We start from the raw sequence: 72,089 nt of genomic DNA, 5'->3' as shown, positions 1-72,089 counted from the left end.
ATTGTGTGGGGGGTATTGCAGAGTATTGTGTGGAGGGTATTGCAGAGTATTGTGTGGAGGGTATTGCAGAGTATTGTGCGGGGGGTATTGCAGAGTATTGTGCGGGGGTATTGCAGAGTATTGTGCGGGGGTATTGCAGAGTATTGTGCGGGGGGTATTGCAGAGTATTGTGCGGGGGGTATTGCAGAGTATTGGTGCGGGGGTATTGCAGAGTATGGTGCGGGGGTATTGCAGAGTATTGTGTGGGGGGTATTGCAGAGTATTGCGTGGAGGGTATTGCAGAGTATTGCGCGGGGGTATTGCAGAGTATTGCGCGGGGGTTTTGCAGAGTATTGCGCGGGGGGTATTGCAGAGTATTGCGCGGGGGGTATTGCAGAGTATTGCGCGGGGGGTATTGCAGAGTATTGCGCGGGGGGTATTGCAGAGTATTGCGCGGGGGGTATTGCAGATTATTGCGCGGGGGGTATTGCAGAGTATTGCGCGGGGGGTATTGCAGATTATTGCGCGGGGGGTATTGCAGATTATTGCGCAGGGGGTATTGCAGAGTAATTGCGCAGGGAAGGCAGAGCATTGCAGAGTATTGCGCAGGGAAGGCAGAGTATTGCAGGGGGTTAATGCAGAGTATTGCACAGGGAAGGCAGAGTATTGCAGGGGGTTAATGCAGAGTATTGCACAGGGAAGGAAGAGTATCTCAGGGGGTTAATGCAGAGTATTGCACAGGGAAGGAAGAGTATTGCAGGGGGTTAATGCAGAGTATTGCACAGGGAAGGCAGAGTATTGCAGGGGTTAATGCAGAGTATTGCACAGGGAAGGAAGAGTATTGCAGGGGGTTAATGCAGAGTATTGCACAGGGAAGGAAGAGTATCTCAGGGGGTTAATGCAGAGTATTGCACAGGGAAGGAAGAGTATTGCAGGGGGTTAATGCAGAGTATTGCACAGGGAAGGCAGAGTATTGCAGCGGTTAATGCAGGGATGGCTGAGCAGGGATGGATGGATCTGTGACTGCAATAGTCACAGATCCATCCCACACTGCTGCTGCCATCCGCGCTCTCCTCTCACACTGTACCGATCGGTACAGCGAGAGGAGGGAGGAACCGGCGTCATCAAATGACGCCGGTTTGTTTACCTGTGATCGCGCCGTCATTGGACGGCGCGATCACATGGTAAAAGACCGCGGTTGTCGGTCAGTTACCGAGATCTGTGTAGCGCCGGGTCTCATAGACCCGGCGCGCACAGAATTTTCAGTGTGCGCGCCCGAGGCGGCGCGCATTACTGCTTCTGGTGGGCGCCGTTAAATAACGGCGACCCCCAGTTAAGCAACCACCTTGCCGCCGTTTTATGACGGCGGCTGGTGGTTAAGTGGTTAATAAACTTAAAAAAAAGGTGGAAAACCCCTTTAAGTGGTTAAAGGCATATTGCAAGTCAATAAAAAATAATTTATGGAAAAGAAAAACACCACAAGTATACATTTAAAATATTAGATTTTTATGTCTTTTACATACATTTTATTTGAGTTGTGACAACTGTGGCAAAATATAAGTGATTTCTATTTTAATTAGTTTCTCTCGCAGCTATTTGCTCAGTTCCTGTCCTGTGGCCCAGCCCTATAGCACACGAGGCTGACTGATGTTGCGGTGCGCTAGAACAGGCCAGGGGAGGCCTTTGAGGGGACCCTGATGGTATTTTCCCTCTTGGCCTACACTCAGAGAATTACGGACCTCTGGAATTTTTCCTTATGTGAATGATGTGTCAGTGTATACTGCTGACTCACTATCTTCTGACTTGGGAAAATCCCACTGGGCTGGAGGGTGACATAAGAACATCTGCAAGTCAAACGCAGTGATCGTCACTCTGAGCTCTTGGGTAAACTCAGTGCAGCACATACCCCCTCAGACTCAGTACAGACTCCTCACTCCCAACCCCCTCAGACTCAGTACAGACTCCTCACTCCCAACCCCCTCAGACTCAGTACAGACTCCTCACTCCCACCCCCTCAGACCCAGTACAGACTCCTCACTCCCACCCCCTCAGACTCAGTACAGACTCCTCACTCCCAACCCCCTCAGACCCAATACAGACTCCTCACTCCCACCCCCTCAGACCCAGTACAGACTCCTCACTCCCACCCCCTCAGACCCAGTACAGACTCCTCACTGCCAACCCCCTCAGACCCAGTACAGACTCCTCACTCCCACCCCCTCAGACCCAGTACAGACTCCTCACTCCCACCCCCTCAGACTCAGTACAGACTCCTCGCTGCCAACCCCCTCAGACTCAGTACAGACTCCTCACTCCCAACCCCCTCAGACTCAGTACAGACTCCTCACTCCCAACCCCCTCAGACTCAGTACAGACAGACTCCTCACTCCCAACACCGACCTCTTAGTACAGAGGCCATAGAAATGACAAGCTAGGTGTTATAAGAAACTGGAGATTAATAGCTGGATTCACGTAGATGGGCCTAACGTTAGGAAAGCGTAGCCTATCTCATATACGCTACGCCGCCGTAAGTTAGAGAGGCAAGTGCTGTATTCACAAAGCACTTGCGTCCTAAGTTACCGCGGCGTAGCGTAAATGTGCCGGCCTAAGCGCGCCTAATTCAAATTGTGAAGAGGTGTTTTATGCTAATGAATCGTGACCCGACGTGATTGACGTTTTTAACGAACGGCGCATGCGTTGTCCGTGGACATATCCCAGTGCGCATGCTCCAAATTACGCCGCAAAGACTTATTGGTTTCGACATGAACGTAAATTGCGCCCAGCCCCATTCACGGACAACTTACGCAAACGTAAATTCGACGCGGTTCCAACGTCCATACTTAACATTGGCTGCGCCATCTTTTTGGTGGAATATCTTTAGGCCTGAAAAAGCCTTACGTAAACGGCGTATCTTTACTGCGACAGACGAGTGTACGTTCGTGAATAGGCGTATCTCGCTGATTTACGTATTCTAGGCGTAAATTAGCGTACACGCCCCTAGCGGCCGGCCTAAATAGACAGCTAAGATACGACGGCGCCCGCGGTCGTATCTTAGCTAGATTTAAGTGTATCTCAATTTGAGAATACACTTAAATTTACTTCGGCGCAGATTCAGAGTTACGACGGCGTATCTACTGATACGCCGGCGTAACTCTCTCTGAATCTGGCTATAAGTGCCGCATCCCATAATGATAGACGCAGACAAAGAAGGAGGCCCAACCAGGACTTTGAAGGCAGTTGTCAGACCAGGTAATGATGTATAGAGAGGTAAAAATCAAAAAGTTTTATTCAAACATAATAAAATAGTGAATGTGGTCACCAAATGCAAAAATAGAACTTCCGCAAATTGGATTCCTCCCCCCTTTGGTGTCACATTTGGCAATACAGGTATTTGCTCCCACTTCCGACGATAGATTGTCGATGAATCTGCGCGATCTACGGCATGTCCAGCCCTTCCTCCGTCCCCCCGATGTATTCTGGGAGACACACAGGTCCCAGAAGACAGCAGGGACCAGTGAGAACGCGCAGTACGACTCACGCATGCGCAGTAGGGAACCAGGCTATGAAGCCGCAAGGCTTCACTTCCTGATTCCCTTACTGAAGATGCCGGCGCCTGCACCTGGGAGCTGAGGGACAAATCGGCTTCGGATGAGGACAGGTAAGTGTCCCAATATAAAATATAAAAAAATATAAAAAAAATTTTTTTGGCGGAACCCACTTTAATGCATTCTATGCATTGAGGTGAAAAACCTTCTGTGCTGCCCCCAGAGCTCCCCTTTTTCTTACCTGAACCCGATCGTTCCAGCAATGTGCACAAGCCCAGTGGCTCCAGCCTTTTCGTCTCGGGTCCTCATTGGATAGATTAATAGCAGCAGGAGTCATTGGCTTCCACTGCTGTCAATCAAATCCAGTGACACGGTAGGTGGGGGCGTGGCCTGCTGTCTGTATCAATGGACGCAGCAGCGTGACTCGTGAGTGCGCCTGCACGAGTGCTCCCAGGAGCCAGTATTGCCACTGGGGCCACCCCAGAAGAGGAGGATCGGGCCATTTTGTGCAAAATCCTTGCACAGAGCAGGTAAGTATGACACGTATGTGATTTTTTTTTAAAACTAACCTTTATTCCGCGTACACACGACCGTTTTTCAGGATGAGAAAAATTTAATTTTTTTAATTGGTCGTTAAAAAACGTGTAGGCTCCAGAGCATTTTTCTCGAGAAAAATTAGCATCAAAACAATTGCACCCTCAATGGAGATGGCGCATGAGAAACAAGATGTTATCTCAAACAGGAAGAGGGTGAACAGATGCACACCAGATTAGTACAGACAGGGCCGATCTGCCCTATAGGCTCACTATGCAAGCCGATTAGGGCCCTGCAAAGCTGCGAAGGGCCTCCCAAATTACTAGAGGCCCCGTCTGGTGAGAAGTCATTTTCGGCCCTTCACCCCGCTTCTCAACTCGCTGGCTGCATCTGCATGGGAGAAGAGGTAAGAACACCCCCTCCCCCCGCTTCTCAACTTTAATCTTTAACGTGACATGTAATTTTCGGCAGAATCCCCCCCCCCCCCCCCCCCGCTTCTCAACTGTAATGTGACACGTCATTTTGCTTAGGGCCCCAGGGAGGTCAGGATCGGCACTGAGTACAGATGCCTGCCCCTCAGCTGCCCCCACCCTGGTGTACAGATCTCAACCCCAAGCATAGACCTCTCAGTACAGACCCCCCCCCCCAATACAGACCACAACAGCACAGAGTTTGCAGTACAGACTCCCCTTACCCCAGCATAGACCTCTCAGTACAGACCCACCTCAGCACAGACATCCAGGGCTGCCATCAGGGGGGTACAGGCAGTACACCTGTAAGGGGCCGTAGGCCCACAGGGCCCCATATGGCAACTCCCCTTTTTTTTTTTATAAAAAAAAAAATTCTAATATATTTTTATTACATTTTTTATTAAAGGGACTTTTTTTTTAGGGGTATGGGGGGCCCGGAGATCCCCAGGGCCCCGGATGACAACCCCCCTTTTTTTATAAAAAAATATATTTTTTTTATATATTTTTTTATTTATTTTATATATATATATATATATATATATATATATATATATATATATATATATATATTTATTTATTTATACATATATGTATATATATTTATTATTATTATTATTTTTATTATTAAAGGGCCCAGAGGTCCCCAGGGCCCCGGATGGCAACCCCCCTTTTTTTTATAAAAAAATAAAAATTATATTTTATTTATTTTTTTATATATATATATATATATATATATATATTTTTATTTTTTTTTATTTTTTATTTTTTTATTAAAGGGCTCAGAGGTCCCCAGGACCCCATGTGGCAAACCCCCTTTTTTTTATTTGTTATAAATGTTTATTTTTTTGTTTATATATATTTATTTTTTATTAAAGGGCCCAGAGGTCCCCAGGGCCCTGGATGGCAACCCCCTCTTTTTTTTTTATGAATGTTTTTTTTTTTATATATATATATATATATATTTTTTTTTTTTTTTATTTTTTTTTTATTTTTAGGCATGGGCCCAGAGGTTTCTTTTTTTATTATTATTATTAAAGGGCCCGGAGGTCCCCAGGGCCCCGGGTGTAACCCCCTTTTTTATATATTTTTTTCTTTATTTCTTCTTTTTTTTGTAAAGAAGGCCCCCCCCCCCCCGCTTCTCAATTTGCGGCAGCCCACCCCCCCGCTTCTCAATTGTAGGCGGCAGCACCCCCCCCCCCCCGGTTCTCTGCTCCAGGGGGCCCATGCCTAAAGCTGTGTAAGGGGCCCCATAATTCCTGATGGCTGCCCTGCAGACATCTTTGTAGACAACCTCTTCCAGCGCAGACCACTCAATAAAGAAAAGCTCATGCAGCACAGACCTCTCAGTAAAGACAACTCCAGCCAGCACAGTCCCCACTTAAGACAAATCTCCCTTAGCCCAGGTTCACACTGAGCTGCGGGTACAAAGCCATTCCCGCTTGTCAGTCCAGATTTCGACCATAATTTCAAAAACATCTGTGCAGGTTTCTGTTAATGTAAATTGCAGCCCGAAATTGCAAAAAGTAGTACAGAAACTACTTTTTGAAATCGGTGCAGCGCCGCAGATGCGGCATCATACCGATTAGGATGGTGCCATTGCCGGCAATTGCCAGTGATTTGACATGGGCACTGATAGGTGCCACTGATAGGCAGCACTGATCAGGAGGCACTGGCAGGCATCACTGATGGGAACAGAGTGCCATCCCTCATTGGCACTGATTGGCATCCCTGGTGGGCTCTAGTGGGCTTACCTGGTGGTCACTGGTGGGCATCCTCAATGGGTCTGCACTGATAATCAATGAGCCGATTATCAGCGCAGACCCTCCGTCAGGAGAGCAGCTGATTGGCTCTCCTTTACTTGTGCTTGTCAGTGTGAGTGGAGGAAAAGCTGATATGGCTTTTCCAGTTTACACTGTGATTGGACACAGCCAGGGCCGCCTTTAGGGGGGTACAGGCAGTACACCTGTAAGGGGCCCAGATGGCAATCCCCAGGGGCCCCCTTTTTATTTATTTATTTTTTATAAAGAAAATATCTTTTTTTTATATATTTTTATTTTATTTTTTATTAAAGGGCCCATTTTTTTTAGAGGTCCAGAGGTATATTATTTTATTTCTTTTTTTTTCTATATATATAAATATATATTTGTTTCCTTTATTATTAAAGGGCTCAGAGGTCCACAGGGCCCCATGTGGCAAACCCCCTTTTTTTTCTTTTTTTTATAAATGTTTCTTTTTTTATTTTTGTTTTTATATATATATATATATATATATATATATATATATATATATATTTTTTTTTTATTATTAAAGGGCCCAGAGGTCTTCAGGGCCCTGGATGGCAACCCCCCTTTTTTTTATTTATGTTTATTTTTATTCTTTTATATTTTTTTTTATTTTTTTTTTATTAAAGGGCCCAGAGGTTTCTTTTTTTTCTTTTTATTAAAGGGCCCAGAGGTCCCGGATGGCAACCCTGCTTTTTTTGTAATTTCTTTTTATAAAAAAAAAATATTAAAGGGCCCAGAGGTCCCCAGGGCCCCAGATGGCAACCCCTTTTTAGAAAAAAAAAATATATATATATTTTTTATTTCTTTTTATTAAAGGGCCCAGGGCCCCGGATGGCTACCCCATGAGGGCCACCCATAATTCCTGATGGCGGCCCTGGACACAGCTGATCACGTGATAGGCTCTTTACCCATATCAGAGATGCTGTGTGTCAAAATGACACGCCGCACCACTGATCGCTGCCCTTTGCGCCCCCGCGGGTGCCTAATCGTGGTTTATCCTGCTGGACATCATATGAAGTCCAGTCAGGATAACACGACCACTTTCTGGCCGTCATTTTGCTATATGACGAGCGGGAAGTGGTTAAGGAGGGGTGGGCTCCCTTCAGGCTCAGCTGCCCACTGCCTATTATCCATTATAATGCATGTGCTTCTACTATGGAGGCTCTCAAAATTTAGAGTTAGGACTGCAGAAAATACCGGGGTGCCATGAAGTGACTCTGCAGCTTACGCATGTATTTGCAAATGTGTGCAAACTAAACCCTTTTTTTAATGCATAGTGTTAGTCAGGATAATTCAGTTGGTTGCAGGCTGGTTGGTAAGTTGAGCTGGGAATTTTCTTTGGTTTTGTTTGACATGTGTCATCCTTCCATGTGCTGCTTGCTGCAAAGGCAAATTAGGGTGGGGACAGTGGCCATTTGTTTGTACTGTTTTCATTTATTTTAATCATATATGATCAGAGTTCTGATCATATGATGTGGTGATATTGTTTACTGTTATGTCATCTTATATTATATTATTATCTCTATATACTGTAGATTCTTGTTTTTTTTTTGTTTATGAATTTTGATACTTTGTATTACAATCACTTGGAGTTTTCCCTGAGAACTTCTTTCAGGCTCAAGTAGTGGCGATATAGACACAGGAACGATTTGTAGCACGATTTTATATGGAAAGTTCTGAAAAAGTAACATATGAACTACATCTCAAATCGCACTACTTGAAATTGTACCTAAGACACTGCCATAGAAACACATTAGATGTTACTTCAGGTCCAATTTGTAAATTGCATGTCGTACCTGAAATCGTACCGGTGTGACCGAGGGCTAAAGGAACATTGTGGAGTTTTTTATTTCTCATTACACAGGCAGTTTTCTCCCATGCAGGGCAGGCCCTACCATGGGACCCGATGGTACCATTGTACCAGGGAGCACTTTTAGGGGGGCAGCAAATTGCTGCATGCACGCCATCCCATTCCGCCAGCTCCGCTCTCCACTGTGGGGCTAATTGCCGCCCGACCGCTCCTCCCGTTCCGCTCTCCGCTCCACTGGGGGATTAATTGCATGAATAGAGCCATAACAGGTCCTTTTTATACTCCTATACATGAAAACAATCATAACAGGTCCTCTTTGTACTCCTAAATACATGTATAGAGCCATGATAGGTCCACTTTAGTTATCATGATATAAAATAATGGATGTGGGGGCATTTTGGTGGGCGTAATTTTTTTTTGGGGGGGGCAGAATTTCATTCTTGGTACCAGGCAGCACAATGTCTTTGGCGGGCACTGCTCCCATGACACAACCCTTCTCTTTGCTACATCATACTGGAGGGTACAAAAGATTTTTCAGTTACAACAAATGGACATAATTGAGGCATGTGCTGTTTTTTCTCCAATTTCAGAAGGGGCTTTCCAAATTCCTTATATATTATTTCCACACATCTTATTGTTACATCTAATGCCCATCTTTTGTAACTTCCTCCTATAGTTACAAATATATATTTTCAGCCAGAGACATGTATCTCCTATGCTCCCCGGGACAGAACTTGGCTCTACTCTCTAGCAGCTTCGACTTTTATACCAGGACAATACTGTATAAAGAAGCTTCTACTGTAGAATAGAAAGTCATGGCTGAAAAGCACAGGAGGATGTTTAAAATAAGAATAGATTTAGGAAAAGTCAGAAGAAGATGGATTAGGGTGTTGTCCACATTTATCTATAGTAAAACCTTGGGTTGCAAGCACAATTCATCCTGGAAACGTTCTTGTAATCCAAAGCACTCGTATATCAAAGCAAATTTCCCCATAGGAAATAATGGAAACTCCAACAACCACAAAAAAAAGTGTTGATAGGAATGCATAAAACAGAATCTAGCAGGAGCTATTGCAGGGTCTTAGTTTAGGTTCACTTCTATGCGGTTTCCCTTGATGCATTTTTCAGGCACGTTTTTCAATGTGTTTTGTGTTTTTAAACCCTAGTTTTTTTATGTGTTTTTGCATGCAGTTTTCATGCATTTTTACACAAAGGAAGAAGACAGCTCGGGGAGAAGACTGCACCGGAGGGAGAAGAAGCTACCAGAGGAAGAAGACATTGGTACCAGAGAAAGAAGACAAGTGCCGTTAGAGCTACGACAGGGGACATTTTTATTTTTTAATAAAAGACTTGTCAATAATAGGCGCCTCTTTTTTTTTTTTACTTTTTAGTGCTTTTTGTAGGAGTGCAATGTACCCTATACTCATTCACATAGGGGGGCGGGATCCGGAGGCCCCCTTTTATAAAGGGGGCTTCCAGATTCCAATAAGCCTCCTGCCCACAGACCCCCCACAACCACCGGCCAGGGTTGTGGGGATAAGAGCCCCAAAGCTCCCACCCCCCCCCCCCAAATTGAGCACATGTGGCCTTGTATGGTTCAGAAGGGGGGGAGGGGGTGCTCGCTCGTCCCTTCCCCTCCCTTTCATGACCTGCCAGACTGAATTCTCGGATAAAAGTCCGGTTATGGATTTTGGGAGGGACTCCATGCCATTTTTTTTTAAATGTTGGTGTGGGGGGGCCCTTCGAATCCATACTAGACCCAAAGGGCCTGGTATGGACCTCCGGGGCTGCATGTCGATTTCTTTGCAATTTTTTTTGACAGCTGATGACTTATCGGTTGTTAAGGATGTAGCGACTGGCTTCCCGGCCCGCTCCTTAGCAACCAGCTGTAAAGAGTTAAACAGAAAAAAAAAACGCAAAACACATAAAAAAAATCACATCAGAAACACAACACTTGTGTGCGATTCCATTAAAGTCTATTACACGTAAAACATGGAAAAAAAGTCCCCGAACCTTTCCAAAAACGCACCGGCCGCAAAACGTGTAGATGTGTACCATAGGAAACAATGTTAAATGGACTGTAGTACATTTCTGCAAACTTCAAAAGGCACCAATAAATGCATAGGCGTTATCCTAGGGTAAATAGGTATGGTTTCAAGTAGTGCGATTTGAGAAGCAGTTCATGCATTACTTTTTCAGAACTTCAGCACAATTTCACTGCCATATACCATAATGTAAATCGTGCTGCAAATTGTACCTGTGTCTATATCAGCACTACTTGAGCCTAAAAGAAGTTAAATATTAACCCTTTGCTAGTTAAACATTTGTTCATAACATTATTTAAAGAACGGCTCGGGTATGTCAATCTTCAGAGCGCATGCGCCAGTGATGTCAGAAAGGCAAACAAGCAAATATCTCCTAAATGTTGCACGTTTAGGAGATATTAATTTTAAATTCAGGTGAGCTTTATTATAAGCTGAGCTGTAGGTAATCACAAAGCAGAGTTTACTACCGCTTTGAGTACATTTCAGTGGATGCACATTTTACCCTTCAAGGCTGGGACACATTAGAATATATAGCAGCCAGCTTGAGTAGGAAATGGGTGACTGTGCCATATGATGGCAACCCTGGTTGTTGGGGGGAAATAGGTGCGCTTCATGTCCCTCACCTTGTGGCTCAGTCTCCATATTAGAGCCTGCTGTGGCCCAAGGTTGGTCTGGACCTGGACTGAAAAGTCACAAGAGCAAGGCCTTGCATTAGAAGAAGCATGGTAGCTTCCTGTGGTGTATGCCGAAAGGCAAAGTAAATTCAATCAACAGGAGTAATGTTCAAGGGATATGTGTCAAGAGGGGACACGAGTGGCTGGTGAGGAATGGGTCATATTCTGCCTCACCTTCCTAAAAACGCTAATGCATTCCGAGCTGGACCGTCTTAAGAGTCCCCTTAACCACTTAAGCCCCGGACCTTTAGGCAGCTAAATGCCCAGGCCAGGTTTTGCGATTCGGCACTGCGTCGCTTTCACAGACAATTGCGCGGTCGTGCGACGTGGCTCCCAAAGAAATTTGGCGTCCTTTTTTCCCCACAAATAGAGCTTTCTTTTGGTGGTATTTAAACACCTCTGCGGTTTTTATTTTTTGCGCTATAAACAAAAATAGAGCGACAATTTTGAATTTTTTTTTATATTTTTTACTTTTTGCTGTAATAAATATCCCCCAAAGACATATATAACATTTTTTTTCCCTCAGTTTAGGCCGATACGTATTCTTCTGCGCAAAATTTATAGCGTTTACAAAATAGGGGATAGTTTTATTATTATTATTTTTTACTACTAATGGCGGCGATCAGCGATTTTTTTCGTGACTGCGACATTATGGTGGACACTTCGGACAATTTTGACACATTTTTGGGACCATTGTCATTTTCACAGCAAAAAATGCATTTAAATTGCATTGTTTATTGTGAAAATGACAGTTGCAGTTTGGGAGTTAACCACAGAGGGCGTTGAAGGAGTTAGGGTTCACCTAGTGTGTGTTTACAACTGTAGGGGGGGTGTGGCTGTAGGACTGACATCAGCGATCGAGTCTCCCTATAAAAGGGATCACTCGATCGATGCAGCCGCCACAGTGAAGCACGGGGAAGCCGTGTTTACATACGGCTCTCCCCGTTCTTCAGCTCCAGGGAGCGACCGCAAGGGGGCGGCTAGAAACGAATTGCCGCGCCCTTGTCCCGGATCGCTCCCCGCGGGTTACCGACCGCCGCATGTACCGGGGGGGTCCCGATTGGACCCCCGACCCGCGAAAAGGCGGGGACGTACATGTACGCCCATATGCCTGTACGTGCCATTCTGTAGACGTATATGTAAATGCGGCGGGCGTTAACCGGTTAAAGAGCCCGGACCTCTCCTCCGTGACCGTCTTCGCAGGAAAAGCGGACCCGATCGCTGCTGATGTCCCGTGATAGGGTCACAGAGAGAAAGAACGGGGAGAGGTAAGTGTAAACACTTAACCCCTACAGCGCCCCCTCCTGGTTAACCCCTTCACTGCCAGTGTCATTTTTACAGTAATCAGTGCATTTTTTATAGCACTGTTCGCTGCAAAAATTACAATGGTCCCAAATTAGTGTCAAAAGTGTCCGATGTGTCCGCCATAATGTCGCAGTCACGATCGCTGATCGCCGCCATTACTACAATAATAAAATATTCATAAAAATGCAATAAAACGGGGGCGTGGCCTGGACATGGCTGAGTGAAGCTGCTTACTATCTGAGCTCCCGGCCTGATCCCCCAATTTCGGCCAAATAACGCCTTTAAACCGGCATGAACCCCACTAAAAGATACGGGACCAGAGCAGCAACAAAAGGCACCCCATCCGGGAAGGTCACGGGCGAAATCCAAAAGTATTTCAAGACCTTACAGGAGACCCCCCCCCGATCTGGGCCTACCGGAGGCACGAGACCCCGCACGTGGAGCTGCAGCAGACCCACATTTGCAGGAACTGGGTCCCAGTGGATCAGAGGACTGGTTCACATTTGCCCAGGACTCCCTGGAGGATCCCCCCCGAGCAGAGATGTCTGCTTTACAGACACCGGAGCCGTCTAACATGGACCCAGCCATCAAGGCCCTGCTTCAGGCCTTGCCCACTAGAACAGACATTGAGGCTCTGATATTGAAGCTGGAGGAGACGCATAGAAGGGACATACAGGAGGTGAGGGGAGAAGTCTCCACGCTTACCGACCGGGTGGCCACAGGAGAAGAATCGGTGTCTTCCCTGGCGGATCAGGTGGCAGCACTGGAGCAGTCCCGGGACCAACATCGTGAGGCAGCCATCACCTTGCAGCTCCACCTGGAGGACGTGGAGGACAGAAGCCGACGCTGTAATTTGCGGCTTCGCGGTGTGCCGGAGTCGGTGGATGCAGAGGATGTAGGGGCCAAAGTGACCGGGATCTTCCGCGACGTTCTGGGCACTCCGGAGGCGGTGATTCTACTGGACAGAGCGCATAGAGCGCTCGGGCCTAAGCCTATAGATCAAGACAGGCCGCGCGACATCGTTTGCCGTCTCCACCGCTACACACAAAAAGAAGCCATCCTCCGGAGAGCATGGGACCTGGAGGTCATTGAAACAGAGGGGGCACAGATCCGGATTCTACCTGACCTCTCCAGAGCGACCCTACGCCGTAGAGCGCTGCTGCGCCCTCTTCTGGATCTCGCCAGGCAGACAGGCCACACATACCGGTGGGGATACCCACTAGCGGTCACCTTCCGGAGGGATGCAGAGGCCTTCACCCTTCAGAGCGCATCGGATCTTCCGGCCCTCTTCCGATTCCTGGGCGCTGAACCTATTCAAGTTCCAGATTGGCTCCAGTTTTTCCCCCGCCAGACCGGACGCTCGGGGGCCCCGGCCTACAGAGGTCCCTTCCTACCGCGACCACAGAGAGGCAGGCGACGACGCAACTCGGCCCGAGGTGGAGCACGTGAGTAGGCCGTAGGCCGCACTTTCAGGCCTCCCGCCCTGAACTGTTCACCACCCCTGCCACACGATACCCCCCATCGGCCACTCACACTACCCCCTTTGACTTTGGCCTCCCTGGGACACCCGGAGGCTTCCATGTGCTGGATGGGGTCCCCTGTGCGGGAGCCCCCCCCCCCGTCTCCTGTTGACGCCGTTCATGGCCGCCCCGTTGTCGGGACATTGCCTGTTATGATGCTCCTGGCGGTCCCACCTCCCCCCCTGGTGTTTCGGGGGGCCGTCCCCCCCCTTGTTCCGGGACTACCAGGCGGAGAATGCCCCCCATGTTGGACGGGGGACGCGAGTCTCCCCCCCCTCTCACCCCTCACTGGAGGGACCCCCTGAGGCTATGGCCCGACCATTTTAATAGCCCTGCAGCCATTGAGGCAGTTGATTATAGGGTCTTACTATGTGAGGGGAACCTGTTCGAGACATGGGGAACTACAGACATGAGGCTCGGGTTTGACATTCCCTCTCATGGAGGGGACGAGGGCCCCGGCGTTGTGGGGGGTGGGGACTACACTTATATGCGGGGGGGGGGCATTGCCCCTGGTTGCACAACCTATGGCCGGGACGGTTGAGATGACTATTTGGGGGGGGGTTGATTGTCGGGAGGCGGTGGTGGGGGGATTGGGGAGAGGGATTGGCCCTTGACACCCGGGGGATGACGCCCGGGGCCCTGGGCTAGTAACACCCCTGGGTACCGTAGTTTGCACTTTCTGCACCATGTTGCCATACTTAATTTTATATATTTAAACTGCTCCTGTTGATGCCAGTTTCACTGTTATTGTTGTTTATGATGTATCATGCCGGTTTGTGTCATATTTATATCATATTATTGTATGAGATTGCATGCCATACAGATTTTGGCCGGGGTTTGGTGGGGAGGGTCGGGAGCCCGATTCCCGTCCCTGTCTAGCCCATTTTCCCCAACTAGGGCTGCGCTCGATATCTGGGACTATCCCAGAGAGTGCGTATAGCCGATTCGGCTAGCTTAGTAGACGCCTATTGGAGGCCCCACCTGGGGCCTACCCTTTGAGCTCTTTTTTCTCTCTCTATCCTGACCTAACTGTCTCCCCCTCTCTTTCTATTCCGCTACCCCCCCTTTTTTTTTTCCTCTCCCTGCACCCCACCCTCCCCCTCCAACCGGTACACCACCCTACGTTGCTGTAGGGTGTCGAACTTCACCCAGCACTTAGACACACCCGTTTATCCTCCCCTCCCCCCCACTACTGCACGAGCATGGACTCGCTTACGGTAGTCTCGTTCAATGTTAAGGGCCTTAACACCCCTGAAAAAAGACGCATGCTACTCCAAGACATGCGTCGCACAGGAGCGGATGTGGTACTCCTTCAGGAGACACACTTTAAGAAGTCTAACCTACCGCTCCTGAAGAACAGGTTTTACCCCACGACACATCACTCTCAATATACAGAAGCGAAATCCAGGGGCGTCTCCATCCTTATTTCTGCGGGGGTGCCCTGGACACCTTGGCAGACAAAGAGGGACGCTTCCTTTTCCTGAAAGGTAGGGTAGGGGATAGGACGGTGACGCTGGCCAATCTTTACGCCCCCAATGCCCAACAGGACGTTTTCCTTAAGAAAACCCTGACACAGCTCAGACGGTTCACGGAGGGTCATTTGATACTAGGGGGAGACCTAAACATATCCCTGATCCCGACTGAAGACACATCCATCGGGAAGACATCCCTGACCCGAGACGCACGAAAACGCATCGACGCTGCCCTACATTCAATGCAACTGATAGACGCCTGGCGCCTCTTGCACCCTGGAGACAGGGATTACACTTTTTTTTCTAAACCACACCAAACGTACTCGAGGGTCGACTACTTTCTTATCCCACACGGACAATTGGACGCGATCCGGGACATTACTATTGGCTCTATCACGTGGTCTGACCACGCTCCAGTTACCTTGAGGTACTCCATCTCAGATCTAAACGGGGGCCAGAGACCAATGTGGCGACTTAACGAAGGTCTTTTGCAGAACACAGACGTCATGAAAGAGGTGACCACAGAACTGGGCCATTACTTCTCCACTAACAGCTCCCCTGACAGTAACGTGGGAGTGGTATGGGAGGCCCATAAGGCGGTGATCCGGGGGGTGCTTATAAAGCACGGCGCGCGGTTGAAGAAGGAGTGTTCGTCACAACTGAACTCGCTCCTTGCTAGGCTACAGGGCTTAGAATCCACTCATAAAATAAGTCCGAACAGACAGACTGGAGCGGAACTAGACGTCATCCGCTCACAGGTCACTGACCTCTTACACTTCAAAGCCAAAGCAGCACTCCAAACCTGTCGACGCTACACATATGAATCGGGCAATAAATGCGGCAGACTACTAGCCAACACATTGCGCTCGCACAGACTGGCCTCATATATCTTGCACGTCCAATCCTCAAGAGGGCAAAAACAGTCCACTCCACAGCAGATTTCACGCAAATTTCGAAATTTTTATAGCGCCCTGTACAACTTGTCCAAACCCCCGGCCCCCCCGGGATTCGCTACGGGATTATATTGCTACGTCCCTTATGCCCTCCCTCTCTACTGAGGACCGAGATAGCCTAGAGGCCCCCATCACATTGTCAGAGATCCAACTTGCATTGAAAAATGCCAAACCGGGTAAGGCCCCGGGCCCGGATAGCCTCACCATGGCATACTACAAGGCAGTTCTGCCATCAGTGGGACAACATATGGTGAGGCTGTTTAACGAATTAGGCTCCGGGGAGTCCTTCCACACCACCACACTGCAAGCCCAAATATCTGTGATTTTAAAAGCCGACAAGGAACCAGCCCTCTGCGGGAGCTACCGCCCCATTTCCCTCCTTAACACAGACCTCAAATTGTTTACTAAAACCCTGGCATCTAGACTTCAGGGGCATCTCCAGCACCTGATACACCTAGATCAGGTGGGTTTCGTGCCCACTAGGGAAGCCCGAGATAACACCATTAAAGTGCTTAACCTCTTGCATATGGTTTCCTCCAGTAAGACACCTAGTCTGTTTGTGGGGACAGACGCCGAAAAGGCGTTTGACCGGGTAGACTGGCAATTCATGATGGCTACTCTGGAGCACATAGGGCTGGGTGAAAGGATGAGGAATTGGGTGACAGCAGTTTACAACGGACCGACGGCAAGGGTGAAGGCCAATGGGGTACTGTCAGACCCATTCCCGATAACCAACGGGACGAGACAGGGTTGCCCCCTATCACCCCTCTTGTTCGCACTGTCATTGGAGCCTTTCCTGTGCCATGTACGGCTGAACCCCGACATTAAAGGAGTACCCACCTCAAAGACACAACACAAAGTCTCTGCATATGCAGACGACCTGCTTTTCACCCTTACGGAACCTGATTCCTCCCTTCCGGCCCTATTTGAGGAATTCGGAACCTACGGTAGTCTCTCCAATCTAAAAATTAATTTAACAAAATCAGAAGCCATGGGCATAGGGATCCCACAACAACAGCTAACCCAACTTAAGGCCGGGTTCCGACTGAAGTGGACGGAAGTCGCACTGAAATACCTAGGGACGTACATCCCCCCTACACTCACACGCCTATTCCAGTTAAATTTCCCCCCCCTGCTGACAGAGGTCCGGAGACTACTGACTCAGTGGACTGGTGGATTACACTCCTGGGTGGGCAGGTGTAACATTTTAAAGATGACAATACTCCCCAAATTTCTGTACCTCCTACAGGCCCTCCCGATTTCCATCCCGGGGAGTTATTTTAAACAGGTCCACTCCACGTTCAACTATTTTCTATGGGCGGGGAAAAGGTTGCGAATATGCAGAACAACCCTCTCTCTCCCCAAGCTACAGGGAGGCCTAGCCCTACCAGACATCCGGACATATTACCGCGCAACACACTTGGTCAGATTAATCGACTGGTGCCGACATGGACACAATAAGCTGTGGACACAAGTAGAACAGAACCAGACCGAGATCCCCTTGCACCGCGCTCCGTGGTGCTCTGCCTTGCTTCCTCTCACAGTTAAACGACACCCACTTGTGGGGACCACGATAAAGGTATGCTCAGACCTTTTTACTCAATTCTCCCTGACCTCCAGAGATTCCCCTCTCAGACCCATTATCGGACACCCACTTTTCGGCCCGGGCTTACAAGATAGGAGGTTCTTGGACCTCGGGAAAGCGGGCCTCTCTCAGGCCTCACACTTTAGTTCAGGGGGACGTTGGAAGTCAGCAACTGAACTGACAGACCCGGAGGGCACTTTTCGTCTTGACTTTCTGAGGGCAAACCAGCTGACTCATTTTTTGAATTCCATACCGGCCCCCCCAGCCGGTCAGGCACCACTGACAGAGTTGGAGGAGCTGTGTGGGGACACGGGAGTACTCCCACACGCTTTGTCCTTGCTGTACGCTATGCTGATCGCCCCCCCTGAGGGATATCAGATCCCGGCCTTGACAAAATGGGAGAGAGACCTGAACACACAGTTCTCGCCCACTAAAAAACAGACTATACTCCGCTTCGCACACAAATCATCTCTTTGCGCGAAAACCCAGGAGACAAACTACAAGGTTCTTACTCATTGGTACAGAACCCCAGACCTCCTGAATAGACTGTTCCCCCACACTACTGACACCTGCTGGAGATGCCAGCAGGATAAAGGTACCCTACTACACGTGTTTTGATCCTGCCCACGGATCAGGGGCTTCTGGGGAGAGGTACGCCGGATCACCCAAAAGTTTACAGGGTATACGGTACCGGATGATCCGGCTTATTTCCTCCTACAGGCAACCAATATACCACCTGGAACTTATAAAAAGTCGGTGGTGCGCCATCTTTTGGACGCAGCCAGGGCCTGTGTGCCTCTCCGCTGGAAGTCCCCTCATCCTCCGACCATTGCCCTCTGGCTGAATAAGGTAGATGAGATCAGTCGAATGGAGGACCTGATCCTCTCCAGCCAACAGCGTCAGGAGACATACTCGGAGACATGGCAGCTGTACAATGTCTTCAAGTACTCAGAAGAAGGTCAGAAGCTCAGAGAGACCGACTGCCAGACGCTTACCCAGCCACAGGTCTAATACCCGCTCCTCCTGGCATACTATCTATCTGGGACTAGAAGAGAAATACCCTACGCCCGCATAGGGCGCTTTATAATGACCCTGCTCGTGCAGCCCCCCCCCCCCCCACTACTTTCCACTAAACCTCTCCCTGCTCTTTCCTATACTGCTCTCTAACCCTTAATCTATTTCTCCTTATTATGTAAATGGCAAACGGTTCTGGAAGCCAGACTGACCGGACCTCACCACCGCGACATGAGACGTTAACTGTTGCCCCGAGGGGCACACCCTCATCAAGAACTAGTCGTACTCCAACCAGCGATGATGTTATGTGTTTGGGACTATAGTTTCACATATGCTGTTACACCTGTATATGAGAGCTGTTGGCTCTACTGTTATGTTTTGTATGTAGACGGTCCGCGAGGACTGGCTTTTTTGGTGATAAATAAAAAATAAAAAATAAAAAAATAAAAAAAAAATGCAATAAAACTATCCCCTATTTGGTAAATGTTGCGCAAACTAATCAATAAACGCTTATTGCGATTTTTTTTTACCAAAAATATGTAGAAGAATACGTATCGGCCTAAACTGAGGGAAAAAAACGTTTTTTTGGGGGGATATTTATTATAGCAAAAAGTAAAAAATATAGGACTAGATTCAGAAAGAATTTACGATGGTGTATCTATTGATACGCTGCGTAAATTCAAAGCTGCGCCGGCGTATTTTCTTTCTGTATTCAGAAAGCAAGATACGCCGAAATTAGGCTAAGATCCGACTGGCGTAAGTCTCTTACGCGGTCGTATCTTAGTTGCATATTTCCGCTGGCCGCTAGGTGGCGCTTCCGTCGATTTCAGCATAGAATATGCAAATGAGCTGGATACGCCGATTTAGAAATGTACGTGCGGCCGGCGGATTTTTTTTTACGTCGTTTGCGTAAGGCTTTTTCCGGCGTAACGTTACTCCTGCTATATGAGGCATAGCCAATGTTAAAGCGGGGGTTCACCCTAAAAAAAACATTTTTTTTGTCTATCATGCCATGCAGCATACTAGCGTCAGCTACAGTATGCATTTATTTTATTTTTTTCCGCTGTACTCACAGTTTAATCCGTTTCAGACTCCCTCGGGGAGTAGGCGTTCCTATCAAGAGGGGAACATGATTGACGGCCAGCTATAGCGCGTCACGCTTCCCGAAAATAGCTGAAATAGGACTCAGCTCTTCACGGCGCCTGCGCAGTCAGCTCCTAGTCTGTGCGCAGGCGCCGTATAGTGCCGTGAAGAGCCGAGACCTACTCCGGCTATTTTCGGGAAGCGTGACGCGCCATAGCCGGCCGTCAATCATGTTCCCCTCTTGATAGGAACGCCTATTCCCCGCGGGTGTCTAAAACAAAACTATTGGATTACACTGTGAGTACAGCGCACAAAAAATAAATAAAGGCATACTGTAGCTGACGCTAGTATGCTGCATGGCATGGTAGAAAGTAGTTTTTTAGGGTGAACCTCCGCTTTAAGTATGGACGTCGGGTCAGCGTCGAATTTTGCGTCGTTTACGTTGTTTGCGTAAGTCGTTCGCGAATAGGGCTTTGTGTAAATTATATTCACGTCGAAAGCATTGACTATTTGCGACGTGATTAGGAGCATGCGCACTGGGATACGTTCACGGACGGCGCATGCGCCGTTCGTGAGAAACGTCATTTACGCGGGGTCATGTTTTATTTACATAAAACACGCCCACCTCTTGACAATTTGAATTTGGCGCGCTTACGCCGGCAGATTTACACTACGCCGCCGCAACTTAGGGAGCAAGTGCTTTGTGAATACTGCACTTGCCTCTCGAAATTGCGGCGGCGTAGCGTAAATAACATACGCTACGCCCGCACAAACTTACGTCCCCCTACCTGAATCTAGCCCATAGATTTGTTTTTCAAAATTGTCGCTCTATTTTTGTTTATAGCGCAAAAAAATAAAAACTGCAGAGGTGATCAAATACCACCAAAAGAAAGCTCTATCTGTGGGGAAAAAAAAGGACGCCAATTTTGTTTGGGAGCCACGTCGCACAACCGCGCAATTGTCAGTTAAAGCGACGCAGTGCCGAATCGCAAAAAGGGGCCAGGTCCTTTACCTGCATAATGGTCCGGGTTTTAAGTGGTTAAGCTGTGGCACAATATCTGTAAAGTAATTTCTATTTTAGTGAGTTTCTCTCACAACTATTTGCTCAGTTCCTGTCCTCTTTCCAGGAACCATTCTGGCCCAGAGCCATAGCAGTCGGGGCTGATTGATGGTTTGCGGTGCGCCAGAAATGGGCAGGGAGGGCCTTTGAAGGGACCCTGGTGGTTTTTTCCCTGTTGGCTTACACTCAGAGAATTGCAGACCTGGGGAACTCTTTCTTATGTCAGTGATGTGTCAGTGTATACTGCTGACTCACTCACTCACTCACTCTATCTTCTGACTTGGGAAACTCCCACTGGGCTGGACAGTGCAAGGTATCTGCACACACACAGTGATCCTCACTCTCTGAGCTAGCTGTTGGGAGAACTCTGTACACCATTTTCTCAGGGGAAAAAGAAAACTTACTTTTTATTTAAATAGATTTAACTTATCACTTCTTTTGCTGTACAAAACCTTTCCTGATCTGCTGGAAGGAGCGAAGGCAACAATCCACGAAGACAGGAAGCAGGTAAGAAATATATGTTTTGTATACATTTGTATATAAAGAGGAGTTTCCAAAACTGAATCTTAAACTGAGGTGTGTCCCTTCTACCGTCATTTGTCATTAAACTGAGCTCCATTTTACATCTGGCAACTTCTGGAAAGAATAAGGAAGCGTGTGGTAAGACTACTAGGCACACCGTTTTCATTTCAAAATCACTTCCCTGAATAGAAGTTAAATATTTCATATTCAAATTTCTCCTTCAATTATCGTGTTTAAAGTAATTGTAGCAATTGACAGGATTAGAGAATTTAGATGTTAAACAGTCAAATGTCAGTTTGTAGAAATATTAAATGGATTAAAGTGTATCTAAAGCTAAAGGGCCAGATTCACATACATTTAGATAGGCGCAGCGTATCAGAGATACGCTACGCCGCCGTATCTTACCTGGCTTTAAGTCGAATCCAGGAAGATTTTGCGCCGTAAGTTACGGCGGCGTAGTGTATTTCTGGCGGCGGGATTCAAATTGGCGATAAGGGGGCGTAATTCATTTAAATGAAGCGCGCCCCCGCACCGATTGAACTGCGCATGCTCCGTTTCGAAATTTCCCGCCGTGCTTTGCGCGAAATGACGTCGCAACGACGTAATTTTTTTAACTTAGACGTGACTTACGTCCATCCCTATTCACGGACGACTTACGCAAAAAAAAAAAATTCAAATTTCGACGCGGGAACGACGGCCATAATTTAACATGGCAAGTCTATCTATACGCTGGAAAAAGCCGACGTAAGAGAATGCGACGGCCGCGCGTACGTTCGTGGATTGTCGGAAAAAGCTAATTTGCATACCCGACGCAGAAAACTACGCAAACTCCACCCAGCGGACGCCGAAGTATTGCATCTACGATCCGAAGGCGTACAAAGCCGTACGCCTGTCGGATCGAACCCAGATGCCATCGTATCTTGGTTTGAGGATTCAAACTAAAGATACGACGCGGGTAGTTTGAAAGTACGCCGGCGTATCAGTAAATACGCCGGCGTACTCGCTATGAGGATCTGGCCCAAAACTTTTATTTTTAGAGCGTGGAAGGGTTAGACCTGCTGCCTTGTTTTTATAGCTGGGGATTAAATCCACCCTTTCTATATGCGGATGACCAATGTCGCTAAATAAGAAATTGATAGGAAAATCTAAATTCAAAGCTGGATTCACCAGCCACTTGCATTGTGTTTTGCCATATGTTTCAGCAATATCTTGAAGCTTGTTATTATGTTGGGCCTGTTGCAAACTTTATTGTGTTGGGCCTGTTGTATGAGCAGGTTAGGGCCCCTTTTCAGACTGCCGAGACTTGAAAGTCGTGCAATTTTTACGGCGATTTCAGGGAATGCCTGTGTAAACTTGAGGTCTATGGATCGCAACTTGCATCAAAGTCGGACCGAAGTAGTACAGGGACTATTTTGAAGTTGGTGCGACTTGAAGTTGCATAGATATGAATGGGAATTATGGGGTACAACTTGTCATGCCACTCTGATGTCCAAAGTCCCACGAAAAGTCGCACAAGTGTGAAAGGGACCTCAATGCACCATGATGTGTGTAAAAAAAGAAAAATGCATCTCAAAAACGTGTTGCAATGTAAGCACATAAGTGTGAATCCAAGCTGAATCGTTCAATGGGGACACCTGTTCTGTGGTAACTGTCGGGTGCCTCCGTTCTGTGGGATCTGCTTGCTCAGTAGGGATCCACGCTGAGCAGGCAGATCACAGGTCCTTCTCCGCTTACTGAGCAGAGCAGAGATGGACAGAGTCCCGCTCTCCTCTATTGGGAGATCGGATGAAAATGGACCTCTTGTTCGTTTTCATCAGATCCCATCCAATCCGATCCACCAGGTGGATGGAAAATAGGACCTCCATCCCTCTGGTTTTGGCGGAGACGATCGTGTCTGATAGCAACGGGTCCCAGCGGACATGTCACCACATAGAGGTGAATTGAGTGTCCGATCAGGTCCACCTGAAAAACTGAGAGGCGGACCTGATTGGAAAGCCCGTGTGAAAGGGGTCTAAAAAGGGATTTCTTATTGCTTGAATTTCCCCTCAGTCCCCTTTGCATCATGGCAAAAGCCAGTACTGTGTTTCCCCGAAGTATGACCTACCCCGAAAATAAGACCTTATTATTATTTTCCACTAGGGCTGCAATATAAACCCTACCCCAAAAATAAGCCCTAGTTTAAAATGCTTGTAAAATCCTATAATCCACTCTATTATAGTAGTATATCATGTACAATGTGTGTGTTTCTGTAATATAATTGTGGGGGAAGAGAGCTCCGACGGGTCACAGAAGCGCAGAGCGGCGCTACAACAAAGGTATTTGGCACAATTATATTACAGAAACACACACATTGTACATTATATACTACTGTAATAGATGTGGATTATAGTATTTTACAAGCCTTTTAACCAGGGCTCATGTCCTGCGGGAACGCATGGGAACGGAGTCCCTGCACTTTTTTCACAGCAGGAACGCAGTTCCCGTTGCAGGACTAGAGCAACCGAGAGCAGCCGAGCCGCCCGAGCAAATGCTTCACTAAGCGGCGATGCCCAGCTCGAGTCACTGTGAGGGGCAGGCGAACCTTAGTAATTCTTTGTTACTGGCCACTTCCTGTATATGGATTCATCGGGTAGTGTGCGGGTATTCCGTCACTTCCTCGATGCCGCAAAAGCTCCCAGGAGACATTGCGGCATTGAGGAAGTGACAGAATACCCGCACACTACCTGATGAATCCATATACAGGAAGCGGCCAGTAACATAAAGGATTACTAAGGTTCAGTGGATCCAGAAAAAAAAAAAACATGTGGTTTAGTAATTATGCATATGAGCATATCATTTATTTTTTTGGTGGGGGAGTGGATCTTGGGTGGGAGTTCCCACACTTTTTTTTTCCCCAGGACTTGACCCCTGCTTTTAACTTAGTTCACACTGGGGATTACTGTCAGGCAGGGAGAGAGAGGGGGAGAGAAGACAGCGCATTACATGGTAAGACCTACCCCAAAAATAAGCCCTGCTGTGTCGTTTGTTGCCAAAATCATATATAGCCCGGGTTTATTTTGGGAGAAACACGGTAATGGGGAATCTTAAACTGGACACAGCAAAAAAATAATCTGACCGATGTTAACCAAACCCTACTTTATCCAAAAAAATAAAAAACATTTTGACTATACATACAGTACACTTTAACAAACATTTCTTAGTGGAAGGAGACTAAAAAGTATAGACTAAAGCCCAGACCGATGGACTGTTTTCATCGGTCAAACCGATCATGTGTGGACCCCATCAGTTTGTTTTCCATCGGTTAAAAAAAATAGAACATGTTTTAAATGTTTCCTATGGATAAAAAAACGATAGAAAAAAACGATCGTCTGTGTGGAAGTCCATCGGTCAAAAATCCACACATGCTCAGAATCAAGTCGACGCATGCTCGGAAGCATTGAACTTCATTTTTCTCAGCACGTCGTAGTGTTTTATGTCACCTCGTTTGGACACGGTCGGATTTTTGACCGATGGTCTATAGGCAGATGAAAGTCAGCTTCGTCGGATATCCGACGAAAAAATCCATCGGATTAGATTCCATCAGATATCCGATCGTGTGTACAGGGCTTAAGAAATAATAATAAAGTGCCTGTTTACAGCTAGAATCCAATGGGGTAAACAGGGTACAGGCATACCCCGCTTTAAGTACACTCACTTTACATACACTCGCGAGTAAGGACATACCTGCGAGTGTATGTAAAGTGTCTTACAAGTACTGTACGGACATTTTGCAGCCCCAGTAGAAGAAGCTGAAGCTCAGAGAGCATACCCCACCCTGTTCCAGTGTGCCCCTGACACCCCCACTACAGCCCCTGAGACCTCAACTACAGCTCTTGACACCCCCACTACACCCTAGAAGTGAAAAAGGGTATTGTTTCACTTTAAGTACATTTTCGTTTTACATACATGCTCTGGTCCCGTTGTGTACTTAAAAGTGGGGTATGCCTGTATACTGTTTATGTACGATTAATTTTATCATTTATAGTACTAAATGTCCATTGCGTTGATTGAGATTTGTATGTAAATGTTTTATTGCTATGCCTTATTGTTATATACCGGAATCAGCTGCCTTTTAATATTCTGGTATTTGTTTGTAAATTCAATAATAAAAAAAAAGTAATAATGAAATGGAAGAGAAGAGGGGTGGGGTAGTAAGAGGTAGGTGATGGTGTATTTTAATTACAAAGACATACAACCTAATGCTCCCAGAAAGTACCCATATCGGGATGAGTGCAGTGAGTTTTCACTGACCAGAAGTCAGCAGTGCCTATAAGAAGGTCGTCCCCTCAGTATCAGAACTTTGTCCTTGATTATATGTAGGAATAATGCATTGGATTCTTCTTTAATCATTATGTGGGCTAAAGCACACATTGTAAAAAGTCTGCAAACAGAAACTATTTTTGGAATAGAGGTTGTAAAATGTATTTGCACTTTGACCAGAAACTTTATTATGGCTCAGAGTTTGTGCTTCCAAATCTGTTCACTTTATAGGCCCTAAAAATTTCTATTTTGTGCGTTTAGCTAATAATATATTAATGTGTAGTCTATCAATGTGAAAGAGGGAACAAGCTTCTTCCTGGAAATTAGGTGTACGAAACACGTTTTCTTGTACAGGGTGGATCCTTCACACGTAGTCATGTGACCACCCCATTGCACAATCTCCAGGATTTTGCAGGCATACATCCTCCAAGTCTGAAGGTGAGTCTTAGTGAATAGATGAATGATAAGGGAAAATTGTTATCAAATACTTACTGTAATTTTCCTTTCCTGGCCCATCCTCACGTCGGTACACAACGGGTTAAAGTGGAGGTTCACCCGGAAATGTTAATTTTTAACCTTAGATTCATGCTCATTCTGTCTAGGGGAATCGGCTATTTTTTTTAAAATCGAAGCTGTACTTACCGTTGTAGAGGGCGATCTTCTCCGCCGCTTCAGGGTATGGGCTGCGGGACTGGGCGTTCCAATTTGATTGACAGTCTTCCGACAGGCTTCCCACAGTCGCATCCATCACGTCACGATTTTCCGAAAGTAGCCGAACGTCGGTGCGCAGGCGCCGTATAGAGCCGCACCGACGTTCGGCTTCTTTCGGCTACTCGTGACGCAATGGATGCGACCGTCGGAAGCCTGTCGGAAGACTGTCAATCAAATAGGAACGCCCAGTCCCGAAGACCATACCCTGAAGCGGCGGAGAAGATCGCTCTCTAAAACGGTAAGTACAGCTTCGATTTAAAAAAAACTAGCCGATTCCCCTAGACAAAATGAGCATCAATCTAAGGTTAAATTTTTTTTTTAGGGTGAACTCCCGCTTTAAAGCGGAGCTCCACCCTAATTGCAACATTAGCCTATTTGTACTGCCAAAATTAAAGTGTCACACCACTTCCTCAAACTTAATTTATCCAAAACTGAACTTATCATTGTTCCTCCCCCAAGTGCCTCTTCCCCTGATCTTTCTGTCAAAATTGATGGCACAACTATCAGCCCATCCCCACATGCCAAGGTCCTAGGAGTACTCCTGGAATCTGAACTCTCCTTTAAGCCTCACGTCCAATCACTGTCCAAATCTTGCCGTCTCAACCTCCGCAACATCTTGAAAATAAGCCCCTTTCTAACCAATGACACAACAAAACTCTTAATTCACTCCATGGTCATCTGTCGCCTCGATTACTGCAACTTCCTCCTCATTGGCTTACCTCTGCATATTCTATCCCCCCTTCAGTCCATCATGAATGCTGCTGCCGCCAGACTCATCCACCTTACCAACCTCTCTGTCTCTGCTACTCCTCTCTGTCAATCCCTTCCGTTCACCCAACAAATTAAATTCAAAATACCAACTACCTTCAAAGCCAGCCACAACTCTGCCCCCAGCTACATCACTAACCTAGTCTCTAAATACCAACCTAATCGTTCTCTTCGTTCTTCTCAAGACCTCCTGCTCTCTAGCTCTCTCATCACCTGCTCTCATGCTCGTCTCCAGGACTTTTCCAGAGCCTCTCCAAGCAATGGAACTCCTTACCCCAATCTGTCCATCTATCTCCTTCTCTATTAGCTTTTAGAGGATCCCTGAAAACCCTCCTCTTCAGAGAAGCCTATCCTTCCCACACCTAACAACTGCATTTTAATTTTGTCCACCTGATCATCCCCCACAGCTACTACCCTTTGTTTCACTTGACCCTCCCTTCTAGACTGTAAGCTCTAACGGGCAGGGCCCTCTGATCCCTCCTGTATTGAATTGTATTGTGACTGTACTGTCTTCCCTGATGTTGTAAAGCACTGCGCAAACTGATGGCGCTATATAAATCCTGTATGATAATAATAATAAATTGTACAATTTCCTCTTTTGACCAAGTACACTCTTAATAACTCGACTATGTGTAAGAAAACCGAAGTCTTCCTGCTGTGCACTCAGTGACTCTCGTGTGAAACTCAGAGGGACCACTTCCAAGTTTTTCTGGAAACTGGATACCACTTTAAAATTGAACTTTATAGATAGACGTGGTATCGCTATCTCTGGTAAAAGGAACAGGAAAAAAAGACACCAAAGGGCCCTTGCAGGAAAGTATTGCGATCTTCAGAATCCTATCTGAAGTAGTTGCTGTCAAGAGAACTAGTTTTACTGTGAGGTACTTCAATGGGAATGAAACCTATTGTAGCAATTTCTGATTGTAGCGCTACCCCCTCAGGAGCCGCTGGTTAGATTTGGGATCGGCATAATTATGTTACCTCTGTGCTGTGTCTAGGGATGATGATGATGGTGAGGAGCAATAACGGAATGTCCAGATAGCAGGGTGACATTTTCTGTGCTTTATTACTGGTCCAACATGACCAACAGTCAAACTGAGGTAGATAGAAGTAGGTTGGTGAAAGGAGAACTTGCAGATTCAGGCCTATGGATAAACAGAAGCAGTCCTGCTTCCAATAGCGACTCTTACTTCGTCGCCACTTCAGCCAAAGTGGGTAAAGTGCCCCTGGACAGGTCCCTCTCACAGGCCTGGCAGCCAGAGCGTCACTTAGAACCTCTGGGAAGGAACAAGTCTCTGCCACCGACTTGGCTCTATAAGAATTAAGATTAGTGATGAGACCTCTGCCACAGGCCTAATAATGGATGGTAGAGCGGATCCTCCCAGTCAATAATTCGCCTAAATCTTGCTCAGGTAGACTTCTTATCTTTGGGGTCACCGACTGACAGTTTGCAGCATATAACCTGTCAGTGTCCGGTCACCCAGATCCCCAATGGTTCGTCTAAGCCCTGTTGGATCACCTGCCTCTGGGCTCACCTCAGACCAACTCCCCATCGAACAGCACAACTCGCTTGGGATCTTCTTAATAAGAGATGAGCGACCCTGTAAGTCACTGTGGCCCCTTTGCAGCATCAGTTGCTCCGGGCCATGAGGGCCCAGAGTCAGGAACTCCGCGTAGCACGTGCACCCCGGCCTGGTAGGCCATCTCGCCGGGGCCCATGATGTGCGCACACCCTGAAGGTGGGTGCCGCACCTGGAACCAGGAACGGGCGAAGACCCCACAAAATGTCGTCTGTCACAGAAATACCCTTCCCCAGCATGCCCCGCGAGGGAAACACTCCTCTCATTGGCTGCTGGAGAAAAGCGGCTCTGCCTGGACCCCTCTGGCGCCACCTGCTATCCAAAGATGGAAAAGCATCCTTGGAACACATAATGACACCACAGGACAGTCCAGGGCTGGCAGCAGCCCAATTTAACAGATCAATATGAATGAGAGCAAGTAACTCTCTCATTCCCCAACTAAATTTGACATAGCACCTGTACTGAAAAGTACACAGGCGCTACATGATCCATAGACAGCTCAGCTCATAGGTTAAAGAAGGCAACTTGAAAACACCTTTAAGTGCCCCCTGGCCATAGGTACTACCACTGCCAACAAGATCTTAAAAAATATTCCATTCTGTAAAAGGCAGACATCTGAACTGGAAGAGACATCTCGCCACCGCAAATCTCACACGTCTCTGGTGCTCGGCATTGATTGGTACATGGAAGTATGAGTCGGCCGGTTGATACCAACTGGTCCTCCTGCTGAACTGTCCCGGCGACTGTCTGCATGGCCTCCATTTCCAATAAACTTTTTCTACATTACTTTTGTTTCCTTAAAGTCAGACTGTCGTAATGGTATTTAATAATATAATTTAACAGGACATAAGATGATATCTGCTCAATAATATTGTGATTTTATAGGATTTTTATTTATTTTTTGAATGCCAGTTCCCTGTTGTTGGTGTATTTCTGGAACAAGAAGTGATCTTTTTTGTATCATCAGTATACTGTAAATGTAATAAGCAGTAAATATTACACATCGACTGATAACACTAGCAGCAGTGACGGAATTATAGGGGTCGCTGGGATCGCCATGGCGACCGGGCCCCTTTCTGCAGGGGGCCCTCGAGGGCCCCCTGTACACTTTGATAGGAGGAGCGGCAGAGGCGGCTGAGATGAGCTCCCCGATCGTCAGCCGAACTGTGCAGGGAGCTCGTCACATTAACCTGAAGTGAAAGTAGTGAGTGCTGTGCTCTATGTCTCCCCCAAGAGTGCAGTACCCGGCAGGAAGAGCCAAAGTAAAAGTCTGCCTTTTTTTATGACTGTCTATCTACTGTATGTGTGTTTATATGTGTGTGCATGTGTGTGTGTGCGTGTATGTATGCATGTGTGTGTGTGTGTGAAGATGTATGTATGCATGTGTGTGTGTGTGCATGTATGTATGCATGTGTATTAGGGTGCCCACGTGTCCTGGATTGCCCGGGACTGTCCCGCAATTGACATGTCTGTCCCTGGTCCCGGGCACCTTCATTCCGGGACAATACAGTGTCCCGGAATGAAACAGAAGACACAATTTCCCCCTACTACTAACTATATTTCCGGAACTGGTTGCTAGGGTCTGACGCTGCCTGGCATCTTGCAACCAGTGACAATTTACTCTCAGACAGTGAGGCCAGGAGCGAGGCCTGCACCTAGTGCAGCGCTACTATCCCCACCCACCTCGGCACCTCCTCCTTCTCCGGCACCTAGCGGCAAGCAGCAGGGACTGGTGTGATCTTCACTCTACAGATTGCGACTCCACTCCTTTCCTGTAATGCACAGGGCTCATGCAAAGGGAGTGACAGCAGTACTGCATCTGGCGGCAGGCTATGGGTGGCAAGCGGCACTGCATCTGATGGCAAGTGACACATTCAGCTGGCAAATAACCCACTGCCAAATTCCCCATCAACCCCGAGACTACATTCCCCCCCCCCCCTCATCTTTTTTGGGGAAGGTGAGGGGGACGGGGTGTCCCTGAATGGCAGTTTGGAAATGTGGTCACCCTAATGTGTATGTGTGCATATGTAGGTGAGTGTGCATGTATGTGCATGTGTTTATCAGTGACGGTGCGTTCATAAGGGCGCATGGGTGCCGCCCCCTCTGCAGCCACCCCCTCTATGACCAATGGATAGATTTATGCATAGCATTAATCTATCTATGGCCACCGCTGCCACTCCCATATTTAGGTGTCCGGGCGCCTGAATCACAGTGGGGGGGGGGGTGTTTTTGAGGCACCTGATTAGAGCCATAGGCCCTAATATGCTTCAAAATAGGTGAACTGCGAGCGCCATGCTTGGCACTCAGAGTCCACCCAGGTGTGTTAGAAAGGCAAATTAATATTCACTTTCCTAACACTGAACCACCTCTCCACAAGTCAGGTGTGCGGGTCTGTTACCCATCACCTGATTGGCTGAAACGATAGGCATGGCTATTGGACGCCTATCAGGAGGAGAGGATGGGAGATGAGGACGGCAGGAGACGCATGGAGGACCCCGCTCGTGGCCGTCGCCCACTGCCCCACCGAGACAGGGTAAGTGCCGGGTGAGCAGACGGGGGGGATTCACAGTGGTAACATTCGATTGGCATAGTTGCAGCATTTGATGGCACAGTGGCAGCATTTAAATGGGCACAGTGGCAGAGATTGATGGGCACAGTGGCAGAGATTGATGGGCACAGTGGCAGCATTTGATGGGCACAGTGGCGGCATTTGATGGGAACAGTGGTGGTGTTTGATGGCACAGTGGCTGCATTTGATGGGAACAGTGGTGGTGTTTGATGGCACAGTGGCTGCATTTGATGGGAACAGTGGTGGTGTTTGATGGCACAGTGGCAGCTTTTGATGGGCACAGTGGCTGTAAATGATGGGCACAGTGGCTGCAATTTGGAGCACCAGCCGCCATTGGTTTATATGTACGTGCATTTATATATATGTGTGTGTGTGTGTGTGTGTGTGTGTGTGTGTGTGTGTGTGTGTGTGTGTGTGTGTGTGTGTTTTTACATGTATGTATGCGCTTTTAAACCTGATCACCTATATGTGTACATTTAGAAAAAAAAATTCTATAGTTCATAGTACCAGCAAATAAATGTTGTGCCTCTGAAAAGCGATCCATGCTCAGATCGCTTTTCAGAGGCATTTGACAGCCGGTAAAGAGGCAATATGTTGACTACTGACCGCCTGTTTTAACCTCTTAAATGCATCATCACTATGCAGTGTAGCCCCATTCACCTAGGGGTATACTTCAAGGGTGCCCTGACTGGAAAAGATTTGGGAAACACTGACATAGAGGAAACAATCCCCCCCCCCCATTTTCCTCCTGCAGCCGCTGAATGCCTGCGGGAGGGAGAAGAAGAGAAACAGGGGGAAATGGAGAAATCGGTTCCTTTATATGCAGCCACCCACATGCGACCGTGACCTGTTGTTACACCACTGGGCTCGGCGAAAAGAGCTCTGTCCGGGGGTCAGGGGGCCCTTCATAGTTTCTTGCATCGGGCCCTGAAGGTTCTAGTTACGCCACTGACTAGCAGGTAAAAGGGTAATGCAGCTTGTTTACACAGCAGGAAGTGTTGGGAGAGGGGTGACTTGTCCATCCAGCTCTACCACATTCCAATGACAATGCCCAGAAGACGTTCAGGAAATCACTGACATTCAAATGCAAGACGTTTTATTTTTTGGTTGGAGGTCTGCCTAAGTTTCTCAAAATACTTGATTCTGCTCTTTGTTGGTGCTCCTCCTACCTATCTTACTACACCTACAGTGTCACTTACACCTCTACCTCCTCCTGCCCTGTTCCTGAAGGTGACCCCCAAGTCTTCGTCCTCAGATCTCTACTAGTTTCTGTCTACACCTCTTCCCTGGGTCAGCGGATAGCCTCCCAAAGCTTCCAATACCATTTCTGTAAATAAAAAATAGGTGTCAAAAATAAGGTACAAATGCGCAACCTTTTATGTGCAAACAAAAGTGCAAGTGAATAAACCTAAATCTTTCAGTGTGATATAAACAAAGTCCAATAGACGGTGGCTGACAACACCGCTTGCTGTAATCAGAGGTATATGTAAAACCACTCTTCATCCAGAATTTTCAGCAGAACAGACAGAAATGGTGTATAGAGAGGCCGCTTACCAGATCTGATGGATGGAATGGTAGGTGAGTTGGATCCGCGCTGTGGAGAGCAAAACAGGAAAGGAAATAAGGCGAACTGCTGCCCCTACTAATTTACTGCCACCTGGGTGGAGTAAGAAAATAAAAGAAAGGGAGGGGGGGGGGTGTAGGTTGTTCTAATGAGAGAGGATTTAACCACAAGGTAGCCTCTAACTAGTTGTATACCCGAAAGTGATGAGGTGTAAACGTGAAATATGTACCACACAGTAAATAAATGAAAGAAACGTAAAAAATTTTGAGGAAAAAAAACTTTTGAAAAAAATGTGAATGAATGAGTGTTACACCCTCGGCCGGGTGTTTACTAATATTCCAGTGGATTCACGTGTGTATAAGTAAAGGTAAAAGACAAACAAACAGCCTTTGCAAAAAAGTTTGAAGAATAAAATAAAAATCAAGATAAATAAATGTGCGTCCTTCCAGCTCGTTTTTTTTTTTTACATTTCCTTTAACAACCAGCTATAAACAGGTTAAAAAAAAAACGCAAAACACTAATCGCGGCAAAATCGCGGTACTTTTTTGGATGCGGGTCCATTGAATTCTATTGCATGCAAAACGCTGCTTTTTGCAGAAAAAAAAGTCCCTGACCCTTTCCAAAAACGCAGAGGCACAAAAAAGCATTGATGTGAACATGTTCCATAGGAAACCGTGTTAAAAAATGTCCCTGCATTTCTGCAAAATGCACCAAAAAACGCATTAGTGTGAATGGAGCCTAACACCCACCAACATTTCTTTTATATAATCCTGTTTTTGCTTTTCCATTTCTGAATGTTTTGTTCTACACCTAGGAAGAGGGTGTTTGTTCATTTTTTAATTTTTCTTATTTTTATATAGGATCTATTTTTCACCAACACCCGGCCGAGGGCCAAACACCTGGAAGGACGCACATTAATTTATTTATCTTGATTTTTATTTTATTCTTCACACTTTTTTGCAAAGGCTGTTTGTTTGTTACCTTTACTTATACACACGTGAATCCACTGGAATATTAGTAAACACCCGGCCGAGGGTGTAACACTTATTCATTCAAAGTTTTTTCAAAAGCTTTTTCCTCCAAAATTTTCAAAGTTTCTTTGATTTATTTACTGTGTGGTACATATTTCACGTTTACACCTCATCACTTTTGGGGTATACACCTAGTTAGAGGCTACCTTCTGGTTAAACCCTCTCTCATTAGAACAGCGCCAACCTACACCCCCCCTCAAGATCTGATGGATCCCTATCACAGAGATCATAAAGGCTTAACAAGTCTCCACAGGACTCCACAGCAACTGATCGTATCTCCTCCACTCTGATCCTCCTCCACCAAAAGACATCTGGAACAGGTGCATGCGGTCGTGCCACAGACAGGATTACTCCCGACGAATGGACATCACTCCCAGCACAGAACGTATTAAATGAGGGTATAGCAGGGGGAAGATATGAAAAGCTTCATGGTGCAGTATGTCAAAAGTAGAAAATCCCCTTTTATTTTGAAAAATCAGGGTACTGACATCCAAACAGACATTTTTTAAGTTTAAAAAACAGTTTCAGAAAACAAGCTGTCATGCAGCCGCAGCTCGAGTCAGTCAGCTGGAGGCGTGGTGACGCCAGATTGTATTGCTCCGCCCGACGCTGCGTTTCTCCATACGAGGCTTCGACAGGGATAGGAGGCAATAAAAAATTAAAAATATGTGCACTTTTATTTTAAGTTAATCACATAACTGGTTTCATTTTACCCCAATAATGTCTAAACATTTTAAAGGATATGCACCTTTTTGAACTTGTTTTGCACTGAAATGTATTACGGAACTTACTTGCATATTGGGGTCAATTCACTATCACTTACCGCATGCAGTAACATAGTCACGCGGCTAATTTGCATAAATTATTGCATGCGGTAAGCTCTTAAGTCAAATTCACAAACAGAACAGAGAGTAAAAAGACATGCACTATTTATCATCAGGGTTTTGCTTTCGGTATCGCATGCTCCACCCCCAAAATAGCTGGTTTCTAAGGAGCGAGTCTCTGACAACGGACGACTCATGTGTGTGTGTATATAATATGATATCCCCAATGTTTAGATTATTGGGCATATATATGTTTCCTTTTTCTAGCTCAAAAACAAATAGCTCAGAATTGACTGTCCTCTATCCCACCAACATTTTTTCCAATGGCATAATTTGGTTAAAAAAACTCTTGAAAAATAAGATTTAGCATACTAACATAGTGGTTGTGTACAAAAATGCTATAACATATGGTCCCCTTGGCGTGCCGTTTATCCATTGCCGGTCGATTCCATTACTTATTTTCAGGACTTTATATTTTTGTTACTACTCATGCAGATGTGTTTCTGGAGCTCTTTTTTCTGTTTATTTTTTATGTAATGCTGTTTGATTTTGTGTACTGGAATTTGCAGCTGAACTGACATACGTTGTTAATTATATTGCATGCATTATTGGGATATGTTTATGGAATGTATTTTTTTTTCTGCTTTTTATTTTTTTTGTGATTGTTGTTTTGTATAAAAATTGAAAAGAAAAAAAAAAGCTAAACTCAAGGCAAACCACTAGTTATATATCAGACAGGAGGCTTCGTATCTTATGCAATTCTTTCTTTACTAAAGCTCATAGCAGAAAGACATAAAAAACTTTATGGTAATTTACAATAAAAAACTCAAAAGGACTACCAATCCCAGCAGTCCCTGGGCCAACGTGGCCCCTCCCAGGCCTCAGCCTATATATGGGACTGTCTGAGGTAACCACATCCTCTTTCTTTCTGCTCATCGCAGCATATCAGATAAGTGTTAGATGATAGATATTACATACAGCTGTTATTATTACTATTGATTATTGAGCTGGGGGGAACCCCCCCCCTGCCTGCCTTTTCTCTCAGCTGTTCATTCGTTTATGTCACTCGTTTCTATTTTATTTTATCTTTTCATGCGGTTTTTCCCTGCATTTATATGTAATTGTGGTATGTAACTTTACAGCCCCTTTTTTCTCCCCTGTGTCTTGTACCCACACTCGCCGGACGAAAGTGCGGACGTTCCCCTCACACATCCGCTGTATGAATTTGCTTCCCCCCCCTCCCCGCCCGTCCCTCAGCAGTTTCGCCTGTCGGCGATACTCAGGGCCGGACTTACCATTGGCCTTGACTGGGCTCAAGCCCAGGGGCCCCACCCAATAGGGGGCCCCCTTTAAAAAAAAAAAAAAAAAAAAAAAAATTTTTTTTTTTTTTTTTTAGGGGTCCGGAGGCCCCCAGGGCCCCGGACGGCAACCCCCCTTTTTTTATTTATTTTTTGTAAAAAAATGTTTTTTTTTTATATATTTTTTATTTTTATATATATAATATTATATATATATATATATATATTTTTTTTTTTTTATTATTATTATTAAAGGGCCCAGGGGTCTCCAGGGCCCCGGATGGCAACCCCCCTTTTTTTTATTTATTTTTTGTAAAAAAATGTTTTTTTTATATATTTTTTATTTTTATATATAATATATATATATATGTATGTATATATATATATATATATATATATATATATATATATATATATATATATATATATATATATATTATTATTATTAAAGGGCCCAGGGGTCTCCAGGGCCCCCGGATGGCAACCCACCTTTTTTATTTTTTTATAAAAAAAAATTCATTTTTTTTTATATATATAAATAGATTTTTTTATTAAAGGGCTCAGAGGTCCCCAGGGCCCCATGTGGCAACCCCCCCTTTTTTATTTTTTTTATAAATGTTTATTTTTTTATTTTTGTTTATTTTTTTATTTTTTATTAAAAGGCCCAGAGGTTCCCAGGGGCCCAGAGGTCCCCAGGGCCCCCGGGTTTGGCAACCTCCCTTTTTTTTATGTATTTTTTTATAAATGTTTTTTTTTTATTATTAAAGGGCCCAGAGGTTTATTTTTTCTTTTTATTAAAAGGCCCAGAGGTCCCCAGGGCCCCGGATGGCTACATATATTTATATATATTTGTTTTCTTCTTTTTTTTGTAAAGGCCCCCCCGCTTCTCAATTTGCGGCAGCCCCCACGCTTCTCAATTTCAGGCGGCAGCACCCCCACCCCCCTAGGTTCTCTGCTTCAGGGGGCCCATGCCTTAAGCTGTGCAAGGGGCCCCAAAATTCCTGATGGCGGCCCTGCGCATACCTCCCAACACGCACGGATTCTGTGGGACTTTCCCGCACAGACAGCTTCTTCCCGCAGTCCCGCAAAAGGGTTAATTTTCCGGCACTGCAAGAGGAGGCAGCACGGAAGCAGGAGGAACCGGAGTGGTGTGTGGAGGACTGTGGCTGCTGAAGGGAAGATAGCCGAGAGCCGGGCTAATGACAGTCTGTGGCCCCGGCTGTTGGCACAGGTGAGAGGCACTCCCCCCCTCAACAACTGCAAAATCCCCCCCCGCTCAACAACTTTAATGCGCTCCCCCCCGCTCAACAACTTCAATTCGCCCCCCCCCCCCCGCTCAACAACTTCGATCCCCCCCAATTCTCGGCTCCAGGGGGCCCCTTCAACACTCAAGCCCAGGGGCCCCCACCACCCTAAGTCCTGCCCTGGCGATACTACACTGCAGACGGCGCCATACTTCTCCCTTCTTCCCTCACGTTCGCGCGCGGAGGAGGGGCGGGACTCGGCGACATCCAATCAGCGCTCTGGGAAGCGTAGTCTCGCGAGACTTCGCCCCAGAGCGCGGAAGAGCGCGGGCTTTCTCCCTCACACCGCTGCCAGTGCAGATCGTCCGGTGTTGAGGTGAGGAGGTCCTGCTGTGCTGTTCCCATCCTTTCCCCTTCTGCCCGGAGATACTTGCTTATCTCAGGCTCTTTTAACCCTACCATTCAACTCTATGCTTACAGCAGTCTGTAAGGATAGAACAAATAGTTTAAAGAGAAATATTTCTTCACTTCAGTATAAATTAATGTAGATATATACTTAGTGTATATATATAGATATATTTACAAATCGTTTTGGAAATTACCTTTCTTCATTATATATACACATATAAAGAGGTGGTCAGTGATTGTATACGAGTTATATACTCATGTCTGAAGACAATTATACTGCCCCCCTCGCAGGGGAGGCTTTTACCCTTGATACTACGCAGTTTATGACAGCTGCTCAGATCCAGGATCTGATTAACATCTCTGTCCAGACGGCTCTGGCCTCGGCCATCCCGTCCAAGGGACCACACACCTCTAAGCCTGCTATGACTAATCCGCCTCTAAATGGCGAACCGCCAAATAAGAAAGGCAAGGTTTCTTTCAAGCAGAAACACACGCTAGCAGCACCTGACTCCCCGACAGGGGAAGTAAACAATTTGTTCCAGGCAGTACCCTCCCCGGTCTGCCAACCCCAATATCCAACAGACCCTGACCGACCCCTGGGCCTCAGGGAGTTAGACACTAAGAGGCAACGGTCCTCACGAAGGACCAAACCTGACTCCTACGTCGTTTCCTCGGACGAGGACTCGCCAGGTGCTTCAGGGAGAAGCGAGTCTGATGACTACGGGTCTGATGAAGACAGACAGGATATTGAGGATACGGCATTTCACTCCAATGCCACCCCTGATACTCAGGGAGAAGTTATTTTGGATGCACTGGGGGAACCATTCTTCCACCCAGATGCCATCGCTCACCCGCGATCTGGCGACTGGTCCCCACTGCCTCACGTATCTCAATACGTAGAACATTGGGCCAGGAAATCCCTGGACAGACCTGCCCGCAACAAACTAAGGGCCGAATGCCCTAGACCAGCCATCCCCAACAAGGTGGTGGCCACACCAGAGGTGGACCCCATGCTAGCTAAATATCTAGCGAAATCAGGGAAACTCCCCAAAAAAGGGATCGAGCGGTCCTTTAAGGCTATCCAGGAACGCATCCTTGATTTAATAGGACCCCTGACTAAAATTCTGAACTTATCAGAACAAGCAGCCGTTTCGGACCAACCAGTAGACCTAATGCAACTCCGCGGCTGGGCCCAGAGAGCCATTTGCCTAGCAGGTACGGCTAACACCTCCTGCTCAATCGAGAGACGCCGTTCCATATTAATGCGGCTAGACCCCCAGCTATCTCACCTGGCAGAAACAGAACCCGGCCCTTCAGCGGGCGGTATGCTCTTTGGGGACAACCTCCTCAAAGACATCAATAAATTCGTGGGATTATTTTCGGGCCTTGACAAGGCCCAGACATCACTAAGAAAGTCAGGAACCGCGAGAGTTTTTAACAGGGCCGGCAGAAGCAGAGGCCGGTCTGCCGGCCGCGGTTCCACCTACAGGCCACAAAACAGAAACCCTCAATACCAGTATCAGCAGGCTCCTCCCACCTACCCCGTTCCAGTGGCGCAGCCAGCACCGTTTTTTCCACCCAGGGGCAGACCATGGCGCGGACGCGGCGGACGTGGTTACACACGATCACGACCTCCATTCGGTGAGTATTCCATACACTCCACAACCACACATACCAGTGGGGGGACGCCTGAAATATTTTATCCACGCCTGGTCTGCGATTACGGCAGACCCGTGGATATTGCAGACGGTCATGGGTTTCCAAGTAGAACTTCTATCTTCACCAATGTTAAATGTGGCCCCTCACCCCATCAATTTCACGAACCACAGCATTGCGCTCATCGAGAGCGAAATTCAGGACCTCTGGTCCAAACAAGCAATTTTAAAAGTACAAAATTGTTCCCCGGGATTCATAAGCAATCTTTTCCTTGTCAAGAAAAAAGGGGGCGGGTTCCGTCCCGTAATAAATCTAAGAAATCTGAACCAACATGTCTGCTACAGACACTTCAAGATGGAGGGCATCCACTGCCTCCGAGACCTCCTACAAACGGGAGACTGGTTAGGGAAAATAGACCTGAAGGACGCCTATCTCACCGTCCCTATTCACACGGAGTCACAACACCTACTACGATTCCGTTGGAAGACTCAGACGTGGCAGTTTACCTGCCTCCCGTTCGGGCTATCGTCAGCACCATGGTGTTTCACGAAGTTAATGAAACCAGTGGTAGCATCCCTACGAAGCAGAGGGGTACGTCTAATTATCTACTTGGACGATATCCTTATCATGGCCCACTCAAAGGCCCTAGTGTCCCTTCACATGTCCTGGACGGTGTCTCTCCTACAGACACTGGGTTTCTTAATCAACCGCGAAAAGTCGGTCCTAGACCCAGCCCAGGGAATGGAATTCTTGGGTTTCCTGGTGGACACCAAACAAGCGGTCCTCCGCCTCCCAAAAACAAAGTTAGCCCTAATTCGAAAGGAAATCAGGGCAGTACTCCGCAAAGGCTACTTGTCCTTGCGGGTTCTGGCCCGCCTAGTGGGACTCTTAGCTGCATCCATCCAGGCCATCTTCCCGGCCCCACTTCACTACAGGGCCCTTCAGAGACTCAAAATTTTACATATTCGCCAGGGACTCAGGTATGCGGACGAGATCCCCCTCTGTCCGGAGGCAATAGAAGAATTGCAGTGGTGGCTCCGCCACGCGGTCGAGTGGAACGGCAAGACCATCTTCAATTCCGGGCCCGACATCATCATAGAGTCGGACGCGAGTCGCCACGGCTGGGGCGCTCGCTGCGGGGCGGATTCCACAGGGGGGACTTGGTCTACCTCCGAGTCGGAATTGCACATCAATGCCTTGGAACTGTTGGCGGCATTTTTTGCAGTCAAGAGCTTCATCCCTCAAGCTTCCAATTGCTGTGTACTGTTCCGCATGGACAATGTGGCCGCGGTTCAGTACGTCAACCGCTTGGGTGGCACCAGATCCAGAGTCCTTGCAGATCTGGCGAAGGAGTTCTGGCATTTTTGCTTGGCCCGCAACATTATCCCTATCGCGGAATATATTCCAGGAATCTCCAACACGGTAGCCGACTGGTACTCACGCCACCTTACCGACTCCAGCGACTGGCAGCTGGATCGCCCGGTATTCCGCCTTCTGGAACGCCTTTGGGGCCCGTTGAACATGGACTTGTTCGCTTCTCGCCTCAACCACCAGCTGCCCCACTTCTTCAGCTGGAGGCCCGATCCAGAAGCATCCGCGGTGGACGCGTTCCGCCACATTTGGCCAGAAGGAACTCACTATGCGTTTCCCCCATTTCAGATGATACCCAGAGTTCTCCTTCATGCCTCGAACCAACAGGCGACAATTGTACTGATAACACCCTGGTGGCCGACACAGCCCTGGTTCCCCCTCCTCTTGGGGATGGTCGTGGACTACCCCAGACTGATTCCCCTGTCCCCAATGTTGTTGACCAACCCGTCCGGGGAACCCCATCCACTAATCATGGAGGGCAACCTCCACCTCCTAGCGTGGCTGATTTCAGGATCTCAGGATCGGACCTCAACCTTTCAGGATCAGCTAGGGACCTCCTCGCTGTGGCCTGGGCCCCTGGGACCAGATCAACCTACCAATATGCCTGGCGACTCTGGGTTCGTTGGTGTGATCAACGACAGGTTGATCCCATACACGCTCCTGTGTCCGTAGTGGTAAATTATTTGGCAGAGTCATTTGATTCTGGCAAATCTTACAGCTCCATCAATATATACCGTTCGGCCATATCAGCATACCACTGTCCAGTTAATTCGTTAGCTGTAGGAAAACATCCATTAGTCTGTAGACTTCTGCGGGGTATTAGATTCCAACGTCCCCCTAGGCCCAGATATCAGTCAACTTGGGACGTCTCTAAGCTATTGGACATGTTTGCTTCATGGGAGGACAATGAGAGATTGCCCCTACGGCTGTTATCTTTCAAACTCACAGTGCTACTCTGTTTGGTCTCAATCAAACGCGTCTCAGACGTAAGAGCGTTAGACATCTCCAGGCGGCAATTCTCGCCTCAAGGAGTCAATTTTTCTGTGGTCCGTAGGACAAAAACGAGTATCCAATCTGTCTTCTACCCCTTCTTCCCCACTCACCCGCGGCTTTGCGTGGTTCGATGTTTACAAACTTATGAAGCACACACGTCGATGCTTCGACCATCTAATCTGTCCCAACTCTTGGTTTCGTACGTCAAGCCCCATCATCCAGTCTCTTCCGCCACACTGGCAAGGTGGGTACGTTCCACCATGGAAATGGCGGGCATAGACGTCTCCTTATTCGGAGCGCATTCTACTAGGGGTGCTATGGCTACGAAAATCGTCTCCTCTGGAGGCTCTCTTCACGACCTACTCAGGGCGGCTGATTGGTCATCAGAATCCACCTTTCGTAACTTCTACTTCAGACCGGAGGCCCATGTATCCATGTCAATTTTATGAGTTTGTTTTTTATGCTTGTGTGCATTATTAATGTTTTTGTTTGCTTTAAACTTGCATAAGATACGAAGCCTCCTGTCTGATATATAAATTGAGATTTTCCTAGCTGGTGAAGGAAAATATTAGTTATATGAAGACAGGAGGCGAGTATCTTCCCTCCCTTCCCATCCCTATTACGATTATCTCTCTCTTTTTCCTTCCAGGCTATTGAACCTCACAATCCTGACCCGGAAATACGGATGATTTAAGTGGCTCACAATCCCTGTTGGATTGCAGTTGGTCTGTTTTCTCCTGAAGGCGACGGCCCGGTCGACCCAGTATGCTTCGGTTTCCCTTGATCCCCGTTGGGATGAAGTCAGTTCGGTTGAAGCGGTCCAGTTGGTTTTTCCCTTTTCGCTCCCTGCAGACGCGGAGATCGTGTTCCAACGAGGAAGCCCCTGATCATCATAAGGAGAGAGGATCGGACTTACATTTCTGATTACACGGTTTTTACACAAAGAAAGAGGATGTGGTTACCTCAGACAGTCCCATATATAGGCTGAGGCCTGGGAGGGGCCACGTTGGCCCAGGGACTGCTGGGATTGGTAGTCCTTTTGAGTTTTTTATTGTAAATTACCATAAAGTTTTTTATGTCTTTCTGCTATGAGCTTTAGTAAAGAAAGAATTGCATAAGATACTCGCCTCCTGTCTTCATATAACTAATATTTTCCTTCACCAGCTAGGAAAATCTCAATTTACACAGATGATATACATATATCAGAGCTGTCCTACTTGCCAAAGGATTGGTATTTCAGTCCATCCGGTCCTGAAATTTACACAGCTTTGCCAACCAGTACCTCACTGTCTGGTGGGGCAGGAAATGGAAGTTTTCTCTGAGACACAGTTTAGTGGCACAGGTCTTGTCCCTCCCTCAGCCTGTGGTAAGTGAGAGGAGAAATGACTGAGGAACTTATCTCTCTTTGTCACTCTGCTCCTATCAGTTTTCACAAACAGTAGAAGGGTCTTAAAGGGGCATTAAATATCAGGATTGCATTACATACAGAGTGCAGAGTTCAGGGGGGTTACACACAGAGTGCAGAGCTGTCACATGTAAACACAGAAACCAGACTTCTGTGTTTACAAGTGATTGTGGTGAGCAGGCACCAAAGGGTCTGAGCCAGAGGTGGTGGAACTGAGTTCCCCCAAGTTCCCCCTGAAAAAAAGCCCTGGTTAAAATGAATACAAAGCTGCGTTAATTAATGTGTTTTATATGTGACTGGAGAATACATATGTACATGTTTAATAAGTGCCATTAATGAGTGAGTACATAATGAAAATTCTATTTTGTCATGACAGCGTCAGAATGGTGTCGGTTCCGGAGCACACAATGGAGGAGATTCCCCTCCAGGAGGAAGAAGAGGTCACCATGGAGTACCGGGTGTTGATGGTCTACGCTCAGCGCTCACTTTCTGAAAGCAAATACTTGAATCTGCAGAGGGCGATATCCTCCCAGGGGGGCCAAACCGCCATCGGTAATGGGAAGGAGGAAAAAGCCAATGGAGAAACCAAAACACCAAAAAGCAAACCCAAAAAGAAGCGCTGGCCAAAAACACTGACCCCTGCATGCCTCCGACCGCCAAAGAAAACTATGAATGATCCTCTGGAAAAGGGTAGGTTAAAAAAAGTTATATAGCGGGCTTACTCCCCAGCCGCCAAAGGTGCACACTCATTCAGGCCTGTTCCTCCACATGTTTCACCTCAATAGGGGTTTAGTCATGAAGGACCTTCATGACTAAATCTCAACTGGGGTGAAACGGGTCAGAGGTGGAGGAGACGGTCTGACAAAGTGTGCTGTGATTCAGTATGGATTTGTGAAATTGCTCAGTTAGCAAAACAGCTTGTTGGATAGAGAGAAAATTTTACCTTTTTATGTTTGAAATTGGGTTAAATGTTGTGGTTGCAAGGGAGCCTAAGGCACACCTATGCATTTTTGGTGCTTTTTGCATTTTGCAGATTTGCACTACAGATTGTGTTCCATAGGAAACCATGTTAAATGGACTGTAGTGCAAATCTGCAAAATGCAGAAAGCACTAACACTGCATAGGTGTCAATCCAGCCTAACAAGACAAAATATATGTGTGATCAGGCTGGATTCACACCTATGCATTTTTTGAGCTTTTTGCATTTTGCAGATTTGCACTACAGATTGTGTTCCATAGGAAACCATGTTAAATGAACTGTAGTGCAAAATGCAAAAAGCACTAAAAATGCATAGATGTGAATCCAGCCTCACTCTGCAAGAAGCAGCCATAAGCAGATCTAAGCATACAGATCTAATGCCGCGTACAGACCGTCGTTTTTTGTGATGAAAAAAAACGACGTTTTAAATCATGAAATAAAACAACGTTTTTGAAACTTAATTTTCAAAAACGACGTGTTTTTTCACAATGCTCTAGTAAAGCGAGGTTACGTTCACCACTTTTTTCCATTCAAGCTCGCTTCATAACTAGCTTCTGGGCATGTGCGGGTTTAAAAACGTCGTTTTAAACGTCGTTTTTTGCTACACATGGTCAATTTCTGTGAAACAAAAAACGACGTTTTGAAAAACGACACAAAAAATTCAAGCATGTTCGAATTTTTTTGTTGTTGTTTTTTTTAAGACATAAAACAACGTTTTGCCCACACACGATCATTTTAAATGACGTTTTTTAAAACGTCGTTTTTTTTCATCACAAAAAACGACCGTCTGTACGCGGCATAAGAAGCAATCGGACTAAAGCTTGGTTCACACCTATGCATTTTTTGGTGCTTTTTGCAGAAACGCACTACAGTTAATATAACATGGTTTCCTATGGGACACATTCACATCTATACTTTTTTTCAGCCGCTTTATTTTTGGAAATGGTCAGGGAATTTTTTAAATGCAAAACTGCCCTTTTTTGCTTTTTTTGGTTCAATAGACTAGCTGCAGAAAGGCATATTACCACAAATGTTACCCCGATTTGTGTTTTGCATTTTATAATTTGCCCAACAACAAATATGGCCAAAAAAAAAGCATAAAAGCACTACAGAAATTACCAAATGCAAACTGCATAGATGTGAATCTTATGGTGGCCATACATGCTTTGATAAATGATTTGTTTTTTTTCAATTGATCTCTTCTGATAGAAATAAGGGCCCATTCCCACTTATAGTTTGAACACTATATAATATATAATATATATATATATATATATATATATATATATATATATATATGACTCTTTTGCCATGAGAGTTCTGCTTTTGGAGGAAAAAAAAATATTAATAAAATAAAATGTAAAAAATACCTAGATCAACGTCTAATTTAGGTTGGTGCCAGTGGTAGTGTTTGGGTCAAGGACAGGATCAGAATTTTTTTTTTTCTTTTTTGGACAGGATTTTCTTTTAAATTAGTGTCAGTTAGGTAGATTCAGGTACATGGGGGCAAACTTGCGGCGGCGTAGCTTAGCCTGTTTAGGCTACGCCGCCGTAAGTTAGCTAGGCAAGTACATGATTCTCCATGTACTTGCCTGCAAATATACGGCGGCGTAGCCTAAAGCGGGCGGGCGTTAGGGCGCCAAAATCAAATGTGTGGAAGGGGGGCGTGTTCAATGCTAATCAGGCTTGACCTTACGTTTTTGCGTTCTTTTAGTTACTGCGCATGCGCCGGGCGCCTACACTTCCCAGTGTGCATTGTGGCCAAGTACGCCGCACGGGCCTATTGATTTCGACGTGGACGTAAATCGCTATTCGCGGACGACTTACGCAAACGACGTAAACATTTTGAATCTCGCGGCGGAAACGGCGGGCATACTTTAACATTGCTATTCCACCTAATAGATGGAATAACTTTAGGCCTGATAATGCCTTACGGAAACGGCGTAAATTTACTGCGGCGGCTGGGCGTACGTTCGTGAATCGGCGTATCAACTCATTTACATATTCTACGCCGACCGCAATGGAAGCGCCACCTAGCGGCCATCCGAAATATTGCAATCTAAGATAGGACGGCGCAAGCCGTCCTATCTTAGATATGTTTAAGCGTATCTCTGTTTGAGCATACGCTTAAACATAGGTCGGCGTATATTCTGAGTTAGGTCGGCTTCTCTACTGATAAGCCGGCCTAACTCTTTCTGAATCTACCGAAGTGTGTTTTCAATAGGATAAATAAAAAGCAAAATACGCCCTATTGTTTCTGGGCTGTACTACGGGTACAAACAACAACTAACATACACAAATGTGGTATCGCTGCAATCAACAGGAGCAGGGAAATTTAATTTGTGTTGCTCTTTGGTGGAATATAGTAGTAGCATATACAGCTACATTTTAAAATAATATTTTTCTTAAAATTTTGGGCCACTATTTCTTTGATAATAAAAAAAAAAAAAAATCAGGAGATATCCATTACTATTTAACAACAAATGAAAGACAAATTTGTTCTGAAAAACTGCTGTATAATCCACCTGAATGCACAAAGTAGTGATGATATGTGCAGTTTTACTAACACATGTCATAGTCAATAGTGCTTAGATTTGTTTTATCATTAGGTGTGAAGGGGTTAATGTCTCCAATGCATTTTGCCAAAATGTTGCAATTTTTGATGAAACCTTGGCAAAGCGAAAACAGTTGATTTAACTTTTTCCTACTAATGTTTCACTTATGTCCATGTTCTTTTTGGTAACAGCGAAGGACCCAGAGGAAGAGAGAGCCAGGAGTATTGTCAGCCAGTTGCAGCGCATTGTACAGAAGATTACAAAGCAAGAAAAGCAAAGCGGCTTCCGGATGATGAAGCGCGTTTCCAGCATCCAGCACGATGGTGATGGTAAGCTTGAGGATTATACAGTTACATAGAGAGCAGTGTGAGGAAAACAATTCGCCCTAGCAACCAGACAGAATTCAAATTGAATTGATCTGGATTTTAATTGACTGTTATGGGGTTGTGAACATTCTTATCCATAACCTTGCCTGTCATTTTTTTATTTTTTGGGAAAATACAGAAACCATGTAAATATTCCTCCTTCTGTGGCTCCTTTATGGTAATGAATATGCAGTTTAGTTGTTGCCAGGGCTTCTAGGTGCACAACAGTGTATGAGGACAGTATTCTACAAAATCACCACTAGTGTATCGATGACCCCCGAAAGGGGCCACTGGCAATGAACTGGGTCCCCCATACCTGTCCAGAGGCTGCCCATTCTGTTTCCAGTCCCAGCAGACAAAATCAGGCTTTAGTCTCGGGGTCTATTAAAGTGGAGCTCCACCCATAAATATAACATTACATCAGTAGTTTTAAAAAAATGTCATTAGTCCTTTAAGAAAAAAAAACATTTTTTTAGATGCCTTCAAAGTGTTGTTGCTAGGCAGAATAGTTAATCTTCCTGCACCTAGGTGCTTAAGCTTCCTAACCTACACCGCACAGACTCCTGGGAATGTAGTGGGTGTAACTTTCCAGGAGTCTGTGCACTCCCCAGTCTCGAAGAATCATGTGACTTGGACAGTACAGGTGCTGAAACCTGATCTGAAACCTATTACACTGCTTGTGCAGCACTGAGCATGTGCTAGATCTGCAAGTCTGAAATCCAGGAAGTCATACAGTCTGGCTTCATGATGCCCACACTTAAGATGGCCCCAGTCAATTTATATTTTATAAAGTGTCTAAATGCTGTAACAACCTAACAAAACGGACCTTAGTTTACAGACTAACTTTACTAGAATACATTAAGCTTGTGTATTACAGGGGTATTTATATTTAAAAAGTGAAATTGTGGCCGGAACTCTGCTTTAAGATTTATTGCAGGGAGGAGGGTTGAGGGTGCAGGGAACAAAAATGCAGGGAGGAGGGTTAGGGGTGCAGGATATCCACATGTGAAAATGTGAGGATAACTTCTTGAATACCTTATCCCAGCAGTATCAGGTCCAATAGTAGCAGTCTCAAAATCATACTGATGGAGAAGGGACAGCTAAGTAAATCTGTGACCATATAAAAGCAATAACAGTCCTTAAGTAGCAATTGCTGGCATCTTAACACTTAATGAATGCTTCGGTACCTGGAGTTCTGGGCAAAGGGTCCTATTCAAATGTTACGGTGGAACCTCCTGTACAGCTCCCCTGCAAAATTCTTCCATGTAAGTTTCCTTCTCCAGTACTGCTTTCACAAGTATGTTTCCTCAGGTCCTCTGCACGTGAGCACATGGCACCTGCTAAGGTCTAGTTTTAGTAGCTTCTCTGGAACACATACAGTACATGCTTCCTCCCAGAGAAGGAAGCCACAGAGGAGAAGAGACTAAGCTGACCCTTCCAAAAATGTATCTTCTCCCCAGCCACATCTTCTGGGTCAGCCTCCCAGGGATTGGCTAGGGACCAATAAACATTCATACCCCAATGATAGATCCTCCCAATCTATTTGCTGGAATATTCTTCCAGCAGGAGACTGGAGCAATAAACCACCAATTTTAGCGGAAAAAAAACTGAGAAGACCTAAAGGATAGCTGGCTACAGAAAAGCCATATCAGTTGGCCCATATATATATTATTTGGACACAATTTTCAAACTTTTGGCTCTGTATGCCACCAGAATAACATTAAAATGAAACAATCCAAATGAATATGAAGTGCAGACTTTCAGCTTTAATTTAAAGTGTTGAACAAAAATATCAAATACAAATTTTAGGAACTGCGACCATTTTTATACACTGTACCCAGGGGCTCAAATGTAATTGGACAAATTAATATAATTATAAATAAAATGTTCCTTTTTTATATATTGTTGAGAATCCTTTACTGGCAATGACTGAAGTCTGGAGAGGAGAGTTAGACAGAAGAAGGAGCAGAGTCATCCAGCAGTGCAGAATATTTCAGGAGAAGAGGGTTAGATATTGGAAGGAGCAGAGCCCTCCAGCAGTGCTGAGTATTTCAGGAGGGAAGAGCAAGATAGAGGAAGGAACAGTGTCCACCAGTAATGCAAAGTATTTCAGGAGAGGATAGTTAGGTTTCGATTAGACGTGGGTTTGGAGGGAGGTAAAAATGCATGGTTAAACATCGTTTTTTCTGCCCGCCAACCGCCCTCTCTTAAGTTGCAATAGGCAGCGGATGAGGGTTTTTACATGCCACGGTCACAGTGCTTCCCTTTGCGCCTGCGGCAAAGTCTACCCAACATGTAGCAATCAGTAGGCAGCAAGCCTGCTGAACATCACACAATCGGGGAAACCGGGAAGTGCTGCAAACGCCAGCAGTATTTCAGGAGAGAGTGTTAGATAGAGGAAGGAGCAGAGTCCCCCAGAAGCAGAGAGTATTTCAGGAGAGAGTGTTGGATAGAGGAAGGAGCAGAGTCCCCCAGAAGCAGAGAGTATTTCAGGAGAGGAGTGTTAGATAGAGGAAGGAGCAGAGTCCCCCAGAAGCAGAGAGTATTTCAGGAGAGGAGTGTTAGAGGAAGGAGCAGAGTCCCCCAGAAGCAGAGAGTATTTCAGGAGAGGAGTGTTAGATAGAGGAAGGAGCAGAGTCCCCCAGAAGCAGAGAGTATTTCAGGAGAGGAGTGTTAGAGGAAGGAGCAGAGTCCCCCAGCAGCAGAGTATTTCAGGAGAGGAGTGTTAGATAGAAGAAGGAGCAGAGTCCTCCAGAAGCAGAGAGTATTTCAGGAGAGGAGTCTTAGATAGAGGAAGGAGCAGAGTCCCCCAGCAGCAGAGAGTATTTCAGGAGAGGAGTGTTAGGCCCCGTACACACGACCGGTTTTCTCAGGAGAATCCAGCAAGAAACTCGATGGGAGACGTATTCTGCCGAGAAAACCGGTCGTGTGTACACTTTTCGCCGAGAAACTTGTCGGGAAACTCGTAGAGCCAAATAGAGAGCATGTTCTCTATTTCCTCATTGGGCAATGGGAACATTTGGCTCGATGATTTTTCTGACAGCCGAACAAGGAACTCGACGAGAAAAACAATGTGTTTTGCTCGTCGAGTTTCTTGGTCGTGTATACGGGGCCATAGAGGAAGGAGTAGAGTCCCCCAGCAGCAGAGAGTATTTCAGGAGATGAGTGTTAGATAGAGGAAGGAGCAGAGTCCCCCAGCAGCAGAGAGTATTTCAGGAGAGGAGTGTTAGATAGAGGAAGGAGCAGAGTCCCCCAGTAGCAGAGTGTATTTCAGGAGAGGAATGTTAGAGGAAGGAGCAGAGTCCCCCAGCAGCAGAAAGTATTTCAGGAGAGGAGTGTTAGATAGAGGAAGGAGCAGAGTCCCCCAGCAGCAGAGAGTATTTCAGGAGAGGAGTGTTAGATAGAGGAAGGAGCAGAGTCCCCCAGCAGCAGAGAGTATTTCAGGAGAGGAGTGTTAGATAGAGGAAGGAGCAGAGTCCCCCAGCAGCAGAGAGTATTTCAGGAGAGGAGTGTTAGATAAAGGAAGGAGCAGAGTCCCTCAGTAGCAGAGTGTATTTCAGGAGAGGAGAGTTAGCAGCAAATAGTGGGCCCTGATATTATTTCTGTTATAAGACCTACTGTATTTCTAGGAGAATCAAGGACACTTACTTTGTATTCTTTCACAGATGAAGATGAAATAATTGCCAACATCGTCCAGATTCTGAGAGCAACAGGAGACAGACTGAATGATGAGGTGAGATTTACTGTACATCATATTTTAGTTATGATCCCTATGGCAATTTAATGCAGGGCTCAACCCAAAAGGGGAAGCTCCACTTATCCGCCTCCTCCTCCCCTCTGGTGCCACATTTGGCACCTTTGGGGGGGAGCGGGTACCAGGTTTTAACAGGTACCCACTTCTGGCTGCTCTCTCCGTGGCAAGATCACCCGGAAGTTCAGACCCCCTCCTTCCCCCCGCCGCTGGGCCATTCAGAAAACAACAACACTCTTCATGTATGCTCAGTAGGAAGTTGTAAACCCTCAGGCTTTTTCACCTTTATGCATTCTATACATTAAGGTGAAAAACCTTCTGTGATTCAGCATCAAGGACGAGCAGAGCAGCTTCAGCCGATGTCTCTGGTCTTCATTGAATAGATTAATAGCAGCAGGAGCCATTGGCTCCCACAGCTGTCAATCAAATCCAGTGACACGGGAGCCAAAGGAGCGTGCCCCCATGAATTGGCTGGGGTAAAGACACCGCTGGATTTCTGGACAGGTAAGTGTCCTAATATTAAAAGTCAGCAGCTACAGTATTTGTAGCTGCTGACTTTTATTTTTTTCTGAAGGAGCCTGGGCCTCCTCTTTAATGTTACCACATGAGGTGTCATCCAGGAAGTTTTGAAAGGCAGCAACACCATTTACTGGGGAATTCAACAGAATGGGTTGCAATGCAAACTGTTGATGGATTGGATTTCAAAGCCTACATTTCTTATTGGGTTAGTTGGTAGTGTGTGTCCTTTAAACCTAACAGTCTATTTTCATTGAGAGTTATCACAATTCAATTCTGCTAATAAAAAACACACACTAATTCCTAAATACCCTACCGTTACATATTGTAGACTCATGGTGTCCCACTCTAATCAGCTAATTAACTCAAAACACCTGTAAAGGTTTCCTGAGCCTTTAAGGGCCCTTTCACACGGAGCGGATCCGTATTGATCCGCCCCGTGTGTGTCCGTCTGCTCAGCGGGGATCATCCGTAAATCCGCTGAGCTGTCGGCGGACAGGGCGGTCCCCGCACACTGTGCAGAGACCGCCCTGTTTTTCCTCCGCTCTCCCCTATGGGGAATGGGATGAATACGGACCGTGTGTCCGTATTCATCCGATCCGTTCCGCCAGACGGAAGAAAAATAGGGTTTTCTTCCGTCTGAAAAAGCGGATCTTTGCGGAGGCGGATCTTTACGGACGTTAGTGGATGCATCATTCGCTAACGTCTACAATCCCATAGGGAAGCATTACAAGTCCGTAAACGGACTTGTAAAAAACGGACCAGTAGGTTGGTCATACAATCTCTAGGGAAAGACTGCTGACTTGACAGTTGTCCAGAAGACAGTCATTGACACCCGCACACAAGGAAGGTAAGTCACAGAAGGTCATTGCTGAAGAAGCTGTCTGTTCAGAGTGCTGTATCCAAGCATATTAATGGACAGTTGAGTGGAAGGGAACAAGTGTGGTAGAAAAGGTGCACAAGCAACAGGGATAACCTGCAGCCTTGAGAGGATTGTAAAGCAAAGGCTATTAATGAATTTGGGGGAGATTTACAAGGAGTGGACTACAGCTGGTGTCAGTGCTTCAAGCGACATCACACACAGACGTATCCAGGACATGGGCTACAACTGTCACATTCCTTGAATTTGACTGAATCTGGGCTGACAGTATATCTCCAAACCCTGCAGAATTCATCCGGCTGCTTCTGTCTTTCCCTTCTTTTTAGATAACAGAGGAAAGAACTCTCTTGGAGAAAATTAAAGGGCTGTGGTCATACAACTTTTACAAGAAAGTGACAGACTGTTTTCTTTCGGAGGTGGTCCCCACCTCCGATGCAGATGAAGAGGAGCAGACCAGTAAGATTGCGATGTGCCTCCACGCCACCACTGCGCTCACCACACTAGAAAATCAACCAATGAATAAGATCCTTGGGTTCGGAACACGATATCTCAAAGACAACTATTCCCCCTGGATTCAGAGCAGAGGAGGATGGGTAAGATAAAGCGAAAAAATCAATGTTTTCATTATATCAGAATGCAAGAGTTATGTAACTTTTTGTAGAAGCGGATTCATTTTATTTCTGCAAAGCCTGAACTGCAAGCTTTTTCTTTTGCTGAAAGACATTTAAGAGTGAAGTTGCAAGAACTCTTCGGGACTTTACATAAATGACACTTATCCTTCCTGCCTAGCCCCTCCTAAGAAACCTCCCTTCCCATGCCAGATGCATAATTACTTGGACCCAAGGCCATAACCTGCTGCACTCTTCACATCCTGCAATGGAAAACCTCTGTTCATTGTCCATGCCTCCGCAGTTTCTCCCTGTAGACCTCTAAAGGGCTGTCTCCCGATTGTCTCCTTGTTGGATCCATTCTATAGGAGGCAATGTGTTGGTGTGCAGATAGAGTGGAAGTTAGGAGGAACTAGGTGTGACCAGGGGAGCAGTGGTCCAATTTAAAAATGCAACAGTGAGGGACCTTTGGCAGCCTTCTTTAGCATGGGTGGCGTTAATAAATATCAGCATGCATTTGCGAGTGGCTAGAGTAGGGAGAGTAACTACACCTGTCAGGGACAGTGAATTAACCTCAGGGAAAGGTTCCTGCTGAGAAAGGAGAAATTAGGGACACTGCTGTATGCCCTGCTATACACTGGTCTCTGTAATTACTGCCCAGAACAGTGATGGCGAACTTTGGCATCCCAGATGTTTTGGAACTACATTTCCCATGATGCTCATGCACTCTGCAGTGAAGGTGAGCATCATGGGAAATGTAGTTCCAGAACATCTGGGGTACTAAAGTTCGCCATCACTGGCCTAGGACATTTATCGCTACCTCACCTCCCACTTGTGCTACCACTCTGCCAGTCAGCCACCCCCTACTATGCCTGTGTAATAGACTACTGTGCAAAAGTTTTAGGCATATGTGAAAAATACTTTACAAATTCTTTCAGAAATTGAAGCATTTAGAAGTTTTATTTTTATAAATGAACAAAATGGAAAGTAAATTAACAAAAGAGAAATCCAAATCAAATAAAATCACTCAACTTTTTTGGTTGACCATGGCGAGGCCTGTTCTGAGTGGAACCTGTCCTGTTAAACCACTGTATGGTCTTGGCCACCATGCTGCAGATCTGTTTCAGGGTCTTGGCAATCTTCTTATAGCCTAGGTCAGGGGGTCTCCAAACTTTTTAAGCAAAGGGCCAGTTTACTGTCCTTCATAGTTTACGAGGGCCGGACAGTGGTCAGTGGAAGTCGAAAAGGTCCAGACGTGGGAAAAATTAACACCCCATTGTTTGTTTCAGTAGGAGTAATTGTGCCCCGTCATTGGGCCCCATTGTTGGTGTCATCAATGATGTAATTTTCCCCCATTGTTGGCGTCATTGAGAGAAATTGTCCCCTATCATTGTTGTAATTTTAAGGAGTTGTGCCCCGTTTTTAGTGTCATTATGAGGATTTGTGTCCCATCGTTGGTGCCATTGGGCCCCATTGTTGGTGTAATTGAGAGAAACTGTGCCCCATTCTTAGTGTCAGTAGGAGAAATTATGCCAAATTGTTCGTATCAGTGGATGAAATAGGGCCGGATAAAAGCAAGCAAAGGGCCACATCTGGCCCCCGGGCCACAGTTTGGAGACCACTGGCCTAGGTCATCTTTGTTGAGCAACAATTCATTTTTTCAGATCCTCAGAGAGTTCTTTGCCATGAGGTGCCATGTTGAACTTCCAGTGACCAGTATGAGAGAGTGAGAGCAATAACCTCACATTTAACACACCTGCTCCCCATTCACACCTGAGACTTTGTAACATTAGTCACATGACACCGGGGAGGGAAAATGGCTAATTGGGCCCAGTTTGGACATTTTTACTTAGGGGTGTACTCACTTTTGTTTTCAGCGGTTTAGACATTAATGGCTGTGTTAAGTTATTTTGAGGGGACAGCAAATGTACACTGTTATACAAGCTGTACACTCACTACTTTACATTGTAGCAAAGTGTAATTTCTTCAGTGTTGTCACATAAAAAGATAGAATAAAATATTTACAAAAATGTGAGGGGTGTACTCACTTTTGTGAGATACTGTATATTTTTTTAAAGCATTCTTACTTTACAGCATTTCTTCACACCTGCCTAAAACGTTTACACAGTGCTGTATCTTGTGGTGCTGAAGCTATAGCATTAGCTATACTACTAGAATGTCTGAAACTGTTAATTCAAGTGTTCTGCTGCAGTTGCTACAGCCATATTACTAGTGCTAGCGGTTGTAGATTGTAGATTTACCTCATCTGTTTTACCTGCAACATATCAATACAATAGCTGTTCAACATTTTCTGGACTTTGTGTGTCGTTCCTTCAACTTGGCTACCAACCTCCTGGCCCCACCCACATCCTATATCAGGAAACAGCCCCATAGAAGCATAAAGTAGGACTAAATGATTAGGCATGGTGAGCAATAAGGAGGTTTTAGCCATAAGATCCATGTAAATATGTACCTGAAGGGGATGAAGGAGAACAGCTATGCTTTATAGCCCATGCACAGGTTTGCATGCAGTGAAGCCTATTAATTTTGAATGGGTTGTCAATGGGGCTTCAACGCGTGAAAGAAAAAAAAAACATGCAATGCACCACAAAAAACATTCAATTTATATGACACCCCAGCTCACTATACAGTAGTGGCCAAATAAGCCATGCCATCACCAGCACCAATCCACAAGCACTAGTGTGATATAGGACTAAACATCCATACATATGCGGTGGTTAACTTATATAAAAGCTCTGTGAATGGCAGAGAGGGCAGAAAAGGGTGGGTGAGTGGTACAAGAAGACATCCATTTGGCTGTTAAGGAGTCACTGCAGAGATGACTTTTAGCTGGAGCAGCTGCCTTGTGGCAATGTACATACCATTACACACACACACACACATACAGTACCTAATGTGTTTGGTGCTGTATCCTCAAAAAATGCACTAAACTTCAGCTTTTGTTTCTTAGGTTATGTGTGTATAGTGTTTCAGTGCATTTAAACAAAATAAAAATTTGGCAATATATCTGTAGTAAGAATCATTCCATGCAACATCTAAATCGTTTTCTCCAATTTCAGGAAAAAGCTATGGGAATCCAAACTGGTTCGGAGGAAGAGATAGAATGAGGCTAGGAAGCCAATGTTGGACCTATACCACTACAAGATGACAGACAGATGACTGCCACAAGGCCTATTAAGGACGACAAGCCATGGATGCCTTTTAATTGTTGATTAGAATGAAGATGTGGCCTATCCAACCTTGTCCTCCTGGGAAGGAGCTGCCTAACCTCTGATACTAGAAAACCAGCTTCTGATGCAGTTCTGTCTTTAAACCATTGCCTACAGACTTGGTGGTTAGATGCATAGCCACCTTCTAAGCAACAAACTTTTTCTATTTTAAAGACAATTGCTTTAAAAAAAAGACTAGTCCTATTCCTGGAGTGTGTATACCTATACCTGGGAACTTGATGGAGATGACTAAGCTTGGTCGGAATTTCATTTCCATAGTTGGATCATACTGGATTTGTCAAATCTCCAGTCAAGCAATTGCTTCTCCATTGCTGTTGGGTCTGCATACAGTAACAATAGCCTTGGGTGCAGTGTATGCTTGGTGTTAATGGTTGTTTATTTTTTATTTTTTTAATAACAAACATGTCATACCTGCCTCCACTGTGCAGTTATTTTTGCACAGAGTGGCCCTGGTCCTCCTTTTCTGGGGTCCCTCAGTGGTGCTGGTGGCTCCTCTCCGCATCGAGTGTCCATGTTGGAGAAGACACTCCTAAGGGTTTACAATCCCTTTAAGGTGCAGGCTACCACCCGAACCACCGGCAGCTTGCAACCTAACTACCAATGATGCTAGATTGCCAGGTAAGACAGAAGATGCATGCTGGAGGGGGCACCGCTGAAGTGGGAACCTGCCCTGCATCACCCAGCTGCATAGCATTGGATTATACTATCACACACCTTCCCTTTGCTCCTCTCCACTGTATACCATCTTGCTTCTATCATTCCTGACATACCTTCTAACTTCCATCCAATATTTCACCCTCCATTGTTCTTTCTGTTCCCAGATAGAACACATCTCTCTCTCTCTGGGTGGTTCTCTGTCCCTTTTCATAGTACCATCTTAGTGCTCACCTGTCAATCAGAATCAACCTTTAGTTCCTGGTTCTTCTCCATAATTTTTCTAATCCTATTTAAACTTGCTACACAGGTCTGTCAGTGTTTTTGCTGACCCACTGATCCAGGATATGCTTAAAGTAGTGTTAAACGCTGTGTTTTCTTTTTTTTTAGCTTACCACATTAGACACAATACAATATCCCCCCCCCTTGCTGACAACTCCACACCTATGCTTGGCTCTCATTTTCAAGAGTTTCCAGGTATGTGTACACTTGTGTAGATGTCAGCCTACACAGCCATGAAAAAACAGACTTGCGTTCTCTGACTCAATCAGACCATGCAAACCTCAATCAGAATCGACAATCCTATCACTAGGATATGTGTTAGTTAGCAACAGAAATCCCCAAAACTATATGGAAACCATGGCTATCAAGGACTAGTTTGGAGAGCACCGGCTTGGAGGAAGCCAAAAGTTGAAAAATAAAAACATTTTTTAGAGCTAAAATAAATCTATTTTCACAAATGTAGTCTTCTTCATGAGGGCATTGCAAAAATGTGCAATTAGTAACATCCAGTCTGCATGATGTAATCGGTATGATTAGATGTGATTTGTTTACCAAATGTTTAATATTTTTATATGTATGGTTTTTATTTATGAAATAGAAAATAAAAATTCCTAGCTAAATGCTAGAATTGTTTTACATTTCTTTCCTCAAGTATGGAGGATCACAAAGAACAGGCCACCCAGTCTACCAATCGCACATTCTTATATTGCAGAAATCATAAAATAAAATTTGCAACAGATATTTTTTCAATCATTGCCTACGGATAGAGAATATATTCTTGGACAAATGACAATAAAGAATGACATGGTATATTTGTTCATATAATACAAAACCATGAAAATAGGATTTCTGGGTTACCTATAAAATTATTTCTATTTTACATCACAGGACATTGTGTACTTCCTTGAATACTTGAGTGATGCTGCCACCTTCAGGTGAATGGACATCAGAAAAAAAAAAAAAGAGACATACCTCCCCCCAGCTTGGTTAAGCCTTGGTTTTGTAGCAAGTGTAGCGCTACCCCCTCAGGAGCCGCTGGTTGTTTTGGGATCGGCGTATTAAGTTACCTTCAATCGTTGTCTAGGGTGATTGGATATTCGTTTACTGCTCTACTCACTACAATCAGCAGATACGATTTTCTGAATGCTTTATTGTCTCTGCCCAACACGACCAACATCAACATGAGATAGGAGAGAAAAGGTTGATGAAGTAAGAGAACCTTACAGTATCAGGCTTTGGATAAGAGACGAGCAATCCTGCTCTCAGTAGTAATAGATACAGTTCGTCGCCACTCTAGCCAGAGTGGGTGAAGTGCCCCCGGACAGACTCCTGCCACGAGCATGGCAGCCGAAGTGCCACTTTAAGATTGCTGGGAGGAACAGGCCTCTGCCACAGGCCTGGCTCTAGTGGGGCCTCTGCCACAGGCCTAGAACTTGGATGAGCGGAATAGTTGAGCTTATCCTCCCAGTAAATTGTGCTTTGGGGTCACCGACTGACAATACTAAGGTTATCTGTCAGTATTCGGTCACCCAGATCCCTGATGGTTCGTTCAAGCTTCTCAGACAACCTGCCTCCTGGTTCTCCTTGAGCTGATCCCCCGTCGCACAGCACGCAGCTTGGGATCTCTTCAGTAGAGTTGGGAACCCAGTAAGTCACTGGGGTCCCTGGCAGCATCAGTTGCTCCAGGCCATGAGGGCCCAGAGTCAGGAACTTCGCGTTGCGCACGACCCCAAGCCAGGTAGGCCATAGTGGTGGGGCCCGCGATGTGTGCACACCCCAAAGGTGGGTGCCGCACCCAGAACCAGGAACCCGCGAACAGAGGCGGTTCGTCCATAGGGGGCGCTGGAGCGCCGCCCCCTCTGGCTCTCACGCCACTGAAATAACATAGATTCATGCATTGCACGAATCTATGTTATTATCGCCGCTGCCGCTGTTATTCAGATGGTCGGCGCTCATGTCCGGCCATCTGAATAACGCCAGCTGGTTGGCTCTACGGAAATGTCTATCAAAGCCAACAGCTCTGATAGGCTTTCCCAATACAGCCCTCGGGTCCCGGAAGTTTATTCTCGGAGCGCACAGACTGTACGCCCCTTGGATAAGATGACAGGCGTATCAGCCAATCAGGTTGGCCGGTTCTGGCTACCGGTAACCTGATTGGCTGAGACGCCTGTCAGTCATCGAGGGCGGGAGAAGACATCGTGGGACGTGGATGCCTGACTCCAGTAAAGGTAAGTGCCGGGCGGGGGGGGGGGGGGAAGCAATTTACAGGGCACAGCGGCGACCATTAAACACAGTGGTGACAATTGATGGCACAGTGGCTGCGTTTAATGGCATGGCACAGTGGTGACAATGGTTGGCACAGTGGCTGCGTTTAATGGCATGGCACAGTGGTGACAATGGATGGCACAGTGGCTGCGTTTAATGGCTTGGCACAGTGGTGACAATGGATGGCACAGTGGCTGCGTTTAATGGCTTGGCACAGTGGTGACAATGGATGGCACAGTGGCTGCGTTTAATGGCATGGCACAGTGGTGACAATGGATGGCACAGTGACTGCGTTTAATGGCATGGCACAGTGACTGCGTTTAATGGCATGGTACAGTGGTGCGAATTGATGGCACAGTGGCTGCATTTGATGGCATGGCGCAGTGGTGCAAATTGATGGCACAGTGGCTGCGTTTGATGGCATGGCACAGTGGTGCAAATTGATGGCACAGTGGCTGTGTTTGATGGCATGGCACAGTGGTGCAAATTGATGGCACAGTGGCTGCGTTTAATGGCATGGCACAGTGGTGACAATGGTTGGCACAGTGGCTGCGTTTAATGGCATGGCACAGTGGTGACAATGGATGGCACAGTGGCTGCGTTTAATGGCTTGGCACAGTGGTGACAATGGATGGCACAGTGGCTGCGTTTAATGGCTTGGCACAGTGGTGACAATGGATGGCACAGTGGCTGCGTTTAATGGCATGGCACAGTGGTGACAATGGATGGCACAGTGACTGCGTTTAATGGCATGGCACAGTGACTGCGTTTAATGGCATGGTACAGTGGTGCGAATTGATGGCACAGTGGCTGCATTTGATGGCATGGCGCAGTGGTGCAAATTGATGGCACAGTGGCTGCGTTTGATGGCATGGCACAGTGGTGCAAATTGATGGCACAGTGGCTGTGTTTGATGGCATGGCACAGTGGTGCAAATTGATGGCACAGTGGCTGTGTTTGATGGCATGGCACAGTGGTGCAAATTGATGGCACAGTGGCTGTGTTTGATGGCATGGCACAGTGGTGCAAATTGATGGCACAGTGGCTGCGTTTGATGGCATGGAACAGTGGCTGCGTTTGGGCACAGTGAGACTGCACATTTTTTTTCCTTTGCGCCCCCCCCAAAAATTTTGAGCACCAGCGGCCACTGCCCGCGATGAACCCAGAACAACGGCCTCCGTCACAGAAATACTCCTCCCCAGCATGCCCCGCGAGGGAAAACTCCTCTAATTGGCTGCTAGGGAAAAGTGGCTCCGCCTGGACCTCTCTGACGCCACCTGCCGCCCAGGGATGGTGTCTCATCCCTAGAACACAGTCTAGCACACAGAACAATCCAGATTTGACGACAGACAAATTTGACATAATTCAGAATAAGAGCAAATTCGCTCTCTCATTCTCCCACTAACTTTAGCGTAGCGCCTTTACTGAAAGTAAGGGGGCGCTACGCAAGTAATGAGTAGAGATGGGCCGAACTTGCCCCCCCCCACCCCGATTCGCGCCAGAACTCTCAAACATCGCAACAGTTCAGACCCGAACAGCGAACCTTATTGAAGTCTATGGGACCCGTATTTTAAAAATCAAAGTCCCCATTTTAAAGACTTATATGCAATTTATTGGCTATAAAAAGTGTATGGGGGTCCGCCTACTGCCCTGGGAGAAATGTACCACATGCATTTTTTTTTTTTTTTTAAAAGATAGTTTTTTTAAAGGAGCAGTAATTGTAATGATGATTAACACCTTCCCTACCGAGTCATTGTAAAATGAAGTCGGGGGGAACCGTCCCTCCCTACGGGTGGAGGTCATATGATGTCCTGAGCTTTCCGGGCGTTTAGGGGGCGCGTGCCGCACCGCTCGGGACCCGGTGCCAGCAATAACGGCAGGACCATGGATCTCCATGTCTTGTCAGAGGAGAGGAGACCGATGTGTATTCCCAGTACAGAGGAACACTGATCCGTCTCATCCCCTTGTGAGTCCCCTCCCCCTACAGTTAGAATCACTCACTAGGGAACATATTAACCCCTTGATCGCCCCCCTAGTGTTAACTCCTTCCCTGACAGTCACATTTACACAGTAATCAGTGCAGTTTTATAGCAAATAGCTGTATAAATGTAAATGGTCCCAAAAACGTGTCAAAAGTGTCCAATATGTCCGTCGCAATGTCACGGTCACAATAAAAATCACAGATCGCCGCCATTACTAGTAAAAAAAATGCCATAAATCTATCCCTTATTTTGTAGACGCTATAACTTTTGCGCAAACTAAACGCTTATTGCGATTTTTTTTTTTTTTTACCAAAAATATGTAGCAGAATACGTATCGGTCTAAACTGAGTAAAAAAAGTAAAAAATTGTCGCTATTATTTTGTTTATAGCGCAAAAAATAAAACCCGCAGAGGTTATCAAATACCACCAAACTAAATCTCTATTTGTGGGGGGGGGGGGGGAAACAAAGATTTCATTTGGGTACAGTGTTGCATGACCATGCAATTGTCATTCAAAGTGTGACAGCGCTGAAAACTCAAAATTGGTCTGGGCAGGAAGGGGGTGAAAATGCCCTGTATTGAAGCGGTTAAAGTGAAACAATAAAAATGAAAAATTATTTTAAATATATTGCCTGAGGGATCTCCTTAGTCTGCCTGTAAAGTGGCGCATCTGCACTATGTATAGAACCTGCTGCAGCAAAACTGATATTTATAAAGAAAAACAAATGACAGTTTGATTAATTTTCCCTACAAGTTTTCTTTATCTTGAAAACAATGGCTTGGGGGGCCAGTCTGTATGATGAGGCCACAATTTAGTGCACTCGGAACAAGAATAGAGATTTTTTGTATAAATTCTGGTGTCTCTTTGACAGACTTTGGCTGGAAATAAAGTTTTGCGTGCTGCAAAACTTTATTTCCAGCCAAAGTCTGTCAAAGAGACACCAGAATTTATACAAAAAATCTCTATTCTTGTTCCTTATGTGAAAAAGTCAAATTATAGTACACTCAGGCCAAGATTAAAGGAGTTGTAAATGAATTTTTTTTTCACATTAATGCAATCTATGCATTAAGGTGAAAAAACATCTGGTGTTGTCGCCCCCCCCCCCCCCCCCCCCCGAGCCCCCGTTTTACTTACCTGCCCCGTCGAAAGTCCCACGCAGTCCCGAGATCCTCTTCGCCGCTCAGCCTGGCCGCTGATTGGCTAGAGCGGATGGATTTAGAGCAGCGCAGCCATTGGCTGGCGCTGCTGTCAATCACATCCAGTGATGCTGCGCGCCGAGGGGCGGGGCCGAGTGATACAGTGATCGGCTATAGGAACTACGGGAACTACCTTTAACCGCAGATCCTTTCACAGTTCTTTTGCTTTCCCCATGACTCAGATTCCAGAAATGGCAGTGCAGCACTGGATGAAAGATGCAAGGGTCTGTCAGGAGTCCAGAGACGCGTCAACCTTTTATACCCACGCACTAATTACAAGCAAACAGATCACAGGTGTGGATGGTTGCCTTTAATAGCCATTTAAACCCCTTTGTGTCAATTTGTGTGCATGTTATCAAGCACAATTCACCAGGGTATGTAAACTTTTGATCAGGGTCAGTTGATTGATAACACATGGCTTCAGCCAAACACTAACCACAAGTGAAAGAAAAGTTTGTGTGTTATCATTCATATTCACGGAAAAATAGCCAAGAAATCATACATTTTGCCAGGGTATGTAAACTTATAAGCACAACTGTACCTTGATCATGTACACACATGGTTATGGTACATTGACAATGTCTTAATGGTGTGGAGTGGAGATTTGATTGAACTACATGAATTTATTGGTCAGTTGAATGTGAACAATCGTAACATTCACCTGACATATTCATATGACCAAAGCAAGATTTCTTTCTTGGATCTCCATTTAAGGGGGCATTTAGCACATTTAGAAAAGAAACATCAGTGAATACTCTCCTACGGCAGACAGCTATCAGCCAAGGTGACTTATAGACAGAATCCCAGTGGGCCAGTTCTCTGCGTGAAATGTAACTGTACGAAAATGGATGATTATAGGAGAGAGAGCAAGGAACTACATGGGAAGTTTGGTGAACTTGGATACACACATGGTCAACTGAGGAAAGCAAAAATAAAGGTAGCTGTACGAGATATGGTGAGTCTTTTATAAATTACTAGAGGAATGAGGTACAGGAAATAGGGCCCCTTGAGACCGATTACACAGTTTGGATCTCAATGGAACACTATACGAAATTTTCTTCAGAGACATTGGTATATATTGATGAGCACCCCAGGGCTTGCAGACATTGTGGGCCAGTCACCTAAGATGGTTGCGAGGAGAGCCAGAAATTTGGTGGACATGTTGATCCAGCCTGAATTCCAAAAGGATGTGGATACAACATGGCTATCCGAATACCCTTGAAGTGTAGGTATGTTTTCGTGCGAAAGGTGTCAAATATGCCCGCACGTAGACAGGACAGGCACTTTCACAGATGCACTAGGTGAGAGCGATTTTCAAATACGTAATCTTATCAAATGTTCGACGGAAACGTTGATCTACATGGTGACTTGTCCATGTAAGAAAATCTATATTGGTGAGACCAAGCGCCCCTTAAAAATACGAATTGGGGCACATATGCGGGAATTAAAAGCAAAAGATCCAGAAAAAACCCAGCCTGCCAATTCGCTCAATACCATAGTGGAAAATTGGATTGTATGACCGTGAAGGGTATTTGTTTATTTAAACCTTCATCAAGAAGGGGTGATTACTATCAGATTCTATTACAGAAGAAAAAGTACTGGTTTACAAGCCAAAGTCGATGCTTCACCTTGGGTTAAATACAGAGATACTGTAAATCTACAGGTCTTCTTAGAACCATAAATAATCCTCTAGCTTTAAATAAAATCAATGATTGGTGTTGCGCTCCCAGATTAAATTAGAATAAATAGTAATTATAAAAAATTCATATGACAATAAATCAATCGCTTAGTATAAAACACAAATTAAATAAAATACAAGTGTGTATAAATAATAGAGCGAATAAAGTGCACAAGTGCTGTAACAAGTGACTGTAGTGAATAAATATATAGCTTTCCAATATAAGTGGATATACACAGTATATGGTAAATTCAAAGGGTGTCCATATGCAGTTGGCAAAAGTGCAAAATGGTGCAGATGAATCACAGAGAGAAGGACTCTTCTGGATCCAAAGTGCAATGTAAGGTGCTCTGTAGTATCAGCAGGTGGCACTGTGACTTCAGTGATAGTGGTTCATCGGTGTAAGTAACCAGACGAGAGCAGAACCAGAAGACGTGTAACAGTGTGCCTCTCTCCATCTGGCAACGCCAGCACCGGTCTGATGTTGTCGGGAAGAGTTTGTTGAGCAAAGCTGGGGTCCTGTACCACCCAGTAAGGATCTTGTAGTTGGTTTCTTGTATTTTGGTGCATATGGACGATTTGTGTGTTAATGTCAGAATCTGTTGTTTTTTCTTGGTGGTAAATGTACAATGTAGTACCCGTTCCCATCTAGAGAGACTCGGGAGTTGAAAATCTTCCGTTGGCACAATCAGCAGGTCATGCGTGAGCTACAGTGCGTGTGGTAACACGCCTGTGTCAGAGCACCACTCCTCTAGAGTCATGAGGGATTGGTTCGTAGCAGTAGGGAGTGGCATGGTCCCAAGGAAATGACAAAGCTGCTCAGCCCTGAAAAAGTGTAGAGAGTACCTGCCCCCCGGGTCCATAAGCTCCGCTCGTGTCCTCCACCTTCTTGCCTCACTGAAGTGGGATGCCTGATAGAAGCCCGATTCTCTCAAGGCACAAAACCTCCCATCTCGCATACCTGGTTCAAAGAGTGGGTTGCCCAACACTGGGTGTAGTGATGAGGTGCGAGAGCCCAAAGCTGCCTGTGTCAGTAGCCGTGCACATATTTTAATGGTGTTTCCTATCAGCGGGTGTCGTTTGACATCCTGTTGTGTAAGTGTGGCACCAGGCAGCTCGCTGTAGGGGGGTCTCACTCTGAGCCTGCTCCAATCTCGGCCAAAGTTTGGTATCTCTGTGGCGGCACCAGTCGATCAGCCGGCCCAAATGCGTTGCATGGTAGTAGGTACCGTCATCCGGCATTGCTCCGTATTGTTTGGGGAGAGAGATTATCGCCTTGTGTATTCTAGGAGGTTTCCCTGCCCAAAGGAATGTTTTTGAATCGACCTGCTTAAAGTATTCCGCTGGGATGTGTATCGGGAAGGCCTGCAAGAGGTACAGAAATTTGGGAAAAATCGTAATTTTGAGTATGTTGCACCGACCGAACCACGAGTGTCGACCCGTAGACCATTGAGTCAACAGGTTCTGGAGAGATTTGAGAAGGGGTGGAAAATTTATTTTGTAAAGTTGGGAGAATTTCGGTGGGATATGCATTCTGGATTGAAACTGGATTGTAGGTGGGAGAGTTGCCGTGGTGGTATTCCTATGCCCATCGCCACGGACTTACTAAAGTTGATTTTTAGGTTTGACAATTCCCGGTATCTCTCATACTCTTTCATCAGGTTGGGTAGAGATACCGTGGGCCTTGTTAGTGAGAACATCATATCATCAGCGTAGGCTGATACCTTATATTGCGCCTTATTCACCTCTACTCCGGTATTGTCTGGGTTTAGACGGATATGATTTAGGAAGGGTTCGAGTGAAAGTGCAAATAGAAGGGGCGAGAGGGGGCAGCCCTGCCTGGCCCCGTTGGTAATAGTGAATGGGTCCGATAACACTCTTTTTGCCCTGACCCTAGCCGTCGTATTTGCGCAGGCCACTGAAATCCAGTTTATAATTTTTTCGCCCAAGCCTATATGTTCCAAAGCAGAGAACATGAATTGCCAGCTCACCTGATCGAACGACTTTTCGGCGTCCATACCAACGAAGACACATGGCGTCTTAGTAGTGTTGGCTATGTGCAGTAGATTGAGGACCTTGGTCGTGTTGTCCCTGGCCTCCCTCGTCGGCACAAACCCCACCTGATCTAGATGGATCAAGTCTGGAAGATGTTGTTGCATTCTAGTGGCAATAATTTTGGTGAACAGTTTGAGGTCGGTATTCAGTAATGAGATCGGGCGGTAGCTACCGCATTGGGCCAGATCTTTTCCATCTTTTGGGATCACTAATATCTGAGCTAGCAGTGTAGAATCGTGTAGTGTTTTACCCATGCCCAGAGTGTTGAACAGGGTCACTAGGCGGTCGCCCAGGGAGGGGAGGAGAGTCTTGTAGTAAGTCACGGTAAATCCATCTGGTCCTTGGGCTTTACCCGATTTGGTGGCTTTCAGAGCCAACTGAAGCTCCGATAGAGTGATGGGTAGCTCCAATAGGGCCCTCACTTCTGTCGGTAACGTCGGCATAAGGGAGGATGCTGGGTAATCTGCTGTCAGGCCGGGGCTGGAAGGTGGCGAGGGTAGGTGGTACATTGTCTGGTAAAAGGTTCTGAACTCCTGTGATATCTGATAGGGCAGTGTTCTTTTGTGTCCTCCGGGGGAGAGAATATGCGGTATATAGGACGCCAAGTTCTGTGATCGAAGTGCCTGGGCTAACATTCTCCCGCATTTATTTCCCGACTCATAGACTTTCCGCCTGCAAACCTAAAGGGCCGCCTTCGCTTTTAAACGCAGTAGGTCAGTGACCTGTTTGTGCACCATGTCAAGTTCAGTACATAGACGTCCAGAAGGCGTCTGTGTTGCGTCTCTAGCGCTTGCAATTTATGAAGTAAGGCCGTCAACTATTCTGTCCTTTGTCGTTTCAGTCTAGCCCCGTGCTTAATAATGAGTATCCCACGGACCACTGCCTTATGTGCTTCCCACACTACGGCTGGATTGATGTCAGCGGTGCAGTTAGTGCCAAAGTAGTGTCCTATTTCTGTAACTACTTCCGTCATAACCTCTGTGTCCATTCAGTCTCCATGGGCGTCTGTGAGCTTTGGGTCTCAGAAATGGCATACTTTAGTGTGATCGGGGCGTGATCAGACTATGTAATCGATTCAATAGTAGCATCCTTGACTGCATGCAAGTGTCTGTGAGGGATCAGAAAATAATCAATTCGTGAATGAGACTGATGGGGCTTGGAAAAAAAAACGTATAATCCCCTTCACCCGGGTGAAAGAGCCGCCACACATTATCAGCTGTGCGGAGTGCAGCGACGTGGAAATGCGTTTGCGAATCTCCCGCGAGTTCGAGGACAGTCCAGTGGAGGTGTCCTCTGTCGGCGTCAGGGCAATGTTCAGGTCTCCCCCCCACAATAAGTTGTCCCTCCGTAAAATGCAAAACAATGTCTGCTTTCATGCGTTGCATATCATGAAGCAGCATCCTCCTCTTTTCGGGGGTATTCCGTCCCTTCGCATTCAAAGATACTATGGTCAGCTTGTCCATGTTTGCGAATATAGGGGTGGGGGTGGGGTGGGGAAGGGGGCAGATGGATAAGGAAGTAGAGAGATCAGGTAAGGGAGATAGCAATAGAGTTGGGTAGACAGACCCAAGAAAAATAGAGCTAGATTAGGAAGCCTGCACTAGGGCGTGCGGCCATATTAGAAGAAACTAATGTAGCTAAATATAGCAATGGCGCTCTCCATTAAAACACTGGGAATTGAGCGCAGTCCTATGTGGGTAGTAGGATGAACAGAGCCAGGAAGCGAGCTCCTGGAACCCTCCACCCCCCACCGGCCATTTAGGTTGGTGTATTGCAGATCAGCATTAATTCTAACAAGTATAGTTAGCAAAAATAAACTTTACACAGGGTAAAACAGTGCAAACAGGTTCCTCAGAATTAGCTAAAACATAACAGACAAATATTGTCAACTGTAAAATAGGATAAAGAGGAGCAAGCATTTAGATCAGTATGATCCCATCTATATGTAACCCCACAACTCCCGACTGTTAAGCAGAGGCATTAAAGAAACTCTCCTCCCCGCATCACCCTCCCAACTGGGAAAACAGTGCCCCGACCCGAGAGTACCGTATCGGTCGTCGGCGACCACTGAACAGGGTCTCTCCTGAGTATGCCAGTGTCTTGCGCCATATCACTCGTCAGCCCCTGTGGTGCATGGATGGTCGTCTTCTCACGTAGCTTTGCACTCTCCCGACCCCCAACAGAAGGTTCAGAGGCGGTTGTAGATCTCAGGGTAGGAGACCCATGAAAGTCTCCCCAGACTATAAGACAGTCCCGTACGTCCTGGGGGGGTTCTTGTGCTGGTGTCTGAGGCCATTTTTAATCTTATCCAGGTTGTTCTTCGACAACATTCCCCAAACAGGAGTATAATGAAATTAATATTACATTTATATATTATAGAAACAATATTTTTTTTATACCACTACACTGCATTTTGTGTGACTCATTTAAAGCACCTTGTTCCTAGGGGGGCTCACTTTATGCTTATATATGCCTTCTGGGTCAGAGTGACACTACCATACATGGTTAACAGTGTAGTTAATAGGTATGTGTGTATATTTCAATTTACAGTTTACATTTTATAGGTCACATTAAAGGTAGAATGATTTATCTTTGTCTCATTTTTTTTTTTACATCACAGAAAACTGACATTTTAACAGGGGTGTGCAGACTTTTTACATCCACTGTAAATCTCACATAAACGATATATACATTGTTTGGTCCCAGTTTTCTGAGTGTAGCTACATATATCTGGTCTCCCAGCTGCTAATTCCTGAAATAACAGTGATGCAAGGTGTGTTATAGACATCTGGCAGCTGAAACCAGGTGGAGCTGATCACCAAATTCTTCTGGAAAACACCTGCTGGTGGACACCGGAACTGCAGCAATCAGCCCGAGAGCACCACAGTGCCACCAGCAGGCATATCCATTCCTAACACCTCGTTTGCTTACATGAGGGCTATCATACTTCCTCGATCAGTAAGGTATTTTTGAGGCAAAGAGTACCTTTTTTAGCCCACTTTATCAAACTGTATTGCTTGGTGCTAATATTATGTTGTCTCTAGTTACTGTCCATTGGATTTTTATAGGTAAGAAATAAAAAGGCTAGTGCCATCATGAACCCTAATTCAAAATAAGGGATGTTGCATAAAATCTACATATAAACAGAATGCAATGATTTGCAAATTTCATAAGCCAATATTTTACTCACCATAGAAAACATATCAAATGTTAAAAAAAATTGACATTTTTGAAAATGATGGCAGCAACAAATCTCCAAAAAGCTGGGACAGGACAACAAAAAGTTGGCAAAGCAAGTGGTACTAACACAGAAGATCTGAAACTAATTAGGTTGATTGTCAAAGAATCAGTAAAATGATTGTACAGTATATAAAAAGAGCATCTTAAGAGTCAGAGTGTCTTAGAAGTAAAGATGGGCAGAGGTTTGACAATTTTTAGCAGATTGGTGAAAAATTTCAGAATAATGTTCCTCAAAGTAAAATTGCAAAGACTTTAAATATTTCACCACCTACATTACATACCATCATTAAAAGATTCTGAGAATCTGGAGAAATCTCTGTGCACAAGAGACAACACAATATTGTCCCTTCAGGTCCTCAGAAGGCACTGCATTAAAAACAGGCATGGTTCTGCAATGGACATCATTGCATGGGCTCAGGGATACTTCCAAAAATCACTGTCTGTGAACACAGTTTGCCATGCCTTCCAAAAATGGTGTAAGAGCATTATCAAAGAAGTAAATATGCCGCTCCCCAACCCATTGCCTTAAAGCAGGGGTTCACCCAAAAATCAACTTTCTGCCATTAGATCCAGCATACTGCTGACATCTGTAGTATGCGTTTTTTTTTTTTTAAACTTATCGTTTTATCAGCCGTTGTTATCCGGCTCCGAGGGGGGATTCCTTCCGGGTATAGGCGTTCCTAAGCCAAGCGGAGTTGATCGACGGGCTGCTAAAGCGCGTCACGCCTTCCGAAAATACCCGAAGTGACGCTCAAGTGTTTACGGTGCCTGCGCAGTCAAGCTCTACACGGCAGGCGCCGTAAACACTCGTGTCACTTTGGGTATTTTCGGAAGGCGTGACGCGCTTTAGCAGCCCGTCAATCAAATCCGCTTGGCTTAGGAACGCCTATTCCCCCACAGAAATCCCCGCTCAGAGCCGGATAACAACGGCTGATAAAACGATAAGTACAAAAAAAACAGCATACTGCAGATGTCAGCAGTATGCTGGATCTAATGGCAGAAAGTTGATTTTTGGGTCAACCTCCGCTTTAATATGTAGATGAACGTAGCCTCAGCGAGTGCTGCTCCAGTCACATCCCCCTGACATGTTTTTCCCTGCTCACCAGGGCTTGGTCAAAGTGGTGGACAGCAGGAGGGCTATTTGGACAGCATTTACAAATGGCTGTTTTGCTGTCCAGATAGCCTCTTTGTTGTATATTAACAGGGGGGGCTCCAATTTTTGGGCGAGGGTAATAGCCTTAGTATGCATATTTACTTTGCTAGACCTTGACCTACACTTTGTCTACAGGAAAATGGCCACCATTACTTTGGCAAGAAGGCCGCTACATACAGCTCTATTCATTCATATTGGCTGGTCTTTTAGAAAATGGCAACAGATCATCAAGATGGCCACCAGTTTTTATATATATCGTTTTTTTTGTTTTTATCACAACTTCCAATAAATACTACGCTATAAATAAGTTTCATCTGGCTCTGGTTTGATGAGCATTTGTTCCACACAGCCTTACCATTTACCGAACGGGTCTAGGGTATAACAACTCGATTGTGCCATTGTTTAGAACAGGCGTCTCCAAATTTTTGAAACAAAGGGCCAGTTTACTGCCCTTCAAACTTTAGGGGTGACAGACTGTGGTCAGTGGGAGCACAAAATTCCCTGGAAGTCAACAGCAGGAGTAAACAATGCAATAGGCTTGGTGGTGATTCTTACTGTGGAGGGAGGTGACCGATCTGTGTCCCTATGTACAAGGGACACAGCATCGGTCTCCTCTCCCTGACAGGACGTGAATCTCTGTGTTTACACACAGAGATCCACTTCCCTGCTCTGTCACTGCCGATCGCAGGTACCTGGCGGACATCGCGGCCACCAGGCACGCACATCGGCATCTCAGTGATGCACCGTGTACGCGCGCACCCCCCAGTGGCCCGAGGACCTGAGGCAGTAAAAAGACGGTCTCCCGGCATTGTAGAACCACCTTGTGGCCGTCTTTTTACAATGGCCCGGGTCTGAAGTAGTTAAAGGGAACATTCCCCAAGGAAGGATTGCAGTGGTTTGGACATTTCCAATCAAGCTAATTTGCTGCCTATACCTTGCACAGCCATACATTCTGGTGAATGCATTGGATTGGTGGCAGTGTACACTGTGGAGTTTTTTCTTTGAAGAGCGCTTGAAGACCTGATTGTCACTTTTAATGGCGATAAATACTTCCAGATATAACAGTTCATCATGTATTATTAGAGATTCACTGTTTGGTACATTGTCACATATTTAACTGAAAGTGTATGAGCGCTGCACTTTTATATATTTACCCCTAGTGCTGGCTGCCAACTTTCTAGATCTGGCTGTGCACCTAAGAGGGTCCTGTAGCAACCAACAGCTGGAACGTGTGAAGTCAAAGTGAAAAACGTCACCAGCACACCAAGGCTCTCCAGAGTGGGAGTGACCTGATGAAGGGGTCCTACGTGGCTCCAAGACGTTGCCATTTTCTGTAACCATGTGATCACAGATTAAAGTTTTGGACCCGCTCTTGGGATCCTTGGTGTGCTGGTGACATTTTTCACTTTGATACCGTTTACAGGCACATTTTTCGTTTTCAAACCTGCATTTTTTGCATGCAGTTTTCATGCATTTGCATTTTTTTTCTCTTTAAACACAGTGTATAGATGGTGGCTAAGACCTGTGCTGGAAAGCTGGCAGCTGTGTCCTTCAAAACCAATGTGTCATCAGCTATAAGCAAGAAATGGTTGGCAAAGAAATA

The 72,089-nt window shown here is 45.9% G+C and overlaps 1 protein-coding gene across 2 annotated transcripts; it reads left to right on the top strand.

Annotated features, from left to right (window-relative positions):
• The first annotated feature begins 21,114 nt into the window (after nucleotides 1–21,114).
• BCL2L14 (BCL2 like 14) lies at nucleotides 21,115–57,537 on the top strand. Of its 2 annotated transcripts, none has more exons than XM_040345379.1 (6): nucleotides 21,115–21,340; nucleotides 43,453–43,766; nucleotides 46,802–46,939; nucleotides 50,641–50,708; nucleotides 52,449–52,715; nucleotides 55,811–57,537. In XM_040345379.1, the coding sequence occupies exons 2-6, from the start codon at nucleotides 43,460–43,462 to the stop codon at nucleotides 55,856–55,858; spliced, it is 828 nt and encodes a 275-aa protein (XP_040201313.1). In that variant the 5' UTR covers nucleotides 21,115–21,340; nucleotides 43,453–43,459; the 3' UTR covers nucleotides 55,859–57,537. The 2 variants fall into 2 exon arrangements, with proteins under 2 accessions (XP_040201313.1, XP_040201314.1); XM_040345380.1 differs by lacking the exon at nucleotides 21,115–21,340 and adding an exon at nucleotides 21,430–21,493.
• Nucleotides 57,538–72,089: the final 14,552 nt, after the last annotated feature.

This window comes from Rana temporaria, chromosome 3, assembly GCF_905171775.1.
Source record: "Rana temporaria chromosome 3, aRanTem1.1, whole genome shotgun sequence".
NCBI lineage: Eukaryota > Metazoa > Chordata > Amphibia > Anura > Ranidae > Rana > Rana temporaria.
Note: the sequence above shows the minus strand (reverse complement) of the source record. Positions and strands in the feature narration are given on the sequence as shown.

Coding starts and splice junctions, on each gene's coding strand:
- BCL2L14 (XM_040345379.1), top strand. CDS start 43,460: ATGGTGTCGGTTCCGGAGCACACAATGGAGGAGATTCCCCTCCAGGAG. Junction 46,940..50,640: donor CATCCAGCACGATGGTGATG/GTAAGCTTGAGG, acceptor ATTCTTTCACAG/ATGAAGATGAAATAATTGCC. Junction 52,716..55,810: donor TTCAGAGCAGAGGAGGATGG/GTAAGATAAAGC, acceptor CTCCAATTTCAG/GAAAAAGCTATGGGAATCCA.